This window comes from Nelumbo lutea, chromosome 1 (assembly GCF_056320005.1).
Source record: "Nelumbo lutea isolate HS-2025 chromosome 1, American lotus-T2T, whole genome shotgun sequence".
Taxonomy (NCBI): domain Eukaryota; kingdom Viridiplantae; phylum Streptophyta; class Magnoliopsida; order Proteales; family Nelumbonaceae; genus Nelumbo; species Nelumbo lutea.
In genome coordinates, this window is record NC_142684.1 from 192,200,032 (window position 1) to 192,272,120 (window position 72,089).

The 72,089-nt window shown below is 36.2% G+C and overlaps 4 protein-coding genes across 10 annotated transcripts in view; 2 read left to right on the forward strand and 2 right to left on the reverse strand.

Moving 5' to 3' along the window:
- The first annotated feature begins 1,944 nt into the window (after positions 1-1,944).
- LOC148880070 (Pleckstrin homology (PH) domain superfamily protein) lies at positions 1,945-17,338 on the forward strand. 4 transcript variants are annotated; one of them, XM_088961889.1, is made up of 10 exons: positions 1,945-2,245; positions 2,346-2,421; positions 2,931-3,082; positions 5,028-5,115; positions 9,838-10,069; positions 10,366-10,419; positions 11,961-12,055; positions 15,913-16,038; positions 16,377-16,466; positions 16,848-17,338. In XM_088961889.1, the coding sequence occupies exons 3-10, from the start codon at positions 2,949-2,951 to the stop codon at positions 16,977-16,979; spliced, it is 951 nt and encodes a 316-aa protein (XP_088818015.1). In that variant the 5' UTR covers positions 1,945-2,245; positions 2,346-2,421; positions 2,931-2,948; the 3' UTR covers positions 16,980-17,338. The 4 variants fall into 4 exon arrangements, with proteins under 4 accessions (XP_088818015.1, XP_088818013.1, XP_088818014.1 ...); XM_088961890.1 differs by having other exon boundaries at positions 2,078-2,245; positions 15,913-16,114; XM_088961887.1 differs by lacking the exon at positions 2,346-2,421.
- Positions 17,339-19,136: 1,798 nt separating this feature from the next.
- LOC148880071 (ATP-dependent Clp protease ATP-binding subunit) lies at positions 19,137-20,274 on the reverse strand. The gene is made up of 2 exons (XM_088966670.1): positions 19,640-20,274; positions 19,137-19,558 (listed from the first exon to the last, which is right to left on the reverse strand). The coding sequence occupies exons 1-2, from the start codon at positions 20,135-20,137 to the stop codon at positions 19,283-19,285; spliced, it is 774 nt and encodes a 257-aa protein (XP_088822796.1). The 5' UTR covers positions 20,138-20,274; the 3' UTR covers positions 19,137-19,282.
- A 1,494-nt stretch (positions 20,275-21,768) lies between these two features.
- On the reverse strand, positions 21,769-26,092 carry LOC148880072 (calcium-dependent protein kinase 26-like). Its single transcript, XM_088961891.1, has 5 exons — positions 25,749-26,092; positions 24,157-25,062; positions 23,749-24,045; positions 22,502-22,909; positions 21,769-22,420 (listed from the first exon to the last, which is right to left on the reverse strand). Exons 2-5 carry the CDS (start codon positions 24,728-24,730, stop codon positions 22,146-22,148), a joined length of 1,554 nt encoding a protein of 517 aa, XP_088818017.1. The 5' UTR covers positions 24,731-25,062; positions 25,749-26,092; the 3' UTR covers positions 21,769-22,145.
- Positions 26,093-69,295: 43,203 nt separating this feature from the next.
- LOC148880073 (sorbitol dehydrogenase-like) overlaps positions 69,296-72,089 on the forward strand; it is a 5,936-nt gene continuing 3,142 nt past the window's right edge. For all 4 annotated transcript variants that reach the window (XM_088961895.1, XM_088961894.1, XM_088961892.1 and 1 more), the window contains exons 1-5: positions 69,296-69,908; positions 70,197-70,264; positions 70,473-70,709; positions 71,092-71,382; positions 71,731-71,918. In XM_088961895.1, coding sequence (XP_088818021.1) covers positions 69,674-69,908; positions 70,197-70,264; positions 70,473-70,709; positions 71,092-71,382; positions 71,731-71,918 — 1,019 coding nt within the window. In that variant the 5' untranslated portion in view covers positions 69,296-69,673. The remainder of the gene's footprint in view (positions 69,909-70,196; positions 70,265-70,472; positions 70,710-71,091; positions 71,383-71,730; positions 71,919-72,089) is intronic.

A 72,089-nucleotide genomic window follows, 5' to 3' on the forward strand; every position in this document is an offset into this window, starting at 1 on the left:
AAATCACTTAATACGAGTCTTTGGTTATCTTCATCAATTCAATTTTGATTTTTTTTTTAAATTGGTAATTAATCTCATATTAAGCACACTTATTAGTTATATAAAAATGAATGAATTTGAAGCTCAATAACTAAGAAGGAAAATAAGGGTCCAATTGGTTCATAGTCGGAATAGGAATAGGAATTGGAATTGGAATCAGAATCAAAATCCTCCAGAATCGGAATCAGAATGGTCCATTCCCATAGTTTGTCTGGTTTAGACATCTATGGGAAAAGGAATTAAAATCAGTAGGAATAAGATTTCATTCTCAAGGGAGGGGTAGGGAATGACCATTCCGATTCCGATTCCAAACCCTTATTCCTGCAAACCAAATGGACTCTAAAATTATTTTTTTTACTATTTTATATATAAAGAACTAGAAATATATAAACTCAAAAAGAAAAAGAAACTATAAATATATAAAACTTTGATGAATCAATGCTATTTCTTTTTTTTCTTTAACTAAAAGTGCATTTTTAAAAATCACCCATGCGTCATATCCACAAAGGTATACATTTACATCACGTATTCCAGAACCCATATCATTGCCACTTGAATCTATTGCTCGTACAGTTGTGTATCTAATCAATTATGAGTGAACACAATAGTTTATATACACAATACACAATATTTGTGTGTACATTAATGCGGCTTGTGATATTTTAATGGTGTGAACAGAGACCATATCAAATCCGATCTTAATCAAAGGATAATAATTTGTTTTTAAACAGGATTTGATCCTTTCTAGACCGTGCTCACTTCGTTTGTATTGTTCCTTGTAGTGGGAATATATTTCCATTAAAAAAGGTTTATAATTAGGAGATATTTGTAATGTATGGCTGTAAAAAATTGTGAGAATGGTATAAATACAGTTTAATTCGATTTCTTACAAGTTCAAATCAGCCCCCACCCCAACATTCCACAGTATATCTCCGCCATATATTGGAAACATCTTCTAATGATGATATCATCATTTCTGATATTATCATCTAGAGATGTTTCCAATACACTCAGGGATATACTGTGCGACGTGTGGGGGGCTGATTGGGTCTCATTTCCTACGTTTTGCTAATACTTTTTGTAATTTTAGGGTTGTAAAAGATGAAAGCAATAAATAACCATTTGGTGAAGAAACTCAACAAGCTTTTTGCATGAATAAAAGCCTGCTTGGAAAAGTAGAAAAAACGAAGGCAGCCTTGATCTTTCACGTTTGTAATAGGTTATTTTGATAAAAAAAAATAATGATAAAAACAAACAATAAAAAATGTACTTCCTCTAAAAGAACATTTATAGGGCGAAAAAGACACTCCCAAACATGGCCTTCGTCCGTAGCCACACCCGTCCACCACACAACACACCACCCAAGTGACGATAATGGGCACCTACTGACTACCCATCACCCCAACCCATACCTACCCACTTAAACCTTAAACCTGACCCGATGTCTTTTAGCTACAAAAAGGCCCGATGCTTTTTCAATGGAGTAAAATAACATATTAGGCCTTTAAATTTTAGAGTCAGGTTTGGGCTTAATATTTTAAGCCCGACCTGCATATATTTAAATTTACACATTTTATGTATAATGTATACGTGTTATTTTATATTAAATTATATATTTTATATAAATATTATAACATAATATATATAATTTATATTATATATAATATTATGTCATTTAATATAAAGTATTATATATAATATTTTATATATGAAAGACATTAGCCCAAAATCATACCCAGTCCAGATCCGTATAAACCTAGATTAGAGCTTATATTTCAGGCTTGAAACCCTAGACCGGGTCGGGGCCGGGCCTAAACTATAACCCTTATTACAGGTGCAATGCCCGGCCCGGCCCATGATCACCCCTAATCCAATCCCTTCTGGGATGGCTGGATTGTGAAATGTAGGACACGTCTGAATACAGGTAGCTTCTGTCAACCGTCGGTTTGGAATAAGAGGAACCAATCTGAATATTATTCCAGTTGGGCTATAGCTGTTTTTCTTCTTTTTAAGCGTGGATGAACAAAAAACAAAATTTGAAGAACGAGAACCCTTTGCTCTCGCTCTCTCTGTTTTGGTTGTCTCCGTTCTTTTACTTATCAGTTGGTTGTGCTTAGGGTGTCAATAAAATCGTTTCAACCGAACGATGAACGGGATGAAGCGCCTAGGTCAATCAGATTCCAACCTCGACACCAAGGATTCTGCTGTAAGTTCTTTCTTCAATTCCCGCTCCATGCAAACCCTAATTTATTTTTTCTTTCTCAGTTTGCTCCTGTTTTATTTGATTCTTGTATTTTCAACTTCAGCTGTAAGTGGAAGTATAAGGCTTGAGATTTTCAGTACTGCTGAAATCCTAGAGTTCAATGCTTCCCATCGAAACTGGTAATGTGGATTTGGAATGCTTGTGCTCTTCAGATGCTACTTAGGCTGCTTTTGGTTCGATGCAGAATATTTGGAGAACTTCATTTTCTCTGTAAAAGATGTGGAAATATAGTTGAGGTTTTTTTACTGAAAAAATTTCCACTATTTCCAACAAACGGAAACATTGAAATTTTAACATGAATCTTTCCTTTTCCCACTTACTTCCTTGTCTTCCCAGACCTCGTGTTTGTAGTTCTAATCAAGTCATCAGAAATTTAATTGTATATTTTAAGCTATGAAGCTTATGGAATTTAAAATCGCTAGCTACTTGATTACTTATGTTGTGGGTGCTTTTTCTTCTTATGTGTGATTCTCAATGGCATTCCTTGGTCTGTTGGTCTGAGCGAATGCTGGTGTTTAATTTTGGAGATTTTCATTTAATATTAAATATTTATTTATTTTTTCTGATTGTAATTCCATGTTATTTCTGAATCCATATTTGAAGACCCTTCCTTTTCATTATGTTGCAGTTTAGGAGTAAAAGAATAATGGTCGCATCCACTTTCGATAATAACAAGGCAGAATCATCTAACCAGCATTTGATGAAAGAACCCCCTTTTGATGTACAGCGGGCTGAATCATCCCGTCAACACGTCAGAGCTCTCAATACCCAATTTGCTAGGTCCTCTCTCTCTCTCTCTCTCTCTCACACACACACACACACACACACAGCAGTCTCTTTCATCAGACAGGATGTGTAACTTAAATTCAGGACACTCTTTTTCATTAATATATCTTTTTTTATTCTTTTTGAGGGCATCCATTACTCAATATCTCTTCTCCATGAATTCATTCAAACTCTGATAAAGTGAAAGTTTTCAAAACTCAAAGATCTAGATCTACGTAATATCTCTCCTGGATAACATTAATTTTTCCTTGTCAATACCTTAATAATTCCTAAATTGATAGAGAAAAATTTTACTTGTCAAATTCTTATTCTTCACTTATTCTAACTTTACTTTTTTCTTTATGACAATATGGAAAAGATTGAGTGGTTGTGGGCCACATGCACTCTGATATGTAAGGAAGAGTAAGAGTTTGATAGCATGCAATTGAAAAAACAAATCAATAATATAACAATATTATTTCCAAACATACACACATAGAGCACAGTATGGCACGTAAACAGTCATAAAAATTCTTACCTCTGCTTGTTATTTAAAATGAGAATGGGTTAGCTGAACTTGATAGCTGTTTTACTGGCCGTGGGACCAATCCTTTTGCTCCACGCGGAACATGTCAACCATAAAGTGCATGTGGTCCATAAACACTCAATCTCTCACTTGCATTTATGTCTGGCATGGAGCAAAATGATTGTCCCCACATCCAGTAAAACAGCTATCAAATTCAGAAATTCAGCTACTCCGTTCTCGCTTTTAAGTATATAACAGGAGAAGAATGTTTATGACTGTTTTATTTTTTGATAATTGAAAATGATTTCATTAAACAAGAGGAATAAGATTTTACAGGAATCCCTTGGAGAGGCACGAGATGTAGCCTCTCCTAACCGTTACAAGAGATCAGAAATAAAATTACAATGCTGTCCAGAATAAATGGTCCCTAATAAACCCCTGTTTAGCAATTTGATCAGCCAAATCCCTACCCACCCACTGATATCTACATGTTATGTGCCTTGTTAAACGTTTAACTTTTTTGATGAGATCCCTATAGCTCCAAACAACCGAGTCTGGATTTGACAGCCAGCCCACAATCACCTTAGAATCCCCTTCAGTCAATAGGCTCTCCACTTCTAGTTGATTAGCAATCTGAATTCCCTGTACTGCAGTCAATATCTCAGCTCTTGTAGAGTCCTCTATCTCTATCGGGCCTGAGAATAAGGATATGATGTTGCCATTTTCATTCCTCAATACTCCTCCAGTGCAAGATGGTCCTGGGTTACCCTAGCTGCTTTCGTCAAAATTCAGTTTAAAAAAACCTTCTGGGTAGTTACCCAAACTGTTGTGAGTCTGGTTTTTCTAACCAAAGTGTGCAACTGTGGCCCAATTCCTCCATATGTCATCAAATGGAAAAGAGCTTAAAGAAGCCAAGGATTTCAACCAATGGATAGTCCTGGTTAAGATACATTTCTTCACTTCTGCAAAGGACCTCTCTTTATTTTGGAAAATTCAAGTGTTTCTTTCTTCCCAAATTGTCCATAAGGTGTCTGCTCTGAAACATCTCCACATACTCCTCCCTCTTTTCGTTAGGCAAGTGAAGGTAGTTGGTGAGAATAATGATTTTACCTCTATTGGTTGATTCCACCTACATCCAAACAAAACAAACATCTAAGTAAAGTATGCTTATGACTGTTTACATGCCATGCTTTGCTCTGTGTGTGTATGGTTAGAAATAATAATATTATTTGATTGATTTTTTTTTTCAATTGATGTATGCTAAATGGATCATCAAACTCTTACTCTTCCTTACGTATCAGGCATGAATGAGGTTCTCCTTTGGTACAGAGTTTTTGCTTTTTGGTCCTATATTTACAAACTTTATTGCGTCAATGTTTTCTCCTTTTTTTTCTTTTCTCTTTAAGATTGATCTCTTCTGTTATATGTCAGCAGTTGGGTGCAATTGCAGATGCAAAATCATCCAGATGAGCTTTGGGAAGATGGTGTGCAAGATTACTTAACTTATGCTTCAGAAATTATGGTAGATTCTCATTCATGCCTCACAAGTCGTTTTGTTTATTACTTGTGTATTGTAGCTATCAATATTTTTAAATTAAGTGCCTTCACTTCTGTTAGAATCTATTATTACGTTGAATCAAGTAACATGTAAAAAAAGTCTGATGTTATATTTTATGAAGAAAGTTTTGAACTGTTTACTCCACGTGTCTTCTGAAAAGTTCTAAACTAGCAAGGACATTTACATGATGTTGCCTAGGCACTTGGGCATCATTTCGATGACAACTATAATTTGAAGCTAAGAATTTTATATAACATCACAATTTAAATCCACATGTTAAGTTTTAAGTCACCCTATGACCTGTGTTCTTGAATTTCCTTTGATCTGTGATGGACCCAATGGTTAATCTTAGAGACCTTCTGCAACTAAAACCTGCTTGAGAGGAGTGATTTAGGATCCAATGAGTCAAATCTTGATTTTCTGAATTTTTATGTATTTATTGATAGTAGGAACATTGCTGATTTAGTAGCTATTTCTGATTTTTGGGTCATTTGTAGTTTTCCTATTTGCCTTAGGAGTTGGTTTTCGTGATTATAATATGAGTTTGTTTTTATAGTTAGTTTAGGGGTTCTGTTAAGAAGTTAAGTTTACGCAGGTCGGAGTTAGTTATAAAGTAGGATTTATCTTCTTCATAGTCCTAAGTCTACTTGGATAAGTCCAACTCATACTCCTTAGCAGGCTAGGATTTATCCTTTTATTGTTAGATTGTTAATAGTATTTCGTAGTTGGTTCTGAGGTGGGAAAACAAGGGAAAAGGGCTATCTTACCTTCTTGCCTTTTTGCCTATAAATATGTGTAAGGCCTTCTCTATCTGACAAAAAAAAAGTTTGAGCTTTAGGTCAGCTAATGGGCTAGCAGTTGGGTTGGAAAAACATGGGGTAACAAGAAACTCATTGTATTGAGGAGTGGTTAGACAAGGAAGCGATTGTAATTGAATTGGAAAGCTTTGGGATGGTTTGCTGAAGCTGACTGTTGTACCAGTCTGATGTACATTATCTTTTTATTTTAATCAATAAAATCTTTTTACTACTACTGATAAAAAAAAGTTTGAGATTTTGCTTCTTTTGTTGAAGTAATTTTAGCTTTTTTGATGATGCCTATAACTGCAAGAAGTCATTCGGTGTTTGATTCCTAATAATTCCAATAATTTCTCTAGATGCTGATTCGTAGAGAAGCTTAGGTTCTTATATATATATATATATATATATATATATATATATTCGTTTATTACTTTACAGGCCTAATCTAATGTATCCTACTTCAAGAAGTAATGTTATGAAAGAACCCAATCCCTTATCCAACGGTACAACCTTTCTAGCAAGTTGAAAACAATAACATGTTTCTGAATCTTTATTTCCAACAAATCTTTCCAGGAAGATGATAATTGCCTATCTGTTTTTTGGCTTCTCAGTTCTTTAAAAGTATAAATTCAGCATTAGGCCTTTGATGGGACAAGCATTTTTCGATCAATAATTGTCTTTTTGAGGAGGAAAAATATTATTAGCAGCTATAAGTTTTTATCTTGTAGTGTCACTGCAGAGCTCTGGGCTTGGCTTCTATCTTTGTTTAGGTCTAGTTGGGATATGCCAACAGAAGTAAGCACAATCTTTAACCCTTCTTTCTTCTCTTGGCCCCATAAAAGAGGAAGGAAAATGTGGAGATGCTCACGAGCAGCATTGTTATGGATAGTATGGGAAGAAAGGAATGCCAGAACCTTCCAAGAAAAAGGAAGAAGCAGTCAAACCTTAAAGGACTGTATTTTGTCCAGGTCTTTACATTGGTTAAAGACTCTAGAATTATTTAACCATTTTACTTTTGCTGATTGTTGGAAGGATTGGAAGTTGGTAACAAGCTGTTCCTCCTACAAGGGAAAGGGCAGTGACTAGCTGGGTCCCCCCTCCTCTTGGTTCTTTGAAGCTGAATTTTGATGGGAGTAGCCAGGGTAACCCGGGTCCCTCTGGGATGGGAGGCGTACTGAGGAATGAGGCTGGAGAGGTTGTCTTAATCTACTCTGGCCCTTTAGGGGTTGGGAATTCTATTCGGGCAGAACTGCTAGCTGCAATACAAGGAATACTTCTTGCAAAAGAAGTGGGCGTGGAGTAGCTTCTGATTGAAGGAGACTTCTAAGACAGTGGTGGACTGGTTAAATAATCTGAAGGATGTCTCTTGGGGCTACAAAAATGAGTTAAAGAAATTCAAATGGCTGACAAGAAATATGTCTATAACATTACAATGGGTTGGGAGATTAGCTAATTCTTTTGCTGATGTCTTGGCAAAACAAGGGATAAATAGGGAAACATTGTTCTGTGCACAATTGTAACTATTGTTTTAATTTCAACATTCATGTTTTCTCTGTTGTAGTTTGTGTATTTGCTGTTTGGAGAGGCTGCTCCTCGTGCCTCTAAGGGGATCTTCTTGATTCATTATTTTAATGGAATTGATGTTATTTATCAAAAAATATATTATTAGCAGCATATTAATCTTCTCAACATTTAATTCCTTTCCCTATTCTGATCTCAAACCTAATACCTTTGACTGGCAATCGGCAACAGCTATAAGTTCTTAGCTACTTGGATCTGGCATCTTGAGGATGGAAATACAATGCATTGGATAAACTAGAAATATGGTACATTTTGAAGATTGTTAAGATAATTATAAGCAATTGCTATTCTTTCATCAAATGGAAGATATGATTGTTGTTCCGTGTAAGTAAAGATATGTTTCTATTTTGTGAGCATAATTTTTTTTCAACCATTTTTATTAGTGGTGCCAAAAGCTCTAAAAGTTGGGGTAAGCCTCAATTAGAAGACCTAAGTGGTCATTGAGGGTTCTCCAAGAAAACCAAAGCAGCAAAATAACTTCCAAAAGCTTCAACTAATTGTGGAGCAGCACTAGTTATAGACATTCATTTGCTTGCAGTATTAAAATAAAACTAATGCATTAGTAGGGGTGTTCACGGGTTGGGTTGGGTCGGTTTCTTGGGATTTTCCCAACCGACCTGACCTGGTTGGGTTAGCTAAGGTGGGAACCGAAACCGACCCACTGACAGGCCAAACCGACCTGGTCGGTTTGAGTCAGGTTGGGTCGGTTTCGGTTTTGCTCCTGTACAAAGCCAAATAAATCTGAATTAGTTGATAATTTGATATTCAAGAGTCCAAGATAAATCTAAATTTAATTCAGGTAAAGAATAAAATCAATAAATTCTTCTGTAAAAACAAGTGTCAATAATGGGCATTCTAGAGTAAAAAACTAGATAAATCTAGGTAGGTAAATCAATAAAATAAAAATTTAGAAACCTTCTAAATTCTAATCTAGCTAAAAAAGTAAAAAAGGATACCTAATTGAATTCTAATTGTAATTGCCTAATGGGCCTTCTAGAGTTCTAGTTCTAGTAGAAGTCTAAAAGTAGAAGACTAGTAGGAATTAGGAAACTACTCAAACTAGGAAGTAGGAACTACCAAACTAGTAGAATACTAGTTCGGTTCGGGTCGGGTTGGTTTCAGTTTTCACGCAAGAAAACCGAAACCGACCCAAGATTTCGGTTTATGTATGTGCCCAACCCAAAACCGACCGTACGGATGAAAACCCGGCCGACTCGGGTTGGTCGGTTTGGTCGGGTTGGGCATTCTTATGAACAGCCCTATGCATTAGAATGCACTTTCGCAAAGGGGTCTTATTATTTTATTATCTAGTAAACCTTGTCATTCTAGGTGTTGCCTTTATTCAGAATTGAAACTAATTATAAATTATTAATTTTATAAATGAAGGAGAAGTAATTTAGAAAATTTATTTTTATCAGTGTCTTGAGTATTGGTGGAGTATTTTGGAAGAATTATTGGTGAAAGTGTGCCATATTCTTAGGTCTTATTGGTCAAGGGAACTTAATAAATGCGGAGTAGCAATTCTCAGAGGATTAAGGCTAGGGAAACAACTGAACTACAAATACATAGTGGTGGTAGGGGATCCTAGAATATTATTGGTTATTTGGTTGGCTATGAAATAATAGTCTTTGGCTAAGGAATTAAAGGAAACTTTTCACATGGGTTCAAAATCAACAATAGTTTGGCTCATGCATGAACAAAACAAGGTGTATTCACCAGCTGGGTTGGGTTGCTCTCAATTAGGATTTTAATTGTATGTCAAAATGTTGAAATCTTGAGGGTGCCAACTGTCTTGGTAAGGTCTCTAGCTGTTTGTAGCTGGGACTTGGGATCAAATTCCACCTTCACCAGGGATTTGGGGGGGGGGCATGGGGAGCCCCTGTTGTGTAGTCCTAGCAAAAAAAAAAGTGTTGAAATCTTTGGATTTGGGGTTAGACAGCAAGGACTAGTCTAAGTGTAACAGGGGGCAGGGTTGCATGGCACATTGTCTTTCTCTGTGCTACATAATTCTTTAGTTATTTTAATAAAATCTGAGAAGTTACCAATAAAAAAGATTTTTTCAATGTGGTATGTTTTTTCTCTTGGGAATGGGAAACTTTATCAGAAAGGAAAGGGAGAAATACAACATATGCGCCATGGATTACTAAATGGAAGCTTTGTTAATTGTTCATTCTCTGTGAAGCTTTTATTGTAATACTTTTCCTTCTTGAAGTTGCAGCATCAATTTTCTGGGTATATTACCTTTTTGTAATTTCCATTTGTGTTATTTTTATATATAAGTTCTTCTTTTACCCTCCCATCATAGGAGAAATTCCGTGATGTTGTTGATTGGCTCAAGGCAATTACTGGAAAAGCAGAAAATGTGTCTGTATCAAGTTCACAAACTGCTGGGAAAAAGTTGATACCTGAAGCTAAGAACAATGAAATAAAATTGTTTCACGAGAAAAGTGGGTTTGGTGCAGTAGGTACAACTTCAAGCTTTACAAGTCCATGGAGCTCTGGTCCATTATTGAATAATCAAGCTCCGTTGTTGTTTGGTAGGTATTAATTCTTGATCTCAGCTGTAAGTTGTCTGTAAAAGTCAGAAGTATCTGGTTCAGCAGTCTCAAATTGCCTATTTTTCTATCATGGTTAATTAACCAAATCCAAGCAAGTAGAAGAAATAATATTTAAATAGAAAATTGAAAAACAGAAAATGGACCAATGATGCAATTGGTTTGAAGAATTGCAGGACATGCATATACATGTCTAGTACTTGAGTTCAAGGGAAAATTGATATGAGTTGATTTTGGCCTGTTGATACTGAAAGTTCATTTTTGCATGTATGTTTCAGGAAGTCAAAGTTCTGGACCCTTAAACCAAGAGGCAGCAGATGATGTGGATGGTGGTGAGACATGCAAACTGATGTTTTTGTTCCTTCAATTGAATTTCTTGAAAACTGCTTTTCTTTTGAAGCATAATTCTGTTGTTTGCTCTATTTGTTTATATTTTGTAATCAATCTATTATTCTTATTCAATCCTGTGAAATAATAAATTCTTATTATATAACATGGTATGCTTCATTTTTGCATAGACAAGTAAGTCAATAATTCATACCGTTTGTTGGTCTCAATTTCATTCTTTTGAGGCATGTAAAGGGTGTATATGTGATGCAAACATGAAAGAGAAAGAAACCATGAAAAGAAGAAACTGAGTTTCTACAGATTCTTGCAGTAATGGCAAATTCATATTTTTTTTTTGGGAATTTTAGCTGTTTAAGTTCATTTCAGTTTGCTGGTGTTTCAAATAGGGTTAATCACCTTAAAGGGTCAAATTATTCTGCGGGTGTATTGTAGAGTTTTAAAAATTTTTAAAAGGTTGAAGTTATAAATTTATCCCTTCCAAGTTTTAGAGGCAAAATTTGCATGTTTAACTAGGTTTTGGTGTCATAGGTAGGCTTTTTAGCTATCTGCCCAACAAGACTAGGATTTCATGATATGAATGGGGGGAGTTATGGCCATTTTGTTGACATCGTATCAATCTGTGATGGGATTTGAGTATTTGTATTTTTTAGGGTTGCTTTTAGAGTTTAGTAGGGTTAGTTGTATGTTTGGAGTAGTTTTTGGTGCTAGAGTTTATATTTGAGTGACCCTATGGTATATGTTAGTCTTAGTTTTAAAGCAATTAGCCATGTGGCATGTGCATTGTCCAGGCAATCTGCCAGGGATGAGATAGAGAGTTGGATTAGATGTATATAGTTTTAATGGGTGAAGATAGTGAGGAGAGAGCAGGAAACACAAAAGAAGATAAGCTTTAAGTATTTTATGTGGAAAGAAGTTTGGGAATTGATGAATGGGGAGAGTAGAGCTCTCTCTTTTATATAAGGTGATGAATTAAAAGTTGTTTCTAGCCAGTTTCCTAGTTTAAATTTTAAAATTTGAAATTGAGTCTGTAAAAGGAGATCTGATCCCCTATATTGAGTTTATAAATTGAGTCAACTATTATTGAATTTTTAGAATGGAAATGATGGAACACAACTTTGTTTTGAAGTGAATTATAATCTCTCTCTCTCTACACAATTATAAAAAAAAATCAAACATATAGCAAGGGATCTGGTTGATACCTTTCTTTGGGTCCAAATATCAACAAAAAGCATGGATGCTTTATTAGCAAAACAAGGAGAACAACTGCTCTGGGGACTGGGGATTTCTTGGTATCGTATAAAAACAGGGCCAAAGTTCTTTGTATATAGGCATTTTCTTTATTATCAATGAAGTTTTAGACATATACCATAAAAAAGGTTTCAGGTGTTTTGCCCCTATGTATCTGGCTAGAAACTCATCATTTAAGTTGTTTTGGTGGATCTGCACAGATTTCTAAAAACTAGGATGGCTTAATAAGGTGAATTTACAGTTTTGTTAGGTAATGAAAATATTTGTGGTTTGCCAGATGATGTGGAGCAGCCTAGTAGTCCATCTGTGAAGAAGACTGAAGAGAAGGGTATCAGTGTAGTGCATGAAGTCAAATGCAAGTTATATGTAAAGGTACTTGCCTTTCGTAACCTCTATGAATTTACATTTTAGTTGTGTCACATTTATATAAGAATTTTCCTTAAATTTATGGCCATGCAGAACGGTCACACTTACTTTCTTAACTTTACCCAGATGTCTAAACAAAGGTTGCGAGTATTTTTTGCTTTTTGATTTTGCTTGGTATAGAGTTGCTAATCTATCTGCTTGTCCAAATTTGAGTTTGAATCCAATCTGATCCGGTCAATTCCATCCAGATTTGATCCATTTTAATTTGATAGTGGATCCACTCCAATCTGATCCTATATGATTCAATCAGTTAATATTCAAGTATGTATGTATATATGCTTGTATCTACACAAAATTAGTATGTATCTATTAGCAAAGTTGGTTTAATTGTTGTATGTTTACGAAAGAGTCATCTATTTAAGTCTTATACAAATTATTTTCACATTATTTTGTTCATGATGTGCAATATCAAAGCCATTTTAGTTCATTTTATTAATAATAAAAAGAATATTTTGATTGTTTTAAGTTTAATTTATTGTTAATAACCAAATGTGAATCAAAATGAATCTGATGGGTGGGATTTGTTTTGAATCCAATCAGTAACAGTGTAAATTTGGATCTAGTTACAATTCAATCCAATCTATTACCAATAAAAGAAAGATAAACAATTGGTCCTATCTGTTTGCATTCCTAGCTTGTGGACCGAATTTATTGGATTGGAACAGAAATCACGCATATCCCAACTTGAATATGTTGACTAGAGATGTTTTTATGTTTCTGTGGTAAAACAATGAACATTATAAATTGAACCATCATTTTTACTATACTTAATCATTTTAGACTGTATTTCAATAGCTAGGTGGAATGGAAATAAATTCCATATGAACATTATAAATTGAACCATCATTTTTACTATACTAATCAGTTTAGACTTATTTCAATAGCTAGGTGGAATGGAAATAAATTCCATTTCCACCTGATTTTTTTGGAATTTAAATGACTTCCCCTAATCCACAAACATATATGGAATTGGCTGGCTTAAGAATGCTGCTACATAAATATTAATTATGAAACTTGTGGAATTGGGTTCCATCCAATTCCAACCCAATTCCATTTCTGGTCCTAATTTCCATCAACCCAGGCACAATATTATGGAAATTGAAGTAGGCTTGGCATAAAATAGGTTTATGTGACAGAAATATAGGTTTGCATATCAAATTTTATGATGAAAGCATTACTTAAAGGCATGCCCAGACATAACCACTTGGAATGGCTTTCCTATATGAACTTGTCATTACTTGTGAGGTCATCTAAACAATCAGGTAATGGATATGCATTTGCATCCAGGTGACCAGATTTTGAAATGGAGCCCGGATGTCAGCCCAATTGTTTGTGCATGAATTTTGTGAAGAACCAAAGCTTTTCTTTTTCCTAAATCATGTTATACCTTAACAGTTATTTTAATTAAACTTTAGAACTTAAATGGAAATTACTATACCAAAACAACAACGAAAAAGTACAAAAAAAATTAATAACTTCCTTTATTCCTTTTTTTTTTGATAAATGCTTTCTTGTTCCTTTTTTGCAATATATTTATTTCTAATTTAAAATTTATTTTGTTCTCTTCCTCTTTAAAATGGATGTTTCTTGTGAATAGATATAATTAAGGTGAATAGCTTTGTAAATAATTATTGTTCTTTTATGGACATTGCTTGGTGTGATGGTATAAATCTTTGGAATGCTGATTCTAGTCTGAGAGTGGCTGCTTTATGAAAGAAAGGCTAATAGTTTGGTCCATTTCAAGGCTCATGGATACCTCTTGTTCATGGCTTAGAATCCTTAGGTCCTTTCAAGGAATGCCTTATAGCTCTTTTTTTATAGAGATTCTGTTTTTGTAAACAGAATGCATACAAATGCACAACTCTCTGTTCTGTTTGTGCATTCCCATTGTACAATCCCTTTATTGTACATGGATCTCTCTTCTATACATTAATGAAATAGTATACTTTGCCTCTTCAAAAAAAAAAAAAATAGTTTGGTTCATTTCCTGTCTACCTCTCCCAAGACTCTACATAGAGGGGATCACATCATTGGGTAATGGCCCTTTATGGTTGGGTGATCCCGGCCCAGCCCAACCCAGAATTGTCTTATAAATTGTATATTATTATATGTGTATATATACATAAGTGCATATTATATATAACATTTTATATTATATTAAGCATAATGTAAATTTTATATATGGTTATATAATAGGCAAATGCTAGTATGTGAAAAACACTATAGACTATATGCTGTGAAAATAAATTGTGACCACACAACCCCCCTTGTATTGGCATGCGGGCCACTTTATTACCCTGGTGGTCCCACTTGATGACCTCAGCTCCCATGAAATGTGAGGCTAGTATAACCCTATACAGTATGAAACATTAGATAAAATATTTAAAATGTTTTTGAGGTTGTAGGTCCAAAAACCTGGCCCAGGCCCAGGGTATGGGATGGGCTGGGCCCGTTCTCAGGATACACTCCTTATAATAGGTGCTAAGCCTAGCCTAGGCCCGGCCAATGATCACACCTACTTTATGTTTTTGTTCTTTTGTTGAGACAAGATTAATTATACAGTTCCCACTAAAAGAATGACAGGTTTATCTCTTTTTGTTCTTTCTTTCTTTGATAGTAAATGAAAAACATTGCAATAAAAAGAAAATATACAAAAAAGGAGAGGAAAGACTTGACGGGGCAGCTATTACTATTGGTGTTGAAAGGAATAACAGGGTCTCCAAAGGGAGCTCAAGTATGAAAGAGATGGTTTTGGAAAGTATAATGGTTAAAGTGGTGCATTGGGTTAAGACCATGGATATGTTTACTACTTTTTCCACGGATAATTTTAAATGAGGATGGAATTGGATAGCAAGTTCATTGATGGCACGACCTAGTGCTCAAGAGCAATGGAGGCCACTGAGAACATCTTAGTTTAAATTGAAGTTTGATGGCTATAGCTTGGGAGGCCCTGGACTAGGGCTGCAAGTTGAGTTTCCCAATTTGAAGAATTTCAACTACATTGGGTCCATGCCCATTGAAAATTTAACCAATTCCTAGCCCAATCTGGCCCAAGTTGTACCCCATAGACCATCAGGCATTGGAGGAGCTTACAGGGACTAAGAGGAAGTGTCATTGTAATATGATGCCAGAAAGACGTGATACTGGAAAGACTTGCAACCAGTCAACTGACATCATGAAAGTGGTAACCGATCAGGTGGCTTTTAATCATAACTCACAGGGAGTTTTGATTGGTCAAAGTCTTTCTGGTATCATTCTTCCCAGCATTATAAATTTTTCCGTGGGGAGAAGAATGTGTGTTCAAAATATTATTGGGGAAGGGGGTTCAAAAGTAGCAATGGGATTGACGAGAATGAACAGCCAAGCTTTATGGCCGAATAGGCACGCAATGAAGGAAGAAATAGCTATAAGAGGGAGGGGGGATATGGCAGAGTCTGCCAGCTATCTTTAAGGTGAATTTTTGTCTCTTAAAGATATGGTTTTGAAGGTAAGATGGTGGTTCAAATTCTGCTGAGCTTCAATATTGATTAGTTTGTGATTCATCAGCAAGTCTGCTCAGTCCCTCGATGCATTTAGTTGTGTACTGTTTAATTTCTTGAATTTGTAGTTTCATTGCAATGATGACATTTTTACTTGTTTTGTTCATATATTTTGTTGCAGAATATTCTTTCTGTTGGATACTCAGATGACATTAAGATCATATTATAGTAGTGTTCGTTAGTGGCTTTTATAACTTGTTGCATTGTATCTATACTGAAATAATTACCAGTGGTTAATTCATGCATATTTTCCATTTTATGTAGTCAACCGATCCTGCAGATAAAGATGCTTGGAAGGATAGAGGCATGGGTCAACTTTCCATAAAATGCAAAGAGGGTGCTGAAAAAGCTACTACAGACTCAAAACCAACGATTGTTGTTCGTAATGATGTATGTTCCTTTTCTGGACCACTGATGCTTGCTGGGGTGTTGAAGAGATTTAAGGTGGAAAGGTCAAAAACAGAAGGTTGTGTTTAGTTCTTTTTGGTTTTTAGAACAAGTGAGGATGGTTCAACTATGATACCAGAATAACTTATAACCAATCAACTGGTATCATAAAGTGGTTGATTGGATAGGCTTTCTGGTATCATGTCTTTCTGGCACTATAGATCTTTCCAAGTGAGAAATAGTGAGACGAGCCAAAGTTGGTGTGGGTGGATAGGGTGAGGGGTTTAGTGGGTGGCCTTCCAAATTCTTTTAATGTTTATATTTCTGTTACATGATCACAGGTTGGAAAAGTGTTGCTCAACGCTTTGTTATATCCAGGCATCAAAACAAATTTACAGAAGAATTCTATTGTTGCAATATTCCATACTTCGGTAATACATCTTTGAGCTCTTGCAATATTTTTTTTTGATAAGTACTTTGAGCTCTTGCAATATTAGATTTAATAGCTTTTGTCTGGGCCAGTGGAGGCTAATAGGTTTGTATAGCCATTCTCAAAATTATTGTCTTAAAAACAAACTTTGACACTACTGATAAAGACAGCAAGCTTTGACATTGCTGATAAAAAAAAGAAGCAAACTTCAACATTGATAGCTTTTCACAAGGGTCATTTTTCCTCTCGTCTTTTACATAAATTAGTGTTTGATGCATTGGAGGTATGTGAAAGTTTTGTCTGATCCTCTAAAATTCCTTGAAGAGTTTTATAATTTATACATCTTGTTTGCTTCTTTCACTTTTGATCTTCGCTGTGATAGGGTGATGCCGGTGGCAGCGATGGTGGCAAAAGTGATAGTGTGGTGGCACGCACGTACTTGATAAGGACGAAAACAGAGGAGGAGAGGAATAAGCTGGCAGCGGTAATTCAAGAATATGCTCCGACAGCTTGAAAATGTTTATATGGATTGTGGGCACGGCTAATACTCGTCATTTGTTCCTTTAACAAATGTAATGTTTGTAGTAATTGCTTGGCGAAGCCCCCCTGTTTATTTATTTCCAATTTTGCAAATGTTAGCCTGGTAAAACTGAATATATATATATATATATATATATATATATATATATATATATATATATATGTATTTTGGGGCTCTGAGCAAAAGAAAGAATTCATGTCATCATATCTTGAGCAAATTACAAATGTTTGAGGCTTCCGTACTTGTAATATAATGAAGAGTACTGGAAATTAAACTATGTTCATTTACTAAATCCAGAAGAGAGAATTTATCCTGTTATTTTCTTATGGTTATATCGTAAGATTTTGCTGCAGCTTTTCTTTTTAATCGTTTCCTTCCTGTTCTTTTATTCCTATTTTTCCCGTCGGAAATCTGCAATGGGTTTGGGTTTTTCTTCAGCGTTTCTACGCACGAGCGTCCACATTGTCAAAAAAGAAAGGGTAAATGTTTAGGCTACGTTTGTTATTACACCAATGGGTTCATGAGTGTAAAATGGGAACCAATGTTTGTCCCATTCAACACTTCTCTTTTGGTAAATCATTGAGGAAAAAGTCCATTGCTTTCTAACCGAGAGATTACTGTTTTTGCCGGTTGACCAAGAAAGAGCACTGTGAGCCGCAGTGAACGCCGTATCAGACCCAGAAGCTGGTGACCGGGGGTTACAACAGGAGAGGCTCTCGTACGTAAGTGGCGGTGAGCGGAATATCAGATACTTATGGTTTCCCTGATTCACTTTTATGGAGTGCAATTTGTCTTTATATTCAAGCAAGAATCCCATTCAAAGCTTGAGTAGCTCTTCTTGCTCTGCTAGGAGCTGGAGCCTAAGTCGTGGCTTCCTTCTAACGGTGTACCTGGGGAGAGAGAAGGGGAGACACAGAGAGACGGAGATAGAGATGAACTCAAGCTGTTCTGCAGGCTGTTTAGACGATGCCCAAGCCCCCATTAAAATGAGTTTCATGAAGCTCTATCAATGGCCACAAGCGGATGCAGAGTTTTTGAAACTTATTAGCATGAATGAGCAAAACTCTTGTTCTGGAAGACGAAGCGTCCATGATAGCTTTATAAGCAGGCAGAGATACCTCCAGAAGTTACACTTTCTGCAAGAATGAAACCGTTGCAGACAGAACGAAGAAGTGGCTTAAGGTGAAGGAAAAGATGAAGAGGAAAGAAAAAGACCGCCGCTCAGCTAGTAGAGGAGAGAGACTGAGATATTCGGGTGAAAAGGAGCAAAACCTCAGAGGAGATGGGTACATGGCATGACCAATCGGTTCTTGTCCCGGCAACCTCTGCTATTGCCGACGGTCAACCACGGCAGAAGGGGCTACGCCCCGCCATCATCTTCCTCCGGCGGTCAACCACTGCTGTTGCCGTCTCTCTGTTCTTGTCGGAGGAAGATAATGAACAGATAACCACTGCTGTCGCCGCCTCTCTGTTCTCGTCGATGGTCAACCTTGTCCCGGCAACTACTGCTGTCGCTGACGGTCAACCACGGCAGAAGGGGCTACGCCCTGCCATCATCTTCCTCCAACGGTCAATCACTGCTGTCACCGCCTCTCTGTTCTCGTCGGAGGAAGATGGTGAACAGATAACCTGTCTCGAAAGAACCTTGCCCCGGATGAAGGGGCGAGTTTTACACTTTACCCTTTAACCGTCGGATAGACCGGTAAAGTTTTACATCGATTTTAGTGATGTAAAATTTTCATTGATTTTTGATGAATTTTCTAACAATAATGAACCTTTACACTGATTGATGAGGTATATTAACGCCTCTACCAAATACATGCAAAATCGAACCAGGGTGTAAAATTTACCCCGTTATCATTTACACCTTTACCAAACGCAGCCTTAAGTGCAACTTCGGTATAATTTTTAGTGTGTTCTTCATACAAATCAAGTCCCTTGTTAACAATTTAACATATATGTCAATTTAAATACTACCTATGAATTACCAACTATCACTAAATTATCCTTTCGGGTCGAACTTTGAAGTAATGTCTACTGACTATTGCTATGATCCAAGTTATGCTCCAAATTTTGTTGTGTGCCAATGTTCTAGACTGGGGGGATATCGAAGTGCAGAGATAATATGGAAGTAAAGCTCCAGCCTGCAATTCCAGAAGGCTACTACTGTATGTGGTTTTCATTTTTTTTCTTCTCTCTATTACATTGAAACAAGATACATGTTGGAAAGAATGAAAGATTAAGCTTGTGTATGAAATTTGGAGTTTGCATCGGGACTAACTAGAACAAGATACACTGATTATAGCATTCAAATCGGCAAGGCATTCGGTTGGAAGATCGAGGAAGAAATTCATGAAAACATCATTTATAGGAACAACCGTTGCCACCCCAACTAACCTACACTTCCCTTCTCTATCCAGTTTTGTCCCTCTTCCCTTCCTCATCTTCCCATTCGATTCCTCTGATGTCAGCACGGTCTCCACCACCAGTGGAGGTGCTCTGTAGATCTTCCCAACGGAGAACCAGAATCTCGCCTTGAATTCAAGATCAACCTATAAAAACAACAAAGTTTTATCAGTTTCTTTTCCCGCCTCTGCCTCTGCCCACCAACTAGGTTAATCTGAGAAGCCTACCTTTCCAGTTTCTTCGTTGATGGTCCCTTGGAAGAGCTCTGGGGCAATGTCAATCTTTAGAAATGGTGGCAATGGCAATCCCAGGAACTTTGTCGTCGAACTTGCCAGTGGTGGGATATAGAGTGTTTGCAGATCAAAAGATACAGAAATTTCATTCGGGAGGCCGGAGTCGCTCTTCAACCCAGTTCCTGTCCCGGTCCCTCCCTCTGCGTTGTATTCGAAATCTGGATATCTGGAGATGCCAAGCTTGCAGCCCCTCAGTGTCTTGAACTTTACACTGTAATTCTCAGGCTTTGGCAATTTAGTTTGGGTGGTGGTGGTGGGGCTAGTTGTGATGGGTTCTTGTTGGTTTTGGTTGTGAGAAGAGAAAGTGGAGGTAACTGGGCGAATCCTTGGCCCTGGTTGGAGTGGATTGAATGAGGAGAATACGATGGCTGTTTTTGTGGAGAATTTGATGAGAGTTGTAGGGTTTGAATTAATCTTACACCCCATCTGCATAGTTTATTCTGAGTGTACGAAGGAAAGAGATTGGAGAGATTTTTTTTTTTTTTTGCCTCTAAACAAGAATCACAATCACTTCAGCTTCCAAGTTCATGTGGAGGAATCCAGTCTTTCACCCACTTCGCGTTTTTAGATTTTATGAAACAGGTCTGTGGTGGAACGAAACGAATCATGAGGTCAAAGTTGTCTGGAAGATGGTTGGTTTGTGTTTATCATGTCATCCTCACCGCGCACCGCATGAACCATTTTGTTCCTTCTCAACAAATTTGTAAGAAAATCTGCATGAGTTAATATATTTAGTAGGCATCAATGTATCAACAAGCGTTCGTAGTCCAACGGTTAAGATAATTGCCTTCCAAACAATAGACCCGGGTTCGGCTCCCGCCCAAGGCAAACAATTTGAAGCCTTTCATAAACGTGGTAGCCAATCATGTATGGCCATCAGTCAAAACCCACTATCCGCCACTTCTATTCAAAAGGAATTTTCTGCCCTCAACTTACTTTTTGGATATATCTTATTTATTCTATAAAGATACCTCCCCTTTATTCTCTGAGAACATATCTTTTAGAACACATCTGTATCAATCGATTTATCTCTGCATCTGATCAGTCCATTCCCAACAAGTTTGTTAAGAGTATCCTACAAGCCAAGTTTTAGAATTCTGTAGTCATAATTTCATCTCTATTTTAACACTTGCGGTGACTGTAAATGCTGCGAAATGCAACTAATATGACCAATTTGGATGTGGTTTGCAAATTTCAGATCACAGAATAAATAAACAAATAAACAAGTTAACACAAGCAATAGCACACTGCAACTGAGTGAGTGACTTAACCAAGAGTAATCCAACAACAAATATAGGTTACAAACGTTTGATAGACTTCTGTTAATTGGAAGATCTCTATATTAGGAGGAATGCTGGTAAATGAGTTCCATAAGCAACTCTTGCATTTATCACTCTAGACAGAGTGGAAAATATGAAAGCTTTGGGATTAGTAAATGGCACTGCAATCGTCCATGATCCCCTTTGATGGATCAACCATCTACTTGAGCTAAATGTTAGTATTAGTTAGGCCCAACCGCCCAACAGACAACATGGATGTCACTAGAGCTGACTCAGCTGAGAAAAAGTCGGTCCCAATATAAGTGAACGGTTTGCCATTTGTATTATGGTAACATACAAAATCATTTCCTCCTTGCTATTAAAGATACTCAAAATGAATTGTTTCGGTGGTTTTTAAGTTATAGCGTGGTTACAATTTACAGGCGAGTGGACTCCTGAAATTCTTACTGCAAACCAATTTGTCATGTTAAAACTTACAAGTTACGATTGTTTCGTTTTCCATTTTAGTTCAAGATCACAAAGCCATTAGAAGTCATTATTGTGGACTGATTTGGGGCTTTAACTCTAGCTTCAAGTTCTTACACTTTTTAAATGCCTCGATATCATGTTTCCCAACGCTTTTTTAGGTTGCATAATTCCAATATAAGCAGCAAACAAACTACAAAACATCTTACAGAACGCCTTCAGTTGGATTACAGGGTTCAAGAAACCAATTCCAATTTGACATCCACTGGTTAGAGAGAGAGAGAGAGAGAGAGAGAGAGAGAGAGAGAGAGAGAGAGATTTTCTATCAAACATAACATGAACACTAAAACTTGGAGCTTTCAAGCTCAAATGGATTTAATACACACGTGGTACAACCCCATTGGCCCAACTTGCTACTTGGCTATGCTAGCACCTAGCAGTAAGAACTAACAGCTACTCAGATTAGAAAAGCACCACCATTCATCACACAACCCCACTCAAAGCCTAGCTAGAACTGGCTCAAGCACCAGATTTAAGCCTTTTTTTTTTTTGGTAAAGCCCATTCAGACTCGATTATATGGTAGACAGTTAAACACGTCACATATGCCAAATTTTTTAACTGGATACACCAACTTTGTTGTCCAAGTCCTGACCCGAGTCTGCTGTTCCTTCTCTACAATCCACTGTTACAAGCATCAACATACAAGGGAGGACCTAAGAGATGGAGCAGTTGGGAGATGCGTGCATGATGCCCAGCGGATGACTGACTCGGTCACCATGAGATCAAGCTGTTCAAGCTCCCCAAGTCCAATCGTATGATTTCTCTTGCTATGGATGCCAAATACTCTAGATGTGGGTGTCACTCCACCTCTTCGCACATCAACTACCTTATTATGTGCTGTTTGTTCTCCCTCTTGCCCAAGGCAAACAGTAGAATCTGACAAAAGAATGAGCTCTCCAACACTCGCCTCTGTAAAAGCCACCAGGAGATCTGTTTAGATCACACTATTTACAGGATGAAAAAAAGTTGAAGAAGGAAAAGATTGTTTACCACTCTGAACTGCCTGAACTCCAGAAACATTTGCCATGAAACCCAATGAGTTATTACTCCTTTGCTCAGTCACAGGACTTAGGCTAAAGAATGCAAAGCTTGGCATTGAGGGAACTGGGGAAGAGAATTCCAGACTACTTGATTCACAACAGCTGCTGAAAGAAAAACCACCAGATACCAAGCAAGGGGTGGTGGGGTCGACCAAGAAAGATGAGAATGATGATCTACATGTGAATGCAGGAGAATATCCTGGTTGGGTGTTGCCAGAAATAGGGGAACTAAAGCTGAAATCCATATTCCTAGCAATTAATGGGATAGAGAAAGAGCTGCTACCCAGGTCCAATTGCACACTGTCATGTTCATTTGGTTCTTCATTCACTTGCCAACAATCTTTTATCCAAGAGTGATCTGCAAGATGAGGATAACAGTATTGGAAACAAAAAAAGGGTAAAGGCATCAAAGAAGTTGAAAAGGTACTCTAAATGTCAGACAAACTAAATTTGGATGCTCTACCTTGACTAGATTGGAAGCAACTCGACCAACATGGGCTTTGAGGTACCAATGTAGGAAGGAACTTAAGTCAATAACTTCAATTTTTATCACAAATAATTGACCTAACCAATGCCAAGAGGGTAATAATTTCTCCGGTAACTCAGTTACATGCAAAAACCAATTCTTCCACTCTTGTTCCAACACCATTGATCATTCAAACTCCTAAACATAGGGGTGATTACTCCATTTCATATCAGCAGAAAAAGAAAAAAGGGTCTACAATTATTTAGTATTGCATTCAAAAAGATAATACATCAAATCACACAAAAAATAAAGTCAGCGCCTCAGCCATTCAAGGAGAAAGGAGAAATTTGAAGGATAAATCAGAACAAAAAACAAGCTGAATTTTGTGGTCTGGTGTTAAGTGGCCATCACTGAACAACAGCTTCATCACTGCATAACTGTTTATAAACCCTTGACCTTGTGACTGAATGATTGCAAACATTTAGAGTAACAAGATAGCCATAGAAGTGCTACAGCATAATACCAAAATCTTCTTTATGCTTTCTAAATTTCTTGGCTAGAGTGTTACGTTAGAAGGCTTTGCAAGATAGCTGCACCCAAATCTCCAGTTCAAAAAGAGAGCCCCCAGGTTAACAATTCACCCTCAAACTCAAATTAGGGGCCAAAATCTCATTATTACAACATCAATGACATATATTCCAGAACAACAAACTGTGAAACAGTCAACATACCTAGGACCTGTGCAGCAGTCAGCCTTTTTGCAGGATCTGTACAAAGCATTCCAGAGATCAAGTCCTTGGCGGATGCAGATATACGATCCCAAGGTTCAGATGGAAACCGTAGATCAGCTGCCCTGACAGCTTCAAAGATCCTTGATTTTGTCTTCCCCCAAAACGGTGGCATTCCACTTAGAAGAATATAAAGGATGACCCCTGCACTCCACACATCAGCAGCCTGGTTGTAGCCCCCTGTCAGTACCTCAGGAGCTATATAAAATGGGCTTCCTACAGTACCATGCAGACTCTGCCCTGTTCAGTTAGAAAACTCAAATCATTATGATACAGAACAATATAACTTCTAAATTTTAATATAATAACAGTAAACAAATTTAACCAAAAATCAAGGAGTGTAAATCTTACCTGGTTCGATGTAGGTAGCAAGACCGAAATCCGCCAACTTAATTGGGGAGGTGGAGGCCCTTGTAGCCAAGAGAATGTTCTCTGGCTTTAGATCTCTATGAACAATGCCCTTGTCATGGCAATACATCACAACTTGCATCAAATGACTGAAAAGAGCTTGAGCCTCGGACTCAGCAAACCTCCCATGCTTCTCTAACCGGTGAAAAAGCTCTCCACCAGCACAAAGCTCCATAACTAAATGCACATAATCTTCCTCCTCATAAACTGCCTTGATATCCACAACATTTGGGTGCCCAGATAACCGAGTCATTATCTCAATCTCAAGCTTGACACTGCGAACATCATCCTGTGTGACCAATCTTTCCTTGGCAATGGACTTGCATGCCAATACCTCTCCAGTCAACTTATCTGAACATGTCCTGATGACACCAAACTGGCCCCATCCCAATTGTTCTCCCAAAACATATCGATCTTCCAAAGTTGAGGTCTGGTTTGTGTCCAAGATGGTCTCAGTCAAGCTTGCAACTTTATAACAGTTGCAGGATTGTGTTAATGTTGAGTTTCTGCTGCTCATGGCAACAGTTGTATCAAACTCTGAGAACCCTATCCGAAGAACCGGCCGAAAGCCCAATTCCTGTTCTGTTGCTATAAGTTACTCTTTTCCTCTCTCTTTTTTGTTGCTCAAGAGAACGGGGAAGCTAATTCTGTCCATCTCCCAAACGTGTACTCCAGGTCAGAAAAATTGAAAGGAGTTTCCCATAAGTAGTTGATGCTTGCCAAAGATGCACATGGGGAGGAAGACGACCAACATGGACAGGAGATTCTAGAAGATAAAATATCTCAATAGCCAAAGCCCAAAGCCCTAAAATAGCTGGATGCTTTCTTCAACCGGTGCATGGTGGTCACCTGCTCTTGGAATTTAAAGAAAATTTCCAATTTTCAGTTTTCTTTTTTTCCCTCCAAATAACCAAACTATGAAAAATTGGAAGAAGAAAAAGAAATAACATTAGATCCCCATTTCAAAAACATTCCACACAAAGAAGGGCTTTCCTCTTATTTACTCCCCCCCCCCCCAAAAAAAAAAAAAAATAATAAATAAATAAATAAATAAATAAGTAAAAAATAAATAAAACACAAAATTATTCGAAGTTCCAGAACAGCTTCATTTCCAAAATAGAATTAAAACTCAACAAACAGTTCCTAAGCAACCAAATATAACAAAACCATTGTAGAAAAATGCCACTGGAAACTCAAAATTCGAAGCCCTAATCATCCCACAACTGCATGGAATCACCAAAAAGAACCACAGGCACAATAAACCCTAGATCACCTCCAAATAACAAGAAAGCACTCATCGTCTACCTCTTCATAAAGAGAAAATAGAATGATCAGCAAAAAAATTCGAACATACCACTCCAGTAAACAATTGCAGCAGGTCCAATTACTATACAAGCTATTATAAGATCATGGAAAAAATACAAATTAAAAGTCCGCATTTTCAAATAACCATTGAAGAGAGAGAGAGAGAGAGAGAGAGAGAGAGAGGGAGAGAGAGAGGGAGAGAGAGAGAGAGAGAGAGAGAGAGAACTGACCCGGAGATAGGAAGAGCTGAGAGAGGGAGAACCACTATAGAAGAGGTCTGCTGGAGCTCCGGCCAAGCCCGAGAGACCATCTATGGGTTCTCACAATTTCTGCGATGGTGCGAAAGCACTTTGCGTATATGGCCGTTTGTTGGAAGAATTCTCTCTTTCGAGTTTCAACTTTCGGACGCGAAAACCGAGTTTTCTTAATCAATTTTTTGTTTTTGTTTTTCTATTAAGGGGGTTTTTTAATTAAACTATTAAATTCTTTTTTTAAGCAGAAGGAGAAAAAGGAAACTTTGCTGGGAAGACAAATGTAGAAAACGCGGAACGGTCTGCTATTGGCCCTTTGCGGCGGAGTTCAACAGAGCTGAGGGACTTAAATTCAATTAACAAATACATTTTGTATTGTTTCGGAAATTTTGAAGGAATGTTACCTACGGGCTACGGGATTAACGAGTTTTTGAAAGAAGGGGAAGCCCTTGGGTATCGGGCCCAGCGGCCCAGGCCCTTGCTTGTGTGTGTAAGTGTAACTACCAAAAGAAAAGTGGGGGCCTTGGAACAATCACGATAACGCACGTCATATCGATAGTCTGTGGCCCAAGAATCATGATGACGTGGCATGTCGTGATTGATACAGTATCCTGTGTTTACAGAGTTCAAATCAGCCCCACGAAATTGTTCCCAAAATGTCTTACGTCTTACAGTACATTTCTATCATATATTGAAAACATCCATCATTTCTAGAATTATCATGGAGAGATATTCCTAATACACGGGATGTGTTGTGGGACAATTTTGATCGGGGCTGATTTGGTCTGGCGTTTTTTCCAGTAGCGTTTAGGGTTATGGGTGTGCTTAATTGCACGTATACGTGCATTTTGGCTGGCGTAGAAATTGGGCTCTGTATAGTAATAGACAGGGCTGTCCTCCGATGCTCATTGGATCAGTATCTATTGCTCCATCCTTAAAATTGCGGCTTTGAGTACTCAAGGCCCATTCAAACAACCATCATAGTCTTGCATTGGGAATATCTTCCCATGAAATAAAGCATAAAAGTATAGAGATGTTCCCGATGCAAGGCTGAAAAGGTTATTCGAATAGTGTTTGACAAGCCTTGATTGAAGCCGATCCCCATTCACGTATGAAGGATTAGCTGGACGCGATAGCTGTTCAGTAGACCTAATAATTAGTGTTGTTTATGGGTTGGGTTGGATTGGTTTACTAGTTTTTTTTTTAATCGGTTCAACTTGATCAGGTTACCTAAATATTAAATTGAAATCGACACCCTATTAAGTAAAATCGACCTAATCGGTTTGGGTCGGTTTGGGTCAGTTTTGGTCATTTTTGGTTTAAATATATATATTTCCGAAATATATATTTCAGCTTTAAATATATATATATATATATATATATATATATATATATATATATATATTGGAAATATACATATTATATATAATATTTCAGAATATATTTTCTAGAAATATATTTAAAACTGAAATATACATTTCAGAAATATATATATATATATATATATATATATATATATATATATATATATATATATATATATATATTGGAAATATACATATTATATATAATATTTCAGAATATATTTTCTAGAAATATATTTAAAACTGAAATATACATTTCAGAAATATATATTAAACTAATATATATTTAAAACTGAATGAAAATATATTTATTGGGAATACATTTAAAACTGAAATATATATTTAAATAATATACATATTGTATATAATATTTTAGTAAGAATATATTTACAGATAACTTGGTTCGGTTTCGATTTTCACGTGTGAAAACCGAAACCAAACTGAATTATTGGTTTACCCATCTTTACAACCCGAAGCCGACCGATAGTGAAGAAAAACTGGCCAAATCGGGTTGGGTTGGGCCAGGTTGGTTGGTTTGAATTTATTTATGAACATCCCTACTAACAATTTAGTTGGTTGGTTTGGTCATGCACTTTGGGTTGATTTAGTTGAATTTTGGGTTAGGTTGGGAAATACTAGACTTAACCCTAAATGTTCAGGTTAGGTTGATTCCAATTTGGGCTATCCCAAAAAATAACTGAAAATTTAAAAAATAAAGAAAGATTCATGAAAGATGTCGATATTAAAGGATTAATCTTAAACTTTTAAAAATAAAACAAAAAAAGTTGAACAATTCAAAGAGTAAGCAATAAAGAATAAAGACTAAATAATAAAGATTAAAGAGTAGAAGCTTCTACCAATATATAAATAGTCCCAATTAGGCTTGACAATCAGGTCTGCAAGTTGATCCATGACCCAACTCAATTTTTTTCCGAGTTGGATCCGGTTATCAAATTCAGATAACAAAATATGAAACCCTAACTTCTTTTCTTTGGATTGGGTTAATTTTTTGCCAAAAGTGAGCTATGGAACCAATGATAATGTTCCACAATAATGTGGGGTCCATGAATTTATTACTGACGTGGAACATTATCATTGGCTCCACAGCTTGCTAAATAGCCAACACATATCAGCTAATACGAATTCGTTGTATAGTCACATGGAGAAAAAAAATACATATATAAATGTCTATACCACTTTAAAAGCACGAATAGCCTCAATGATATTTCTAGAATTTTCTAAGAGCAAAAGTTACCCCTTTATATTTAAATTTATTGATAAAAAATGAGGGCAAATAGGGTAATCAATTATTAATATTAAATGAGTTGAAAGAGGTAAATTTAAGGTATTCAATGCATTCAATTCACTCTCATTAATGCAACATTTAGGATATTAACTTGCATTCACCTTCATTATATCATATATTTAAAGCGTTTTTGTTTCTTCTCATCATTAAATTCTATTAATTAAATCCATGCATAATAAATTAATAATTCTAATACCATAAAAACTTATACTTTTAAAAGCTACCTAAAAAAATAGTTTTTTCATCTAGGTGGTGGTAATAAATTAAATCATTTTGGGGTAATTCATGTTGCCACAATTAAATAATAAAATTTAAAAATAGATAAAATGCAATATATATATATATAAATTAATAAAAACTAAGAACATTTTTAACATTATATATTTGACATATTAAACAATAACAAATATGATAAATAAGAGATGTTTTTATTAATGACGTAAATGTAATATAAAACTTAAAACCAATTGAAAATATAATTATTTTCCTATTCTCTCTCATTAAATCTCATATTTAAGGTATATTCTCTCATTAACTTGTATATTTAAGATATAGTTTTCTCATTATTAAATTCTATTAATTAAATCCACAATATTGATTTTAATAGTATAAAAATAAATATTTTGAAAAATAATTTATAAACAAAACCATTTTCTTCCTTCTTGGCAGTGGGTAAGCAATTCAACCATTTGGGGTCAAATGGGTTAATAAAGAATGCCAAATTAAATAATAAAAAGAAAAAAAATTAAATATATAATACAAAAAAAAAAAAGAATTGGGCATATCTCTAATATTGTAACATTGTATATTTACTATAAAAAACAAAGATAAGTATGAAATGTAGATGATGAAAATGAAATGTCAAACTTAAAATCAACCTAGAAATGAAATGCTATCATAGTCAAATAATAAAAATATAAAAAATACAAAAATCACACAAATAAAAAATAGAGAAAATTTGGGGCAAATATCTAATGTTATATATTTATAAAAGATAAAATATTGGGTACTTCTCTAATATTATACATTCATTATGTTGAACATAAATAATTATTATACATAAGAAATAATTTTATCAATGATGAAAATGTAAGACCTAAAAATCAAAATATTTTTCTTTTTGGATAGTGGGTTAGTGGTTTCAGTCAAATGGATTAATTGATGACATGATAGTTAAATAATAAATCTTTAAAATGTAATAAAAAAGTACAAATAATAAAAAGATATATAAAAAATTATATATTAATTATATCAAACAAAAATTATTTGTGATAAGTAAGAACTATTTATATAATGTAGATGAAATATATAATTTAAAACTAAATTGAAGCAAAGCCATTTTCTTATCTTTATGGTCAATAAATGATCTAACTTTTTAGAGAATGTCATAATTGAATAATAGATATTTAAATAATATAACACAAAAAATAAAAAAAAATACAGCATTTTGCCGAAAACATTTGGAAACATTTCTAATGCTATATATTCATCATGTTAAATAAAAATTATTTTTACCCATGACTAAAATTGAATAATAATAAAAAAAAATATTATTATTTAAAATTTTCGTGCACAATGCACTTGTACATTTACTACGGGCATTCAAATTTATTTTTAATCATATTATTATTTTTGTTAATTTTTAATTTTTATCTAAATTATGATATATCTAAAATTCAAATAATTAATTTGAAGAAAAATTTCTCACATACAATGTATGTGCTTAATTATTAATAATCCTAAATGCTCTTATTCTATGATAGTGACCGCCTTAAATTTTTTTGTTTTATTAAAAATCATAAAATATTAGACTTAAAGCTCATTTGTGACACACTCTCTACATATTTCCACGAGGGCTGACTATGTTTGTTCCGACTTATTCATCAAATATTGACTGTTTTTCCGTCAACGCTAGCTTAGCCATGTTCTACCAACCCACATTTTTTTCACAAACAACACCAACTGACTTTATATCTGCATGACATGAAAATATGTGAGTTCCAAAGTAAAATATTGATTTACTGTTTTACTGAGTTTGTAATTTTCCCTCGCTTGTTCTCGTTATCCATGAAAATGACAAATGCCTAGCGTTTGGACTTTGGATTGCTGATCACAGCCATCGTTGTCATTGCAAATCTATAATAATTTAAAATGTTAAATACTCCCGTCATAAATACTAATATCCGCCTTTGTGTTAGCATCAATTTACCTATTCCAATTGTAATTGGAGTAAAGAATTCAACTGAATAATCATTCCCCCAAATTAATTTTTCAAATTAAAAAAAAATCATTTTCCAAATTGATTAATTGTTCATCAACCAAACACCACCAGCTACGAGAAATCTACCTTATGAGACATCGTCGTCGCCCACCAAACGACTTTTAGCCCTGAACAGAAATTCTACTCCAAACATATCCAGCTACGAAAAGGACTTGCCTCTTTCTCTAACTAATTAACCAATTCTATTAATTTGCACGCCGAAAGCTGCAAATAGCATATCGAACTGTTAACTATGTTCTTCGACGAGGACTTGATATTCCAATTAATTATATAAAGTTAAGATCTGCTACCAACAGGACGCTCTTACATGTCCCAACAGATCATTGCAAGCTGCACATTAAAAATATCTCTCATGTAGGATTGTCAATTGGACCAGATTTCGTCTAATCCAATCCTAGAATACTTTGGACCATTTTGGATTAATCTGATTCAATATCTGGAACATCTGTTATTTTTATCTTTTATCAATGGATCAGATATTAATTCAATCTGACCCAATTTAATATAAACCCATTACGGATAAATCGAGTCTAATCCAATCCAATTAATACATTGGACTGGTCCAATTCAATATATCTTATTTCTCTATCCAATCCGTCTAAATTGATTTTTATTTGGACGGATCTAACCCAAGACTAGTCCATTAACAACTCTATTCCTGTGAATTATATGAGAGATAATTCTAATATACAGCTGCCGTGACTCGTTGGGACAGAATTGGTAGCGTTTTGTTGGTAACCGATCCCTTCCCGACCGAATGGAATTAGCATATGGAAACAAACAATCACACTGAAATGTTGTGGAATGTGGACTGTGGAGATGAGATGGTGGGCCTGGTTTGAAGAGTTGGGCCCGTTGAATGTGTGTGCAGCTTTCTCACTTTCGTGAATTAAGAGATATTTAAACAATGAGAGAGAGAGAGGGAGAGAGGCAAAGAGCCATTGACACGTTACCTTTTCTCGTTGCTACCGTCACAATGATGACGGTGGGTCATGAGACCGAATCAGCCCCCTACAAAACTGCCCCCACAATAATGTCCCATAATGCAATTCCACCCTGTATTAGGAATATTTTCAGATGATATATCATCATTCTAGATATTATCATTGAGACATGTTTTCGATATACAGCGAAAATGTGCTACAGAACGTTGTGGGGGCTGATTTAAACTCGTGGGCCATAGCCCACAAATCCGCTTATCTGTCACATTATAACATCATGGGTGAAAACCAATATTAAAATTTTAAAAATTGGAGCTTTGGATTGATAGTGTTGGGCATGAGAGATTGCAATTGGGCCCATGTGTTCACCCACATTGTGGTACGAATGAAGATGGTAGCCCTTTAGTTTGTTGTGATGAGACATGTTCTGTAACATTTGGAATTTTGTAAATGCCATTGTCACCTTTGACCAGCAAGGAAATAAATAAAGCAGAAAGAGAGACCCAATCTTAACGAGTCGTGGGTAAAGTTGTAATTAGGATAATTTATAACTTTGGGTAAGTGAAAGTTAGACCCCCGGCCCCCGAACCCAATCTTTGTTTCTTTGTTTTGCGATAGAGAAGCCCTCAACGCTTTGCATTAGTTGTTAGCACTCACTCAATTAATTCAAGAAATATCCTTTTAAACATTTTTAAAATCCCAAACTACCCAATGTTATTTTATGTCCATTTTGTCTTTGTAAATTAGTTTTTTTCTAAGGTCTATTTCTCACTTTCTTACAACGAAATTTGACTATATTGGGAATGATTAATTAATTTTAACTAGGTATGTTTAGACTCTATCTATCTAAACAGGGTGGATGTGGGGAGGGTTTTATAAATTCTAGACTCTATCTGTCTTCCTAAACTTTTCAATCCATATTTAGGGCTGTTCATAACAAGACCCAAACCGATTAAACCGACCAACCTGGTTCGATCCAACCCGAGTTTGTCAGTTTTTCTTCAGTATCAGTCAGTTTCGGGTTACAGAAAAATATAAACCGATAGTTCGGTTCAGTTTCAGCTTTCATGTATGAAAACCAAAACCAAACCAACCCGAACTGACTTAGATATATTATATATAATATATTTCAGATATTATATATATATATATATATATATATATATATATATATGTATATATTTCAGCTTTATTTTAGAAATATACATATTATATATAAAATTTCTGATATATAAAATATTAGTTTTAATCCATCAAATCATTTTTAATTTTCAGGCATCCAACCTTTGCTTTGTTAGACTTGAATCCTTTACCATTCACACTGAGAGAATCATTCACAAAATCGACCTAAACCGATTCAAACCGACCAGGTCGGTTTTACTTAGTATTGGGTCGGTTTCAGTTTCATTTCTAGGTAAATCGATCAGGTCGGGTCGGTTGGAAAAACACCAATAAACCGACCCAACCCGACCCGTGAACAGTCCTACCCATATTCACCCCAAAGCCCATAGCGGGTTAGATTTTGAGAAACCAAATCCTCCCCGCACATGAAAAAGCAAAACCCTCCCCGACCCTACCCCCCTCTCATTCAAGGGTAGGGGTGGGTTGGGTTTAGAACCCGTATCTAATTTCCTTTTATTTCTTGTCATATATAAGCAATAAGTAAGTAAAATAATACAAATAAACAACAAAATTTCCAATTATTTGATTAAGGTATGTAAAAAACACATAAACTATCAATTATTAAATTCAATACCTAGTACATAAAATTTATATGCTTTCCAACAATATGCGGGTTGAGGAGGGTCGGATTTAGCCTAATACTGCACCCTACTTATACCTGTATGGATTGTAGAATTCCAAAACCCGTCTCTGCCCCAAAACCCATCATTCAAACAAAAAACCTGCCCCACCGGGGAGGGTAGAGGCGATGGACCCACCCCCACACCCCCCAAAAGAAAGAAAAAAAAAAAGAGGCGATGGACCCACCCCCACACCCCCCAAAAGAAAAAAAAAAAAAGCGAACCTGACTTAATTTGGGGTTGAGGCATTTGGTAGCTTGAGTTTGACCCAAGCTTGCCTCGCCCTACCCCAAGGCTGAACCAACCTAAGCCCACTCGATATTGTATGATATACATACATATCTATACTATTTTACGCACCTTAATATGATTAACATAACTCAAACCTATACACAAAAAATATATAAATAAACATTGGGCATTTTTATTTATATAAAAACATTCTTTAGTTATATATGCATGGATAAATGTATAAAATATGTATTTGTTTTTTATGCATATATAAAACATGTATTTGTGCATTTATTGTTGGGATTGTGTCTTATTTTATAACCGTTGGATTAATTTTTATCTAACAGTTGGTGTGGTCCCTCTTTAGGCTAAAGATGTTTTACATATAAAAGGTTTATTTTGTATGTAGGGTTAAGGCTTTTTGAGGAGAAAAGGTGAGAGAAAAATAAAGAATGATCTTGCTATGAGAGTGAGTTTTTTTTCTTATTTTGTTCTTCGGGTTGAGAGGAAAGGGAGAATGGGTGTACAGGGGTAAGGGCTGGTTTGGGTTGCAAGCTGCAAGATACTTGTATTGTTCTCAATTTTTCTTTCATAGTGAAGAACAAATTTTGTTTCTCCCGTGGACGTAGGCGGTAAGGCTGAACCACGTAAATCTTTGTGTTCTTTGCAGCGCATACTTGTTTTATTTGTCTTTGCTTGGATTTCGTCCTTTTTGCTGCTATTAGATTTCTCGTACTTGTTATTTCAAATACCTTATTATTATATACTGTGGATGGTTGTTGTGAGGCCCCAACATTTATTAATAGCACTTATACACACACACACACTGAAATGAGGGCTGCTTAGGAGACCAAAAAACTTGCAATCAATTTTCATGCCCATCCTATACCATTGAAAGAGAGCCTTTCACAACTATTTGAGTGTTTCAAGATCGTCCAACACGATTTGGAAATATAGCAGTATGAAAGAAGATTGTAAACAATTTGTTCATGAACATCAAGTTCAGGTTTTGTATGAACATTTTCATAGGAAAGGAAATCAAGTAGCAGATTGGCTCACGAATAAAGGGCGTTCATCTAATTTTGAGTTCAAGGATGATATTTCCATGGGAGTTAATCTATATTTTGTTTTTTAATTTCTAGATTGTCCTTTTGCTAGGCATTGGTAGTCTTTTTTTCCTATTTTCTTTACCATTAAGGCTATGTTTGTTTGGAGTGGAAAATTGAACATGAGTAAACTTTACACCCTAGTTTGATTTTACTGGCATTTGGTAAACATGTAATTTTACACAAAAAATCGGTGTAAAATTATATTTTAAAATTTATTTACATTGATAATTGATGTAATAAATACATTGAAATTATCGATGTAAAAAATAACCGTTCTTTCTTCCTCTCTCTTCTCCTTCTCTCTTCTTCTTCTTCTCCTTCTCTCTCCCTCTCTCTCTCTTTCTCATCTCCTTCTCTCTTCTTTCTCTTCCCCCCTGTTTCTCTTTCCGTCATTGTTGCTGCAACTGGAACCCACCTCCGTAGGGAATGCCGGAAAGGACCCAGAACAGAGATCATCCTCGAGCAGTACCCCAATCTCGTCCTCCGAAGGGAGAGCCAAAAAAGACCCAGATCTGAACCGTTGCAACCAATTGAAAGTTGGTTCAGGACTAGAAAACAGACAACCACTGCAACCAGTTCAACATAACCTCTACTTACGTTGATATAATCAAATAGAACAAGTCTATATGAGCACAATACAAAATTGTGTTGGGTTACCAGGCCCAGGCCAACGGTTTGAAGCTTAATGTTGAGTTTTTTTTTTTTTTTTTGATAAGCAAGCTTAATGTTGAGCTTGGGTTGACTCAAACCTTATCCAACTCTCTCCAGTGGCGCCCCTAGCCAGAATTGATATGTGAAAATCGAAAAATTGTTTGGAGCCAATCTTCGTGATGGGACCCATTCAATGTAGTGGAGGAGATGGGCTTCAATTCTCACAAAACTGTTCCCAATGCAAGACTATAAGGGAGTGTAAAAATGGTTTTGTAAGGACCAAATCCAATTTTGTAGTGGAGATGGAGGCCCCAGTATTCTAAAACAAAACTGACTCCTACTTGGTTGGAGAACATGCATCCTAACGCTAGAGCATTTATCAATGAACTTTGCCCTTTCAGGTTTAAAATAAAAGAAAAAAAGAAAAAGAGAAAACTTTGGCTCTTATTTGATAAGACATGTGTATGACCAAATGTTTTTTCCACTTAATTTTAGGGTTTTTAAATTTAGGGATTTAATTTTTAGGGTATATGAAAAAAATAATATTTTTAGTTTATAAATTAACGGGTGGACAGTAGGACTGAAATAAAGCTTGATCTTCTCTAGGAAAAGTGTATGAGTATACTGTTATGGCCCTTATGGGAGAGGGAAGTGGGAGTGACAACTCATGTTCTCATGTTGTTTTCATTAGAGGTGTAAAGTATGCCATGCTGTGCTGGCTCGTGCAGGTTCATGCCGTGTCGTGCCATTCTGCAGGTCAGATACCAGGCTAGACTGAATGGGTATCAAGATACAAATAATAACGAATTTACAATTACTCAAAAAGTAAATAAATAAATAAAAGTATAAAACAATTCAAATATGAATTTAAGAATTTTATTTCATTTAAATTTGAATGAATAAATGAATAATGATACAAATTACAAAGCATACAAATATTGAAATTATGAAATATACAATGGTTGGATACTTCATACTTCATACTTGGATCAATGAAATATGAAAATTGAATAAATTAATAAAAATATAAAAAATACAATACAGTTACAAATTGAAAATACAAAATTTCATTAGCAAATAAATTACATAAAATTAAAACAAAATTTACAATAATCTGAAAAAATAAAAAATTGTGGATTATTTGTTAACATTTACAATTTAAACAAAATTTATAGACATTATGATGAAAGCATTCACACACACTTTCATCATCTACTTCAGGTGAAAATGAAATATTAGGTGCATGTAGTAGTACCGTGCCCTCCTTTGTCTTGTAATTGTAAAGTTGTAATTTATATTTTGCATCATGATTCATGATTGCATCTAGCCAGCCCTGGTACAACTAAAACAACTAAACAAGACTTCAATGGAATTGTAGCCTATAGACATCGAAGGAGTTAGTAGATCACGGATCACGTGCCATGGTGGGATTGGTGAAAAAAATGTTCTTCGACTTCTCCCAATATTTTTAAAATTTAATTTTCCATTATTTCAAAAATTCATTTAAATTGTGAGTTATTTCTTCTTCCTTCTCATATGTGAGAAAACGTCTGGTCAAATGGCCAGTACCACCCTTGTTACAATAGCTAAAGTCTTTTATACATTTTTGGCAAAATACACTTTTCCCCTTCTCCTCAACATCATCTACTTTAAATATTCTCCAAATCGAGCTACTAAACTTGGGGTTTTGGGAAGAGCTAGCCATTTATTTTTCCAAATTCTAAAAAAATAAAATTAATTTAATTAGACTTACCCCGGATTGCCGATTTAGAAATCCCAACTTGATTTCAATGGTTAAAACCTTTTAATGTGACAACATCCAAGGCTCCAAGCCTCCTAAATTGCTAACTTGGAGAATCAGACAATCAACCAATCAGACTGTAAGACTATCAGAGTTCACTCAAATTACAAAGAATGTATGAGAGACTGAGAGAGATAGAGACTCTGAGAGACAAAGAGACTAAGAGAGGGAATGAAGACTGAAAACTGAAGAGATTAAGAGAATAACTTAATAAGAGAATTGTTGAATGTTGATTGTTGAATTGGTGTGATGAGAAGAATGGTGGAGGATATGGCTATTTATAGGAATTGAAAATAATTCAATTGCTCAAAATACCCTAAAAACTAACTATTTTTTAGTTGTTGGGTGGGGTATTTTGGTCATTATAATGTTATTTATAACTTTACCCTAAAAGCCCCATAAACTAGTTGTTATATAATAGCTATTGGGGGGCATTTGTATAATTTTTCTCACCTCCATAAGCAAAACACATAAATACCCCCTATATAGTTGTTAGGGGGGGTATTTATGTAAACCCTGCAAAAAAAAGTTGAAACTAGCCGTTGGGGGGGGGGGGGCAATGACTAGTTTTTGGACAGGCCGAGCACGACTTGTTACGGGCTGGGCTGTGCTCACCCGTGATGGGCCGTGCCTCCGGCCGTGTCGTGGGCCGCGGGTGACATGACACGAATAATTGTGTCATGTCGTGCTGGCCTATGGACCTCAAACCCTCGGCCCAAAACATCACGGACCATCGTGCTATGCCTGATGGGCTATCGTGCCGTGCTGGTCAAACTTCATGCCAGGCCCGACTTGATTTACACCTCTAATTTTTATATTGTACCAATATAGGGTATTCAAATATATACATTGATACAAATATGATAGATTAATTAATTATGTCAAAATTTCAATATATAACATGACCTATTTATTACATATAACGATAGGATTTGTATAAGTCAAATTAATACGTTTAACTTGTTTAACTCTATACTAATGACACATATAACTTGAATTAACACGAAATCAATCATTAATCTATGAAAATCATTTAATGTCACCCTTACTATTTCATCCAAATATGTACACATGATTTAATATTTGGAACTTCATGTAATAAATAGATCATTTTTTATTTAAATTGATCAAATTGCGATCCGATTCGAGATATTAGCGTATTCGGATACTCCTATATCGGACTTTCAAATTTGATGGATAGGATCTGTTTGGAATTTGGATCGAATTTGAATCACCCCTATTCGATCTGAAAATATCTGATCCTATAATTATAAAAGTGATAGGCTGTGATTTTATTAGTTAAATAAATCTAAACCCGGAAATTTGAAAATAAACATGATTGAGCATAATAAAGACCCTTCTCTTTTCTCATCTTCAGAGCTAAAACGTTGTTGCTGCTTGTTGCCACTAGGGGTGTCAATGGATGGGTTTTGGGTTGGACTTCGTCCAAATCAAAATCTATTTGGACGGATTGGATGGACCAATAAGACATTGAATTTGGATGGACTGGACGGTCCAATATGACATATTGGATTGGACCTGGTCCGTCCTTAATGAGTTTATATCGGATTGAGCCAATATCTGATCCATTGATAGAAGATTAGAACATAGGTGTCAATGGATCAGGTTTGAGTTGAAACCAATCTAAATTAACAGGAATTTGAACAGATTGAATAGTCTCTGAACCGGTCCAAAATGATCCAAAATATTCATTGGACTGGATTGGACCAGATCCATTTGTAATGGACTCACATTAGACTGGACCGGATTGGACCAAGTCCAGTCCAATTGACACCCCTAACTGCCACAGGCCATCACCGTTCAATCTTCACCATCGCCGGACGTCAGGGCGTGCCAAACGGAAATCACTGGACACTATGCATTGACATCATTCAATCCTAGTAATCTCCTTTCCCTCTCCTCCTTTTTTTTCATTTTCCTTTTTCATTTCTAGTTCCATCGAGACCATCTCACACCTCACACTTTTTTTGTTATTCATTTTCAGCATGGTTTTTAAAAACGATCCAGAGGCTGAACCGGTTAAGGGTCCAGTTACTGGGTCGAATGGTTCGGTCGTTTGAACCGAACAATTGGCCCATTCTAACAAAAAATAAGAAAAAAAAACGGTCAAAATCATTTAAACGGTAAACCGCTCGAATCAATAGTTTACTGACCAAAATCAACGGTTTTGGGCAAATTTCCGGTTTTGAGAAAAATCGAAACCAATCACCTGACCAAGTCCCAGTTTTTTTGGTCCAATCATCCAGTTCGGTCTAATTTTAAAAACCATGCTTTCCAGTTCTTCCGATAATTGTAGTATTGCTTGTTGCTGCCCCCATTCCCCAAATCCCCTTTGCTTTCGCCGGCTGTTCAAGTTGAAGGCTAGATTAGTATCTAGTGGTAAGAGAGGTAGAGACGTGAGACTAAGACAGAGATCTGAGATTTTAATCTCACTCTTTTTTACACAGTATCGTTTTATATTTTTATTTGTTATATATGTTTTGATTTGTCAATATGGAATACCCATTTCAGATCTCACAACTTTTCAGACTCCGGCTGGTGCTATATTCTGTTGTCAAAATTATTCATTCAAATTGAATCGAATCTTTATCAAATATCCGATGAAATGATTTGAATCGAATTCAAACATGAGAATATAAAACCCAACAGATTCGAATTCGAATTCAAACCATATGATTTTTCTATCAAAACGAATTTGAATTATCCCAATTCAAATTTAATTCGATCCATTTGCACCCTAATTAATTCAAAATTGATATATTTATGCCATGTTTGGTTTAAATCTCAGTTTTTCTCATTTTTACCCAAGATGAAATTCTAAAATGGACAAGAATAGATAAAAATGGGAAGAGTGAGAAAATATTGTTATGAACCAAATACTTTATTCCTAAAAATGAATTCAACTAAAATGTGTCTTATGTTGCTTATTTTCATTTTTAAAATTTTTTTTCAATATTCATAAATCGCCAGCCTAGGTCTCCAAAACTATTGGCACAGATGTATACCAATGGATTGCCGACAATCAATGTATCCGTTGGCATATATATTTCATAAAAGTACTTTCATATAAATACTTTTATAGAAGTACTTTTGTAAAAGTACTACTGTAAAAGTGCTTTTATAAAAGTACTTTCACAAAAGTGCTTTTATAAAAATACTTTTATAAAAGTACTTTCATAGAAGTGTTTTTACTAAAGTGCATTCGTAAAAGTGCTTTTATAAAAGTGCATTCATAAAAATATTTTTATAAAAGTGCTTTCATAAATGAACTTTACTTTTACAAAAGTACTTTTCATAAAGTGCTTTCACAAAAGTAAACATCTATGACAACAATTTTGTAGGCAAAATTTGCTCAAAGAATGAAAATGAGCAAGATGGGGCATGACTATTTTTCATGCTGCAGGTTACTCAATTTTTGTGCTATGTGGCTGATTTTTCATTCTAAAAAGAATGTGAACCATGGCAAAAATTTTATAACCAAACACTCTAATATTATTTATTCTTCCGATTCTTGCCTAGAATAAACAAGAATTAAAAGAACGAGGCCTGGGGCAGTAAACCAAACATGGCCTTATTAATTGTACTAAACAGATCCGCACAATTTTAATAGAAGACAATTAGTATAAACTCAAACCCAATATCTTATATTCGAGTTGTGTTAAATATTGCTGGCCTAGTGCAGATTGGGTTGCGAAGCTTATTTGGCTCAACGCAAGCATCCGCTAAAGCATTCATTTGGTAGGTGTTTGGCATCGGTGTTGGGAATACCGCACCGTTTTCTAAGAAAAACGGTGCTAGGATGTGAAGTCATAAACACCAATTTCTCAAAAACGATGCTTATTTTTTGTTTGGAACCGGTGCTTTCACATAGACATTTTTTGTATGGTACCAGTGCTGGCAGCAACGCTTTCAACATTGATCTTATTATCCAACGCCCAAGATGATGCCACTTTGATGCCACGTAATTGCATCATTGGCAGCAATGCACTGTTTTCCCAGGAAATGCCAAATTTGGCATTGCTCCAGACCATACTTTTATGATTTCCAAGGTATGGTCTGGAACAACGTTTTTTTCTGAGAAAACAATACAAAACAAGAGGGTATTGCTTCCAATACTGTTTTCATTAGTGTAGCACCTACATGACACTGTTTCTCAGAAAACAACACCGATGCCAAACACCACCCTAATGAATACATATTCAGGGTTAACGAATTTGGCAGCTGTCTATCAAAAATGAATTTTGGAGGCAGCCCGCATTTGCTACGACAAGTATTGTAGCCCTGTGCATAAAGAAATAAATCAAATCCTTTGATTTCTGTCATGGCCCCACCTAAGGACGCTTACGTCAAAAATGGAAGGAGAGAAAATTTTTTTCCGGAGAAAGTGTTTGTGTCACGAATGGTATATGCGTGGTCTTGGCGGTGTTCTTGCGGAGTTAGATGAGAGGATGCTCCTAGTAAGCCTCTGAACCCCCAAACTTTTCCTAAAACCCGATTTTGCCTCGAATAATTTACCAGAGGAGAAATGGGTTCATTTGAAGAAGTGAAGATGATAGATGCTCACCATGGGAGCCTAATTTTAATGTTTTATTAATTCTTCCGTGTTCTTTTTCCTAACTTAAACCAAACTCCGGCGAGGAAGAGAGAGGCAAAAATTAAATGCATGGGTGAAACCAATGTGAGGATGGAATTCTCTGTTGGTCATGAAAGCCTACTTCAATGCATACCCATTAATCGGGAAGATTGAGTGTCATTTCACTTTATTATTGACTGTCCATACGAATACGTTTGATTATACAACTAAGATAAAGGGCTTTACGTAGAAATATATTAGTTCCTGATGCTCTGTCTTCATGAATCCCTAGAGATCCGACCTTTATCTCTGCAAACCATTCCTTCGTAGCTTATGCCCTTGTTTTGCACTTTTTCTTGAATTCCCTCTTATCCAAACTTTCTTCCTATTTCTCCTTTGTTTCTTACAGTTTTAGCATGTTAAAAAGCTTATAATTTTGGTTGCCTCAATAAATTTGCCTTTATTAATAAGATGAAACTTATCTACCTCATCGTGCACTCTTAATACAAGAAGTTGCTAAAGGGCACTAGTAAAGGGTAGTCAATATCTCTCGCTTTTAATAAAAGAAATAACTTGCATAGTTTCAGCATTTGATAGATGTTTATTTTTTCTTTCTATTATTATTATTTTTTTTTTGTCTTTGCAGCTAGAAATGACTAAATTGTAATTGACGGATTCATGGGTTCAGATGCTCTGAAAAACTAAAATGAATGATTTCATTTGAACATGTTCTTGTGTCAAAAGAAGTGAAAATTCTACTATTGTTGGCTAACAATGATGAATGGAGGTTGTTATTGTTTGTTTAAAGTTGATTTTGCTCTAACACCATCTGAACTTCGGCCACTATTGCATGTGAAGGCTAGATTTTCAAGGTGGTTGTTAATTGTTCGAGGTTAACTACTGTTCTATGGTGAACATCAAGCTTATCCTTCTTTATAAGGATAATTTTTATTTAGTGATTGTCAATTTTGGTTTTCTATATTGAATTATCATCCATAGTTTGAGCGTAAAGAGCTAAACTAATACTAACATGGGAAAATGTATCATGTACATGAGATAATGGTTTTTATCGTTGGTTATTTCACTCCTTTATATGCGTGATATGATATAATGGTTTTTATCGTTCGTTATTGCATCCCTTTATAATGGCCATTTCCCATTGTCAAGCTGTTTCATCCAATTTTAGATATCTAATTTGGATGGTCTGATATATATTTTCTTGGATAAATTTCTTAAATTATCCTTATAATTTAGCTAATTAACTAGATGTATCCTTATGGTTTAAAAATTGATTAATACTATCTTTACTGTTTTTAGCAATTGATAATATCCGTTCACTTTCCATCATTTTGGGTCTCCTCTCTGTCTCTTCAAAAGGCTTTCTTCGTTATTCTGACATTCTAAAACTCAAAGGCTTTGGACGTAGGTAGTGTGCAGAATAGGTCTCAGTTCCAACATCCTCAAAGCAACATTTCTAAGCCTCCGCAACTCGGGTTCAGGAGTTGTATTCTCCGCCAGCTCCGTGGTGCTCCTCATCCACCTACCTCGATCCATAGACTCCAAAAGTTTCTCCTTTTCCCAAGGTAATCTAACCGAATCACCATTACCAGTTGACTGCTCTCCAGCAAACCCAGTTAGGGGGGGGGGGGGCAATCTTAATACTATCATCCCCAATATAATCGTTTCTTTTTTCTTCTTTCTTAGGAGTGGTACTCCTTTCAGAAAAGTCATGAAATTCAGCAAAATTCCCGCTGTTGTTTAAACTAGTTTGGACAATTTCGGTTGTAGAGTCAAAATGGGGTTTTTTGGGTTTGTCCCCGTGACTCCAATGAGCCGAAATTGAGCGAGGAGAAGAGAACGGATGGACGGAACGGAAAAGGGAACGTGCGTTTTGGCGAAATGGGGTTTTTCAGGCTCTCTTGCGTTGGAACATGAGATTGGAAAGAGGAGGAGAAGAGAACGGACGGGAAAGGGAACGGACGTTTTGGCGGTTTTAGGAACGGATGGGAAAGGGAACAGACGTTTTGGCGGTTCTGGGAACGGACAGGAAAGGGAACGGACGTTTGTGGTTCCGAAGAAGAGAATGGACGGGAAAGAGAGAGATACACTTTTTGAAAATTTAAAGATAGGTAGAGGGTAAAATAGTCTTTTTAATATTTTCATTAGAAATTCTCCATCCAATCACCCGAGGGAAGAAATAAAACCCCCAAAATAACTACCAACTAAACCACAATCTTACATATTGACCGTGATCACAAAACACAACTCATTTTAGCACACTTGGATCCATCCAAAAAGAAATAGTGTCCATGACCGCTTTTACAAAAGAAGAAGATCCATAACTCCTCTCCCCTCATTCTGCATCCCAGCTTTAAAAATCATCGCAGCAACTGTCAACACTGACAGGATCACAATTCTTTCTTTTCCTTTTCTCCTACTCCAAGAAAGCTCTTCTAGAAAACCTATTTTTTCCAAATCCACTCTTTTCTCTTCCGAATTCATAGAATAAGAATTTCCTATAATTATCTTCGAATTCTTCGTTGAAGCATCTTATCTACTCCTTGTCAACCAAACCAATCCTCTTTGGCCCTGACTCTACCACTTCACTTGTCTGAATCTTAGACATACCCCTAAAAGACTGTTGGTCATCCAAAACCTCACTCTTATTGTCAACCAAGTGAGTCCTAACTCTGCCTTTAACCCCTTTTGTTTTGGATGGTTTGAATAATAGGAATCTCAGGTATAGTGCAATTCGATTAAACAATATGGTACTCTTGTATGAATCATGTCTTTTTTTTTGTCTATGTTATAGATCTATAAAACTATATAATTCTATAGCTATATTTCTTAATTCTAAAGCTACTTAGTTTTTTTTTTTTAATTGTTTATTCAGTTTGTCCTTAGGGCGATGACAGGTTGGAACCTTGAAGGGGCACTAGGAAATAACTGAAGAGTGAAGAGCAACATCGAAATTTTTAATTTGATTACCGGGATTTGTTCAGCTTAGTCATTGCTTGGAATGCTACCATTAAAGAGTGGTATATGGTGGTGGGCAGTAGGGCTGCCGTATTGGTTTTGTTAGTCACAGATGACTAGGAAGTAGACTGTAGACTCTTTGGTGTCTTTGCTTAAATTGCTGAGTTGGTCCAGAATTCAAATTTGAGAGGAAGATTCTTGGTTTTGGAAGGAAAATATGAATGCCTTTTTTTTTTTTTTCTTTTCCATTAAGTCCTATAATTCATTGTTATGCCCAGCTCAGGACGGCTATCCTAAGAAATGGATTTGGGAAGCATGTTTGCTACAAAAAAAAAAAAAATCTATTCATGCAGGCTACTACCTTGGACAAAGTTGTGACCATTAATCATATTTGAAGAGGACAGACATTGGCTACATTCTGTTGTCTCTAGGGGGTTGAGAAGGAATCTGTCTCTCATCTGACTGAAAACTCTCTTGGGATCTTTTTTTTTTTCATTATTAAATGCCATATAAGAATTGTTGGAAGACACCCAAAGACCTTCCCATGATCTCATTTTGATCACTGAGGATTATAGTGGATAGGAAGTCACTCTCTTTGACTTCATTCCTTTTGCAATCTGTTGGGGCATCTGGAAGGAAAAAGAAAATCAAATTTCTCAGAAAAATAGTCCAACCATCGATGCTTTAGTTGGGAGGATCGAAAGAACTCTGTTTCATTGATTTGTGATTCTCGAGGATTTTGAAGGGTTCACGTATGTTCACTTTTGCCATCATGGGAGGACAGGACATTCTCTTTTGTTCTTCTTTTCTGTAGAGGGATGTATACATGTAAATCAGTAAATTGTGTAAATGGTTCACATCTTCTGTGACAATGGTCACATGTGACCTCCAATGAAAAATGACCAAATCACAGTTGCAGCAGATTCTTTCTCCATATCTGTTATATCCATCAAGAATCATTCCATTTGCTTCATTATCTGTCCTGGTTTTGTCTGTGTCCATTCCATCTTTTGTCCTTTCTCCAACCTATGTTGGGACTTGGGATTACTATTACTTTTGCCAACACCCCCCACACACTTGAGATGCTTTGTTATCTATTTAAGGAAGTGATACAATGGACAATCCAGTTTAGAGAACTCTTTTTGGTTGTAAATTGAAGTTGTATAATCTTTTATTGAAAATGGTAAATAGGAAACCAATGTTTATTAAGTTGAGCAGGAATCAATCCATAGTACGTTCCTACACGAATACTTGGCCCTCTGGGTAAGGGAAGAGGCAGTGTTTTCAAATCATGGTCAAACTGGCTGGTTGGATCAATTGACAGTATCAATCAAATAGTTTGCCTATAGGGCTATAAATATGATGACTTGGATCACCACTCTCAATTTAAACTTATTGTAACATGCCAAATTAAGTCTCATGCTTAGTGATTTTTTTCGTTGCTTGAATCTCCCTTTTGACATTTCTTGAATCACCAATCTGATGTGGCACATTAATAAATTTAAAAAGTGTATTTTTTTGTCCATTGTTATTATTAACATTAAAGTTAAAAAAGGGTCTCTTTCAAGTTTCAATTAAACACCCAAACTAAAAGCCATCTAATGGTGGTACACCTGGCAAAAAGTTGATCCAACATGTGAACTTGATTCGACTCAACCCCCAAAAAACAGTGTTAGGATCTCATATTTAGCTATCTAAATGTGAGAATGATCTGACCCGGAAAAAACTAGGTTGGATTGGTGTTTAGGACTAAAAATATATGATGTAAAAAAAAATTATGTAAATAAATATAAAGCTGGAGGGGGGGGGGATTTGACAGCTGGCCCACTCCGCATTTAAGATGTGTTTTGGTTATGGGGGAAGTTAAGCAACCACCCCATTAATGAAGAGTGGGTGGGTTGCTCTAACCTCCCCACCCCATAACTGTCTCCCTCTTTATAAGGGGGAGAGAAGAGCAAAATGGGGGACTAATAGAGAGAAGGCAGGCTGATAGAGAGGCGGCAGATAAAAAAAGGAGATAAGAGAAAAGAAAGAAAAAAAGGAGAGAAGATAGAGAAAGAGATATAATAGAGGAGGGAATTTGTAGCCCTACCAAGTGAAGAGGATAAATATACACAGGTACAGGTTTTATTTTATTTTATTTTATCTCTTATGTTCTATCCCTAAACTTAGTATATCTCTCTCTCTAGAGTTTTGTTGAACTCTAACTCTTATCTCAATTGTTTTCTGGTGGATTCTATCCACCACAAAAAGAATCTACAAAATAGATAAAAAAGGGATTAATACTGGGGAGGCTCTAGAGTTCTATTTGATGGTGGGTCCTACCCACTATAAAATTTAATCACTTTTGGGGATAATTCAGTGACTCTTATCCACCATTTAAATAGGCTGATTAGTGGGTTATACCCACTGTTCCAGTAGACATCACTTATCCTAATTGATTTAATCATATTTGGGTTAATTTGGTGGCTCAAGCTAACTAGTGGGCCATACCCACTGTTCACGACAAGTATCATTTATTCTGATTGAGTGGGTCCTGCCCATTGATTAATTTAATCTTCTTTGGGTTAGTCTGGTGGCTTTTACCCACCATTAAAGCATGTTGATTAGTGGGCCATATCCAATGTCACTTATCTGATTAGTGGGCCATATCCAATGTCACTTATCTGATTTAGTGGGTCTCATCAAATTACCTTGCAATAGCACATCACAGTGTTGCAATCCGTGGATCCTGTCCACCACAGTCAAAATCAAATATAAATTGATTGGTGGGTCATCACCCACCGTTGAAATCAACATAGTAGACCCACTGTTATAATTGCTAGTTTGGTGGGTTCCATCCATTATAAACCCAAATAAGATTTAATAATTCAGTGGATTTTATCCATCTCAAAGGAAAATTAGCAGTGAATAACCCACAGAATGCTGAATCGTTTTCGGCTTGGTAGATCCCACTCACTGTATACAAAAGTAATAATAAGTTAATAGTGTAGTTGGCCCTACTCTCAGATCAGTATAGTGGGTCTTACTATTAAAACATTTAAGATTAAAATATTAAAGTGGGCCATGCCCATTATTTAATCAACATAGTGGGGCCCAATGTTAAATTATTCAAGTTTACAATGTGAAAGTGTATTAAATCAATATAGTTGGTGCTACTTGTTAGTGGAGCTCATTGTTAAAATATTTAAGTTTAAAATCTTAAAGTGGGCCATGCCCATTATTTAATCAACATAGTGGGGCCCAATGTTAAATTATTCAAGTTTACAATGTGAAAGTGTATTAAATCAATATAGTTGGTGCTACTTGTTAGTGGGGCTCATTGTTAAAATATTTAAGTTTAAAATCTTAAAGTGGATTACGCCCACTAACAAATCAAACTAGTGGGTCTCACCCATTAGTGAGACCCACTACAAAATATTTAAGTTTTAAATTTTAAAGCAGGCCACGCCCACTAACAAATCAAACTAGTGGATCTCACCTATTAGTGAGGCCCACTATCAAAATATTTTAAATTCAAAACCTTAAAATGGGTCATGCCCACTATCAAATCAACCTAGTGGGTCCCACCTATCAGTTGGGCCCACTGTCAAAATATTTAAGTTTTAAATCTTAAAGTGGGACATGCTCATTAACAAATCAAACTAGTGGGTCCCACCTGTCAGCAGGGCCCACTGTCAAAATATTTAAGTTTTAAATCTTAAAGTGGGTCACATCCACTAACAAATCAAACTAGTGGGTTCCACCTGTCAATAGGGCCCAATGTCAAAATGTTTAAGTTTTAAATGTTAAAGTGGGCTAATGCCCACCAATAAATCAAATTAGTAAGTCCCACTTACCAGCGGGGCCCACCGTCAAAATATTTTAAGTTTAAAACCTTAAAATGGGCCATGCCCACTATCAAATCAACCTAGTGGGTCCCATTATCAAAATATTTAAATTTTAAATCTTAAAGTGGGCCATGCCTACTAACAACTCAACCTAGTGGGTCCCACCTAATCAGTAGAGCCATTATCAAAATATTTAAGTTTAAAATCTTAAAGTGGGCCATGCCTACTATCAAATCAACCTAGTGGGTCCCACCTATTAGTGGGGCCGACTATCAAAATAGTTAAGTTGAGTCATGCCTACCACTAAATCAATATAGTGGGTCTCACTTTTTACCAATTAACAAGACTCACTGTTAAGATGTATAAATTTAAATACATAGGTACCCAATGGTGTATGGGTCCCATGACCTATCTACCAATTATGGGGCCCACTCATAGGTATAACCCGCTAAAAGTCCAAACTGACGGGATTGGTCATACCTGCTATTGAGTTTAACCCTTACAAAGTAGTTCTTTCACATAAAATCAAAATCAAAAGGGTATTTCCTTCAAGGAATATAATTAAGGGGTAATGCATACTTATATACCCTGAATAAGGAAATTCTAATTCTACTCAAGTTCTTTTTTTCATGAATTATGATCAAAACATAATTTTGGCACACCCAGTGGGACCATATTCTCCTTTTCATCTTTGATTTTATTGAAAGACTTCTTCTTTCTTTATAACACAGGTTAACAGGTATGTCTCCCAAAGTAATTGTGTATTATCGTCGACTTACTACCGCGGACAAGGGAAAGACAGAGTGTTCGAAGAAACCTTCCTACAAGGCAATTTTTATAGTGGAAACAAACCCCTCGCTGTTACTTTGCCATCGGTTGCTAAGGTTGAGAAAAACAACAAGAAGGAGAAAAAGAAAAAGGTCGTTAAGACACCCCTTATAAGGAGAAGCCTACGTCTACAGGCTATGCTTAACTCTGTTAAGGCTGAAGGGTTTGAGCCTCCTAAAACTATTTCACTCAAGAAGGTTGTTTCTACAACGTTGAAGATCTCAACATCAAGGGTAACTGTTCCAATTAAGATCACTAAACCTAGAACTAGGACAATTCCACCTACCCAAATCATGATTGGTACAATTCCAATTAATTTACCCATTCCTCCAACTACATCAGTCATGATGGAAACCATCTCTGAAGAAAACTCTATTTCCAAAACCTTTACCGAGGTTTTAAAGGAAAATAATGGAAATGCTTTCATTCCATTGCAGTTGGAACTTTGAGTTATTGAACTCGGGTTATCAAGTGGAAACGACTCTATTCTTTTGTAGAAAGAAAGTTGTTTTCAATTAAATTTCTCCCCTTATAAAAGAGGCATCAAGAGAATCTTCTAATATCGTTTGTAGGTCTAAAAGATCTTCGAAGACTAAGAAATCTCAAGTTGAAATCTCTTTGTCACTTGTTGTTTTTGCAGTAAAACATTCAAGAAAATCAAAATCAGATATGGAAGCAACGAAATGGGCATTCATATCAAGATATATGTATGCCAAGCAAGTGGAGATCTTTTTCAAGCCGGGGGCATACATCATGCCCACCAAAGAACTTAGACACTATAGAGGACCCATTACAAGAGCGAAGGCTTGATTAATACAAAGTTGGGAGGAGACCTCTAGTGTAAGTTCAAATTGTCAGTTAGAATCAATTGATAGGATGGCCACAGTTTAAAAAATCAACCTGATGTATGAAGACCCTGAATCATTAATTCAAGACACAAAGTCTATGGAAGAAGTGTCTTCTCAGTTTCAGAAAAGTGTGATTATTGTAGATGAGTAGGAACCAATTTCTATGCCAGTTCTTGTAACGAACACTTCAAGCCTAGAAGAAAAAATCCAAGAGATGCAACAAAGGCTGGTTGAAAAGGATGCTGAAATTGCATCCTTAGCTACACAATTGGCATCTCAAACTAGCATTTCCACTAGGGAAACTTTGCAACAGTCTATTCCAGCTCCTACCCCTACTTCTCAATTGGATATAAAAGAATTGATTGCTGAAGGAATTAATGAGTTTCGGGCATCATTGTCTCCACTAGTTTTGGGATATAGAAAACCTTATCATTCTCATTATGAGACACTTCCTTTTCCTCCTGGCTATCAAAAGACAAATTTTGAGAAATTCAATGGGATAAATGTATCCCCTCATGAACATCTTGCCCATTTCTATTCGATTTGTGGTGAATTTGCAATGTCAGATGCCTTGCTAATAAGGTAGTTTGTCTAATTATTAAAAGGAACAACCTTCACTTGGTATACTCAATTAGTGCCAAGATCAATTATTACTTGGGATGACATGCATCGTGCCTTTTTGGCACAATTTATTAGTTTCAAAAGAAAGTTTTCAATAACAAACCTGACTGAAACTAAACAAAGACAAAATGAAAACGTCAATGAGTTCATCATGCGTTGGAGGAATATAAACCTTCAATGTGTTGAACAATTGAAGAAAACCTTAGCTGTACAAATGTGCGCCAACCTCTTGCTAGAGTTTACCACATTTGTATGTACAACTGAACTACAATTGTTTGATGCATTAGTATCCAAGGCTAGCAATGTTGAAAGACAAATTGCTAGACAGAAGGTTGTAGCAAAAAAGCCTAATCCACCTCCAGAACTGAAGAAAGATGACAAAAAGTTTACATGCAAAGGAGAGGCAATGGCCACCTTTGTGAATGTTAAGAAGAAGGATTCAAGTAAAGGGAAAGATGTCTCCAAGCCTTTAACTCTTTAAGAAAGGAGGGAAAAGAAATATTCATTCGACGATGAGGATGTAGAAGGGATTTTTAAAGACCTTATGGCAGCGAAAGCTATTAATTTGCCAGAACTAAAATGATCTAGTGATGACAATAAGACAAAAGATCCAAAATATTGTCTTTATAACAGAATGGTTGGTCATCCCTTAAAAGAGTGTTTTGTCCTCAAAGATATCATTCAGGCAATGATAGACAAAGGGGAAATTGAAATAGCAGAATGTCCTACAAAAGAAACTACTGTAGCTACAAACAACATATCCCTTGTAGAAGAAGAAAATCCAAATAGTCCCTCATTGTATGAGTTGATGAAGGAGCCAAGCATTTTGTGTTTTGATGATTCCTCCACATCAGAAGAGGAAGAAAATTAGCAGATAGTAATCAACAAAAAGTCAATAGGGATAATTAAACCCCTACAAATAGAAATTTCTTCATCTCCGGGCATTAAGTTTAGGGGTCAAAATATTTCCAAGAAGAGTTAAAGAAGAAAAGCCAAGAAGCCTCTAATGGTTTAAGAGGATGAATATGAGCAGACCTTGAGATTTCCTATTACTCTAAAAGTATGCCGAAGGAAATACTCACTGAAGATTTAGACAAAGTGGACATAACCCTAATAACGCCATGCTATATGGCATCTTGGATTGAAGAAGAGATACATGCAGCTGAAAATGAGGTCGACCAAGTCACCCTACAATACAATCAACGTCGTGTTCTTCTGCAAAAATCATCTTCAAATAGGAAGGCAGATGAAGATGATAATGATCCAAATGAACAACCAAAAATTGAAGATGAAGGATTCCAAGAAAACAAGGAGGAACTAAAAGCACATGAACAAATTAAGGCAAAAGACCCTAAAACAAATATACCAATAAGGGTTCAGCCTTAACTTCAAAAGGTAGTGCGGGAAGCCCGATTTCGTATTAAGTATGATATTTTGGCTCACTTAAAACGTATCCCTACATTGTTAAGTGTTTATGATGCCCTTCAGCTTTCTCCAGAGCTGAGAAAAACACTAATTCAAGCATTATTAAATATAGAACAATCCAGAAATGAATTTTATCAAGTTGAAATACAACCCAATTCCCCCAACATATGTGCCTCATGTATGGCTTGTATTTCTTTTGATGATGAAGATCTTTAACTTGGGATGGAATATCACAAATATCCATTATATGTGTTAGGCATAGTAGGGGATACATCCATTAATCGAGTATTACTTGATTATGAATCTGCAGTGAATCTCTTACCCTTGAAAATTTTGTTAATCATGGGTTTGATGCACCGCTAAGTATCTCCTTCATATCTCACTATTTAATGGTTCAATCAAGAAGGGCAAACCACAATGAGAACCATTGTTTTAAAGGTTGAGATTGGAGAATTATATTCAAATGCTCTATTTCATGTCATTGATGCAGATACCTCATACAACATCCTTCTAGGACGCCCTTGGTTGCATATAAATGGAATAGTTTCATATACTCTTCACCAATGTTTTAAATTCATCAATGATGGAGAGGTAAAGAAAGTTGTTGCCGACTCGGATCCATTCAAAGGGGAGGAGGTTCACTATGCGGATGCTAATTTCTATAAAGCTCCCAATATACCTACATTTGAAGCCATGAGAGACAAAATAAATGCACTATTATAGTTTGTATAGATAAGGCTTCATCAATGACCTCAAAAGTCAAGATCACTATGCTTCATCAAAGTAAAGTAAAAGAGAAACAAGGCCATCAAACGAACTCAAAACTTAAAGCCATCTTTAGGTATATCCCAAAGAGTCAAAGAAGGCCGGGAGAAAAGACACTTACATAATTATAGAGCGTGATGTCAACACTTACAAAAAGTTAAATGATGAACTTACAATTTATCTATATTTTATGAGGTTTTTGCATGAAATTTTATAATGGTTTAATTAAATTTTTGCCGTATTTTAGCTTGATTGCAAGAAAGATTTCAGGGGGAGCCAAATCAACAAAAAGAAGGCAAAAGCAAGAAAAGAAAACCCAAAAATTTATCAAGTTCAGCCCGGCCCAACCATGAGAGCAAGAGAATTTCATTCGGCCCAAGAAGAGCAAGTGAAACTCTTTGGAAAATCCAAGGGAAGAAGCCTAGCTATGAGGAGAATTCGGCCCAGCAAGGAAGGCCCATTTTTAGCCCAAATAACAGCCTAGAGTGTAGCCCACATGAGCTCAAAAGCAAGCTAAGTTGTAGCCCAAATAGCAGCCCAAAGGGAGCTAGGGGCGGCAACTTCTAGGAGTTTCTTGAAGAGAAGGAGGGAGCACTCTAGAAGGTTCATGAGGGGTGTAATACACCCCATTCTAGAGGCTTCAAGAAGGGGCAAGAGCCCCCTTGAAAAACTATATAAGGAGGCCTCTAGGAGGGGAGAAAGTTGTTCAATTGCTTGAGAGGAAAGCTCTCCCACTCTTAGAGGTTCGGCCACCTTGAGAGAAGAGAAGAGAAGAAGGCTAGGCGCAAGGAAGAAGAAGAAGAAGGGCTGAAGGAAGTTCAAGACAAGCAAGCTAGAAGAAGAAGGTGAGTTCGAATTGAGAGTTTGTGATTCAAAGATCTTCTGTAATAAATCATTTGTAGTTTCATTCTCTTTTGATTTGAATTCAGTTTCTTAGTTATATGTTCTTTCTTCTTTCTCCTTGTTTCCATTCTTCCTTGATGTATTTCAGCTTGTAAAATTTCAGTTCAGCAATCTAATTCTTTTTGATTCATTCAAATGGTCATGCATTGTATTTGAAGTTTCTTGAATAAGGGTGTGATTGTAGATTAATTCGGCCAACTAACCTTCAAAACTCAGATCTGAATTCTCAGATCTGAGATTGCAAGATCTGAATTGCTTGAAAGAGAATTCAGATCTGCAATTTTCAGATTGGGCGAATTAATCTACAGCTTGGAATTCCTAGAGTGCTTGAGAGAGACTCTAGGAATTCAGATCTACTATTCAAGAACTGAATTGAGTGCAAGGTTAGAGATAACTTGCACAATTCAGTTGGTGATCAATTCAGATTTGAATTGATGCCTTAGAAGTGTTTGAAGAAATGCATGCATGAGGATTAGATTCTTGCTAGAGATAGAAGAACCGTCACTCATGCATAGGATGAACATGCACTTGAGAGAGGCTGTTCATGACCTTGGGGTTTCACCAAACCAAGGCTCAATCATGATTCATTCGAATGATCCAAATTGATAGATTGCTGAATTCTGAGATTGACATTTACTGCTTACTCTTCTAACCTGAATTGAAGGCAATTGGACCAATGATTTAGATAGATTTTAATTTAGGATTTCTTAGCTTTCATTAGAGTTTTGATTTATTTGTTGATCAGATAAGAAATGTTCAATTTAGTATTGGTAATTGTTTCCTAAATCCTCGTGGGAACGATACTTCACTCACTACTTTATTACTTGAACGGCTAGTGCACTTGCTAGTGTCACAATGAGCCACACATCATTAAACTTGCCCATTGAGGAAGATTGACCAATCCATTCCTCAACTTCATTTCATGACAAAAATAGAAGGAATAAGAGGATTGCCTTTCACAAATTTAGACCATTATCTTTTGCAAATAGAGGTAATGACAATTCCGCATACAGTGATGGGGCATCCACTTTAGAGGCACCGGCCTTTATAGATAAAAAAAGGCTATTCTTAGCATGCCATGGGTCATGAACTATTTAAATGATTCAAATGCTTGAAGGGTAATGAGCTGAAGAAGTGAGTTTCTGTATTTAACAAACTCACATTTCCATCCCAAAAAATCATAAAAAAAGAAAAGTGACCAGAAGTCATCATTAAGAAACTTGAAAATGGTGGAGAGTTCAAGATTGAAATTAAATGTAGATCTTTAAAATCAAGGTAAATGTTATTCCAGAATCTTTTGGATATACAAAATCACAAAATCAAAATATATACCTTAACTTTATAAATTCTGAATAGGTAGAGTCTCTCAAAGAAGCTCCTCACTCAATTGATTTTCCTGATGAGGATCAATCAATTAAAGAAATCAGAGACATTCAGCCAGCTCAACCAAAACTTCGGTGAAATCAACCTTGGTACTGTTGAAGATCTCAAGCCCATCTTTGTTAGTGTTCCACTTACTGAAGAAGAATTCAAGACCTATAAAGTATTACTCTGTGAATACCGAGATATGTTTTCTTGGGGGTATCAGGATATGTCAGGACTTGATCCTAAAATAGCTATGCATAAGTTAGCAGTATCTAAGGATAAACATCCTAAAAAACAATCCCAACGTCGCTTTTGGCATGAGCTTATAATGCAAATTGAGGCTGAGGTTGATAAATTAATTAATATTGGCTTTACTAGAGAAGTGAAATATCATGTTTGTTTGGCTAATATTGTCTTGTTAAAAAGAAAAATGGGAAAATATGCATATGTATAGATTTTAGGGATCTCAATGATGCTTGTCCTAAAGATGAAATTCTACTACATATCACAGAATTATTAGTGGATGCTACAATAGGTTTTGAAGCATTATCCTTCATGGATGGATTCTTGGGTTATAATCAAATTAAGATGGCCCTAGAGGATGAAGAGATGATTGCTTTTTGTACCCAAAAAGGGATATATTGTTACACGATAATGCCATTCTGTTTAAAAAATGCAGGAGCAACCTACCAACGGGCCATGACAGTAATATTTATTGACATGCTACATTACACAATAGAGTGCTACGTTGATGATCTGGTTGTAAAAACCAGAAAAAGAAGCCATCATATAGACGATCTAAGAAGAGTCTTTGAAAAAATTCAAAAATATTAATTCAAAATAAATCATTTGAAATGTGCATTCGATGTAACATTAGGAAACTTTCTTGGATTCATTGTTTGACATCGAGGAGTTGAGACCAACCCCATCAAAATCAAGGTGATATTGGAGATGCCCCCTCCTCAAAACTTACGAGAATTGTGACGTTTACAAGGTAGGCTAACATATATAAGAAGATTCATTTCTAATTTGTTTAGGAGGTGTCAACTATTTTCAAGGTTGATGAAAAAAGATACACCTTTTGAATGGGATGAAGCATGTCAAAATAATTTCCAAAGTATAAAGAATTACTTGCTTTATCCACTAGTGCTAGCAGCGCCTATAAAGGGAAAACCACTAATTTATTGTATTTTAGCTTCAGAAAATTCCTTGGGGAAAAAATATACACCTTTTGAATGGGATGAAGCATGTCAAAATACTTTCCAAAGTATAAAGAATTACTTGCTTTATCCACTAGTGCTAGCAGCACCTATAAAGGGAAAACCACTAATTTTATGTATTTTAGCTTCAGAAAACTCCCTGGGGGCATTGCTAGCAAAAAATAATGATAAGGGGAGAGAAAATGCCCTATATTATTTGAATAGAACATTAGTGGGGGCAGAGTTTAATTACTCCCCATTCAAAAAGGTGTGCCTAGCTTTAATATTTGCCATGCAAAAATTACGACATTATTTTCTTGCACACCCAATTATTTTGATTTTAAGAACTTGTCTTTCAAGATATTTGCTCTCCCGACCTGTTTTAACAAGATGGTTGGCCAAGTGGATCTTAATACTTTCAGAGTTTGAAATAAAATATATGCCTTTAAAAGTAGTTAAGGGCCAAGCAATAGTTGACTCTTCAAAACACAATGCAGGTGCAGACATCATATTTATCACACCATCAGGGGAATTGTTTCCTTATTCATTCTCCCTTGCATCTTTATGTTCAAATAACACTACTGAATATGAAGCAATTGTAGTCGGCATGGAGGTGGCACGAGAAATGAATGTTGAACACTTACAAGTGTTTAATGATTATCAATTTGTTATTAACCAACTAAAGGAAATATATGGGGTTAAAAACTTGGATATAATCCCTTATTATAATAAAACCAAACAACTTGTGGCTCAATTCGTCAACATTTCCATAGATAATGTGCCAATGTTTGAAAATGATAAAGCGGATGCTTTAGCCAAATTGGCTGCATCTCTAATTTTGCCTAAGCGAAGAGAATTGCAGATTACCAATGGTGAAAGACATATCATTCCTCTTATAAATGAAAGAGAACAAGAGATAGAATTTGTGAACTTTGTCACAATTTAACAAGAAGAAACTATAGATTGGAGAGTGCCCATAATTAATTATTTACAATATGGGCTTGTTCCATTAGATCCAAGAAGAAGTGCAAGTATACAACATCAAGCTTCACACTTTAAATATATAAATGGTACTTTATACAGGAAATCCGTCAATGGGATTTTGTTAAAGTGCTTATCCAAAGATGAAGATCTTCATGCCCTACAAAAGGTGAATGCAGGAGAATGTGATGTGCACAAGGATGTCTCAGAATTGGTAGGGCATTTAGAAGAACTGAGTTATTTTTGGCCCACTATTATATTGGATGCAATGTAAATCCTGAAAAATTGCATGACTTGTCAAAGGCAGGAAGTCACAACTTTGAACATGGTCACAATTTATGAAGTTGAGGAAGATGCAGATTGGAGACAACCCATCATTGAATACTTACAACATGGGAGGTTACCAATCGATTTGAAGAAAATGGTCGATATCTGATGTCGAGCCCCTCGCTTTGCATATTTTGGTGATACTTTGTATAGGAGATCTTTTGAAGGAGTCTTACAAAGATGCTTATCGGATGCAGAGGCAAAGGATGGTTTATATGAAATCCACTCTGGTACAGGTGGAGCCCATCAAATTGGACCAAAGCTTGCTGGTCAGTTAAAAATGCTAGGTTATTGCTGGACTACCATGATCCAAGATGCAATAAAATTTTCAGTATCTTGTAAGTTATGCCAAATACATAGTGATTTTATTCAACAACCACCATTGCCCTTGCATCCCACCACATCATCTTGGCCATTTGAAACATGGGGATTGGATGTAATTGGTCCTATTAAACCATCATATTCAAAATCCCACTCATACATTTTAGCAGCTACAAACTATTTCTCTAAGTGGGTAGAGGCAATAGCATTAAAGGAGGTTAGAGCAATTGATGTTGCTAATTTCATCCAAAATCAGATTATATATAGATATAGTATCCCATCTAAAATCATATATGACAATGCCACATACTTCAAGTATAAGGCGTTGGTGAAATTATGTGAGAAATATAAAATCCATCATGCAAATGCCTCATCTTATAACCCATCATCAAATGGACAAGCCGATGCCTTCAACAAAATCCTCTACAAATTTCTTAAGAAAATGGTGTCAAGCAACAAAAGGGATTGGCATGAACGGCTCCTAGAAGCCCTTTGGGCTTATCATACTACAATTTGAATAGTTATAGAATGCACACCATATAACTTGGTATTTGGGCAGAAGCTATTCTTCCCTTAGAAGTTCAACTCCCTTCTTTAAGGATTGCAGTACAACTTACGCATCCTGAAGAAAATGCAAGAATAAGGCTTGTTGAATTAGAGGCCCTCGATGAAACAAGGCTTGTATCTTAAAAAAGGCTAGAAGTCTACTAAGCCCAAGTTGCAGGTTCCTTTAATAAAAGAGTTAAGTATCAGTCATTTGCAATAGGGGACTTAGTTCTAACCATCAAAAGGCCTATCATAGTTACAAGGAAAACCTCAGGGAAGTTTGATCCCAAATGGGAAGGTCCATATGATATCACAAAAGTCTTTCCAAGAGGTGCATATGAACTCTCGGGCCCTGTGGCTCAAGTGAAATATCGTTGTGTAAATGGAAAATTTTTTAATTGTTTCTATGCTTAAACAAAAAAAAAAAAATGCAAAAACAATCCACCAACCTCTCTTACATGGTTAAACTATTGAGATAAAAAAAAAGTCCTACCATTTGTTCTCATATAGTTAAACTGTAGAATATGAATTATGTTGGCTTGATTCCTAAGCGGCTACGTAGGCAACCTAACACATATAGGTGCAACCACAACATTATTAAACATATATTCATGTTAAACTCCTGGACCACACGAGTTTAAACTGTGAATGACAAAATAAAAATAAATAAAAAGGGAGTGTTCATTCTTGAAACAAAATAAACGTAAATAAGTACTTCATAAAACATGATAAAAATTCCCTAAAAAAATGCATCAAGCACCATAAAAAAAAGCACCCCAAGAGGAGTACTTCTCTAGTAAGGAAACTTTGGCTTTCTTCTTTTCTTCAAATTCCACAAGAATGTCTCCGCCAGCTTCAAGCTTTGCTCTCTTGAGCTCTACTTCAGCCTTTTCATGCCCTTCCAATTCTTGCTTCAAGGTTTCAATGTCACCTTGAAGTTTTAACTTAAATATCTTATCAGTTTTAAATTTTTTTCCTAAGGATTTGGCTTTATCTTCATTCTCTTGGAGTTCATTCTCTAACATAATCAAATAAGAATTCTTGATATCCAAACTTCTCTCCAAAGTCCCAATAGTCTCATTAACTTGCTTAATTTGTTTCAAGCAGTCCTGATGTTGAGAAGATACATTTTCAAAATGAAGCATACCTATATTTGGACCAGCTTGAGAAATATCATTTAACTCCTTAATTTCAATAGTTTGTTGGATGATGATTCGGGTGTTCTTGATAGTAGATTCAACCTTCTCAAAATGAAGCATATCTATATTTGGACCAGCTTGAAAAATATCATTTAACTCCTTAATTTTAATAGTTTGTTGGATGATGATTTGGGTGTTCTTGATAATAGATTCAACCTTAGATTGCCATAAAGGAGATTGAAGGGCCATACCCTTCAACAAACTAATTGTATCCTCAGTCTTTTGTCTACCCAAAATCAATGCCTTAGGAGATGCCTTCTCAATCTCCTTCTTTATCGTATTGATGGTAGTCTCAATCAAATTCGAAATAAGTGAATTTATACTATCCTGAATATCAGATGCTACAGTAACATAAGAATTTTCTTCTTTTGCATTACTTGGTTGTTCCAAATCTTCTGCTATAATCCCACTTATCATCTCTATTTGAGAAGAAGAATCAATATGACGTACTATGCGAAAGTCGTTTGAATGATCATGTCCATCTACATTGCTACTTGGCATGAGAATGGAACCAAGATCATCAAGTGGGAGGCTAACATTCTCATATGCCCCATAATCTAATGGTTCTTCATCAAAAATTATTATGGGAGAGTCAACAACCCTTGCCACATCACTTATCTCTTGAAACTCATTAGGCCTTGGATATCTTGCCCTCTTGAAATTTATGTCATGATCTTCTTCATCTGAGAGACACAAGGGACGACAAGTGCCACATCCCTTTGAATTTGAGGAATCAACAATAGGGGAAGATTGTCTGAGATTCTCTACCACTTATAGATCACGCTGTCATTCTCCAATTTTAATGACACCCTTATGCTTGTAGAGACTTGCCTCAGATTTATGATGCACACATATGCCTCAGGAGTTGATGTGTTTTTAGGACCAACTACAACTGAAATCACATCTTGTAGTGGCCTCATCAAAAAGGACTTGTATATCGGGACCACCATATCGCATATGAATATGTGCATACACCATATCTACTCATTCTCAGAATGATGAATCGAGAATGAGTATTGGTATGAAATAACATTTGCCAAGCTAGTGCTACTTCTAAGGTGTGCTTCTCACGTAGCTCAAATATGAATTTAAGGGTATTTCTTGGGATGCTTGATCAAAACCAAATTGCCGAGCAAAGTGGCTTGGATAATAGGGTTCTAACCAAATGCCAGAGCCTATCTGCACTAGAAGAAGCCGTGATCGGATACTGCTTAGGAATTCAAATTCTAATTCTAAGAATTTATCTGTGTCAAACTTTTCCAGATCTTCATTTTGAACATAGGAAAAAGGCTGAAAAGTAAAATAATTGCTATTACGAAAAGTCATCCGTGCCTGGAAAACACGAAAAGTAAAATATGGCATGTTACGAAAATGCCATATTTTGCTTCAAAATGCTTTCAGCTTCGTCTCTTCGATGTATACACGACTTAGGGAGCTCTTAGATTGAAACCCTGATATGGGGAGACTCTAGGGGCATGAGAGATGGTGGAAAAGAGTGTAAGACATGGGTTAGGGAAGCTTGGGACTGCTTGGGATGTGAAGGGGGTATTCCCTATACTAGTGAGTGTAGGATCTCTAGGCTTTCTTCTGTGTTTTGGATGTGAGAAATGGGTGGTATTTATAGATTTTTTGAGAGGAGAATGGAGGGCTGAGATGGAAGATAAGGGAGATCAATGGCTGATGTTTGAATGGATTTTGGACGGAGATTGATTGAGAGAATGGGCTGTCAAGACAGCTTTGTAAGAGATTCTCTTAATCAATCAAGACAAAGAGTGAAAGATTTCACCAATTTACCTAAACTGGACATTCCAAGTTTAGGTGATTGGCTTGATTGATTGGATGCCATATCTGGTCAAATCTTAGATTTTTAAGATGTTTCTAGAGGTTGAGGGGAAGTTTGGGTCGTGGAATGCCCTAGGTTCGAAGTTATTGTAAAGATGATTCTAAACAGAGGGTCCAGATCGAGTCTAGCTTTGGGTCTCAAGATGAAGGGGCTAATGGTGTCAAAATTAGACGATCTTGGTACCGTTGGACTCGGAATTTCAAGCTCCGTCCATCTATAAGGTTGGATTTCAGATTTAATGGGAGTTTAGGATTTAGGATCAGAGATGATCCTGATCGAATGATCAAAATTGGTTCCGGTTTCGGGTCTTGAGATGAAGGGGTAAGTGGTGTTGGATTTGAGTGATCTTGGTGCTGTTGGATTCGGGTTTCTGGGCCCTACATACTTATGGTCTCGGATTTTGGATTTTATGTGAATGAGGATTAGGATTAAAATGACTCCGATCAGACGATCGGAATCGGTTCCGAGTTCGGATCTTAGGATGATGGGGTAAATGGTGTCAGACTCGGGTGATCTTAGTGTCGTTGGATTTGGATTTTTGGGATCTACGTACCTATGGTCTCAGATTTTGGATTTGATTTGAAATGAGGATTATGATCAAAATGACTCCGATTAGACGATCAAAATTGGTTTCGGCTTCGAGTCTTTGGATAATGGGATAAACAATGTTGGACTTGGGTGATCTTGGTGTCATTGGATTCAGATTTTTTGGCTCTACGTACCTATTGTATCGGATTTTGGATTCGATGTGAAATGAGGATTAGAATTAAAATGACTCCGATTAGATGATTGAAATCGGTTTCGGCTTCGAGTATCAGGATGAAGGGGTAAACAGTGTTGGATTTGGGTGATCTTGGTGTCATTGGGTTTGATTTCTAGGCTGTACGTACATATGGTCTTGGATCCTCGAGACCCCAACTTTTGTAAAATATTAAAATAACCCCAAATCAACCACGATGTTAGCTAAAGCATGCTTAAAGTTCAAAGTGCTGCAGAAAGACTGAAGAGCACATGACTAATAATATATATGATGTAAAAAAATAATGTAAATAAATATAAAGCTAGAGGGGGGAGGGACTTGACAACTGAACCACTCCACTTTTAAGTTGTGTTTTGGTTATGGGGAGAAGTTAAGCAACCACCCCACGTATGAAGAGTGGGGGGTTGTTCTAACCTCCCCACCCCATAACTATCTCCCTTTATATAAGGGGGGGGGGGGGGAGAGAAGAGCACAATGGGGGATTGGTAGAGAGAAGGTAGGTTGATAGAGAGGCGGCAGATAGAGAAAATCGAGAAGAGATAAGAAAGAGAAAAAAGAGAGAAGAGAGAGGAAGAGATAAAATAGAGGAGGGAATTTGTGGCCCTACTGAGTGAAGAGGATAAATATACACAAGTATAGGTTTTATTTTATCTCTTATCTTCTATCCCTAAACTTAGTCTATTCTCAATCCATATCTTTCTCTCTCTCTAGAGTTCTGTTGAACTCCAATTCTTATCTCAATTGTTTTCTTATATCGGTGGATTCTATCCACCACAAAAAGAATGTATAAAATAGATAGAAAAGGGGGTCCTACCCATTATAAAATTTAATCACCTTTGGAGATAATTCAGTGACTCTTATACACCATTTAAATACGTTGATTAGTGGGACATACCCACTGTTCCACCAGACATCACTTATCCTAATTGGTTTAATCATATTTGGGCTAATTCAGTGGCTCTTATCCACTATTAAAACAAGTTAACTAGTGGGCCATACCCACTAGTCACGACAAGTATCACTTATTCTGATTTAGTCGGTCTTGCCCACTAATTAATTTAATCTTCTTTGGGTTAGTCCCGTGGCTCTTACCACCATTAAAACAGGTTGATTAGTGGGCCATATCCAATGTCACTTATCTGATTTAGTGGGTTCCATCATATTAACTTGCAACAACATATCACAGTATTGAACTCTGTGGATCCTGTCCACCACGGTCAATGCCAAATATAAATTGATTGGTGGGTCATCACCCACCGTTATAATTGCTGACCCAAGTAAGATTTAATAATTCAGTGGATTTTATCCATCTCAAAGGAAAATTAGCAGTGAATAACCCACTGTTATAGAATGCTGAATCGTTTTTGCCTTGGTGGATCCCACTCACTATATACAAAAGTAAAGTTTAATGATGAGTTAATGTTGTAGTGGGCCCTACAATTAGATTAGTATAGTGGGTCCCATTTAATAGTGGGTTCCACTTTTAAATTATTCAAATTTACAATGCTAAAGTGAGCCTTGACAAATTAAACTAGAGGATCCCACCTGTCAGCGAGACCCATTGTCAAAATATTTAAGTTTTAAATCTTAAAGTAGGTCACGCCCACTAACAAATCAAACTAGTGGGTCCCACCTATCAATATGACTCACTGTCAAAATATTTTAAGTTCAAAACCTTAAAATGGGTCATGCCCACCATCAAATCAACCTAGTAGGTCCCACTTGTCAACAAGGCCCACTATCAAAATATTAGGTTTTAAGTCTTAAAGTAGGCCATGTCCACTAACAAATCAAACTAGTGGGTCCCACCTGTCAGTAGGGCCCACTGTCAAACTGTTTAAGTTTTAAATCTTAAAGTGGGCCAATGCCCACCAATAAATCATCCTAATGGGTCCCACCTATCAACGATGTCCACTGTCAAAATATTTTAAGTTTAAAACCTTAAAATGGGCCATGCTCACTATCAAATCAACCTAATAGGTCTCACCTATCAGCAGGGCCCGTTGCCAAAACATTTAAGTTTTAAATCTTAAAGTGGGTCATACCCACTAACAACTCAACTTAGTAAGTCCCACCTGTCAACGGGGCCCATTGTCAAAATATTTAAGTTTAAAATCTTAAAGTGGGCCACGCCCACTAACAAATCAACCCAGTGGGCCCCACCTATCCGTGAAGCCTACTATCAAAATATTTAATGTGGGTCATGCCCACCACCAAATCAGTATAGTGGGTCCCACTTTTTACCAATTAACGGGACTCACTGCTAAGATGTATAAATTTAAATACATAGGTACCCAATGGTGTATGGATCCCATGACCTATCTACCAATTATGGGGCCCCCTCATGGGTATAACCTGCTGAGAGTCCAAGCTGACGAGACTGCTTATACCTATTATTGAGTTTAACCCTTACAAAGTAGCTCTTTCACATAAGATCAAAATCAAAGAGTATTTCTTCAAAGAATATAATTAAGGGGTTTCAGTAGACATAATGCATACTTATATACCCTAAATAGGGAAACCCTAATTCTACTGAAGTTCTTTTTTCATGAATTATGATTAAAACTGTTGGGTTGGGTCATGGGTCAATATGCTGCCCCAATTGTCAGGTCTAATTGGGACTATTTATGCATTGTTACATTTTCCACTTTAATTTTTTCTATTTAGTCTTTAGTCTTTATTGTTTACTCTTTGAATTATTAAATGTTCAAGTTTTTTTATTTATTTATTTAGAATTTTAAGGTTAATTCCTTTAATTTTGGCAATTTTCATGTATTTTTTTTTCAAGTTCAGTTATTTTTTGGGACGACTCAATTGATCCATCGATCAACCCTAACCCGAACATTTAGGGTTAGGGTCTAGCATTGGACAACCCAACCTGAAATCAACCCAAAATGTCTTGACCAAATCGAACCTGACCCACCCAACCCAATTGCCAGGTCTAAATGGTGATGTTCGTACTTGATTTACATATCTTCTTGTTGCAACATCGTCTTCGCAAATTACAATTAAGAAAATAAATTGAATCAACTAGCTTCCATGATTTAACCTGAAATTGACGGTGTGTGTGTATGTGTGTGTGTATCTATATATATATATATATATAGTGGATTAATTGAGATCAAATTGAAGGGTATTGATTCGATCAGCCTTCTTATCCAAAGGCTATAAAGATAAGAACACATCATGTGAAAATGATATCTTAGATGTTGCTAAACGTCTTTTCAATCTTTTATCTTTTCAAAAAAAGTTATTGAACCTGAAACATAAAAAGAATGGTCATTTACTAAAACAGTTCCTATATGTACTTATTAAAACCTACTCTTTGGTTTGCATAATAATAAAACACCCCCTATAGTTTGTAACTGCTTTAATTCATCTTCCATTTGTATATTGTCTGAGAGAATCTCCCACCCACGCCTCACTATAGTTGTAGGGCTATTAATGGGTTGGGCCTACCTGATAGACCCGAACTGTCCAAACTGTTTTTATCGGTTTTGGTTCTATGATTCATTCCGATTGGGCGGTTCTGGTTTTATTTTATGTGTTCCGATAAATATTGGTTCGGGAGCAGTTTTGACTGTCCCAAGCTAACTAGACCTGGTCTGATTATATATGTATGTTTTAGAGTTATAGGTATGTCTAAAATTGTAATTTTACTTGTAACTTCTAGAGCTCAAAACCTTTTGGCCTTTACCCTTTTGGTTTGCTTTTGCCGCTTGAGGATTTAACTTCTATAGTTCTACTCGTCACTTTCTCTTTCTCTGGATACGTTTCTCATCATCGTCTCTGCCTCTTATTGATTCTCAGTCACCACTATCTCCTCCACACCAAGCTCCACCATGGACAATGAAAAGAGAAGATGGGGTAGAAGAAAAAAAAAAGCTTATCAAGTTTACATGGGTACCCATGTGAACCTGAGACTGGGAGTACCAAATAAATGAATGGCTAGTAAGTGGGCTTTAGCTTAATTGTTGGATATTTCAATTCTTGAATAAGGAGGCAGTCTGATTTCAAGATGACTTGATATATTTCAATTCGGTACCGGTTGTGAAATAATAGAATTGATTAGTCTGATTTTGTTCCGATACTATCGGTTTTAGCAATCAGTTTGGAATGGTTCTACCCTATCCCAAACCAGACCTAGACTGTTGACAACCCTATATAGTTGTACATTGAAAATATCTCCTGTATTTGCATGTTAGCATTCATGCATGGGGAGATGTTCCCATGTCATGTGGGTAGGAGATCTGAATTATGTATGGGAATGGTCATGTGACCTTTTAAAATGAATGAAAACGTAAGGTGTTCCTTAGGTTTTTTACTTTGACAATAACCTTTTATTTTTTGTGAGCAATGGTGGCAATGCTAGCTACTTGTGGTAGACAATGGAAGGCCTCACATTGATGGAGAAAATAGAATAAATGAATCAGCGCCCATGTGAGTATTAGGAAGCAAGTTTCTATAGGGATGTTAACAATAGGAACTGGATGCAGCAGGAAAATAAGAGAAAAGATTAAGAGGTTGAGACGCCACTACAAATTACAGTGGTGATGGAGGTATTCTTATTCAATTTAATGCGAATGAGATGAAGAATGAAACAGAAAAAGAAAAGGTGTGGCAGGGACGTTGATCAGAACTGGTATTAGTGGTGATGGTAAGTATTGTGGGTTCTTGAGTGCCTTTGACCCTACTCTCCTTTGAGTCTGAGTATTCGGTGGTGGGTAGACCTGTTCATGGGCTGGATTGCCTGACAAGTCGGCCCGGCCCGATCCATTCTAGGTCAGGCTTGGATAGGATTTTCAGGATTGTGGGCTTGGTCTCAGGCCTAAACATTGGGTCTGATTTTTTTTGGGGCCGGACTTAGGCTTAAAAAGTCTAGCCTAAACCTGAGCCTGACTTGATAATGTATTATATAATAAAAATATATATTATATTTTTCTTTATTATTCTTCTCTTTTTTCAAGTAATAGTGAAATCTTTCATTATTTTTTTAGGTTTTGAGGTATTTTAATTAATATTAGGGAAAATTCTCGATCAGTACCCTATACTTTGGCTTAAGTGACAATTTGTTCCCCAAATTTTAAAATGCGACAATCCAGTACCCAAACTTTCAAAATGTGACAACCCAGTACCTACCATTAACCAGTCCGTTAATCAACCGTTAAGTGACATTTGAAAAGTTAAAAGTGCCCCAAGAATGCCATCTAACTCTCTTTATCAACCATCCAAACATTAACAATAAAATGAACCGTCCACAATCTCGAAAGCCTCATTTGACCAGGACATGGATTTTCGGCTATAAAAAGGTACTTCCTGCTTAATGTAAGGGATCCAACTTTTGACTTTCATACCGTTACTACTGCTTGGACCAGCATTGCTCTCTCAATCGCTCGGCTCGACCGACCTCTTGTTCTTGACTAACTAAAGCGTTGAAGTACCTACTCGGGGAATAATTCCTCGGGCCTCTGAACTTGTTCTTGGTTTCAGTTCTTGGAGCGTGGCTTCATTTTTCCACCTCGACTCTATCCAATTAGCAAGATTATCTAATTGCGACATTGGTTCAAGAAACACCTCAGATCGAGCAACATCACTATCCATAAGAAATCTCCTAAAATCAGTAAATTTGATTAAATGGAAGGGGACATATATTTTTAATTTTTAATTCTCACTATTCCATTTTAGCTTTCAAAAATTATGGAAAAGGTATAAACACAAATGATTCAAATCTGCTACCAACAAAGCTCTCCCAACACGTTGATGGTAATTTTTTTTAGACTGTTTTGATAAATTTTAGAAATCTGACTATTATAAAGGCATGATATCTAAAAAACATATTGGTATAGGGGGATTATGAATTTATGATAAAACAATTTAATCTTCTATTTGATAAGCCGTTTATCCAAAAAGATGCATTGCATTGGAATTCAAAAAAGTTGAGTTTTTGTGAAAAGTTCTTTGTATGGTGTTTCTTATTATGATTCAAAAAATTGAGTTTTTGTGAAAAATGTCTTACTAAATAGAAATTTTGTGTTATTGTATAAAGTACTTTTGCATTTGATTCGGTAGCAGAAATAATACAACAATGATACCAAATACAAGAACTTTGGCCAATCAAAATCCCTGAATTTTGATGATGACCTGATTGGTTTTCGCTTTTATGGTAGAGGTTGATTAATTATAATTTTTGGGTAATTTGTTGAAACCTTTTTAAAGTTTTTGATTGTTGCTGAAACCACCCCTGAAGTTTGGTAATTACAAGTACCTCCTTAAATGTTTTGACAGTTGCAATTAAACCCCTCTTATTATAATCCTCTAATTAGAGGTACTAAAATGTCCAAAATACCTATATAATTACTATTGAGGTTAGTTTTTAGGAAGAGAAAACATAATATGAACATTATGAATGAGAGAGAGAGTTTAAAGTTACAGCTTTACTTTTGAGCGATTGATATGAAGTAAAAATTTAGAAAAAATAATTAAAAGGGTTTGAGATAACAATTGATACAAAATATGAAAAATAAACATTTTGATCAGAAATAATGATATGGATTGGACATTTTATGCCGCCTGCTAAAGAATTCTAACAAAAGGGTCTACTTGTAATTACAATTATCAAATTTCAGCAAAGGTGTCAGCAATTTGCCTTAATTCTGTGCTTAGCTTTATTATACCTGGTCTCAATATTATTATGCATAGAAGAGAGTGTGTGTTTGTCTTAGATTTGTTGTAAGGGTAAATCTGCGAGCTGTAAAAAAGTAATAAGATAGGGGAAGAGGCGAAGAGCCTTGGCCAATGAAAGCAGAAGTTTTTGAACCGTGGTTTGTACTGCATTTCGTGATAACCGCGGATTTGTATTGAACGGGAACCACGTGTATGTATGGCGGGCCTCTTCTGGGTGTGGTGATTGAAAAAGTTCTTTCCGGATTGGTTGCAGACAAAATTTTCTGCAGCAGTGGATTCGGTCCCATGTGTATCGAATTCTGGCGTGTTCACTTGCCATAGGTTACTCAGCCTGTCAGCTGTGCATTATTGTCATAATTCATAGGAACCGTAACCATTATCCATTGTCAATTTGTTATCTTTGATGATTTACGCCCTTCCATGGCAGAAATCTGAAACCTCAATTAACTCCTCTAATTTTATTCATCATCACTCTTCTGTGTGCTGCATCCCAGAGAGAGAGAGAGAGAGAGAGAGAGAGAGAGAGATGGGGAAAGGGGGGATGTCTCATGGTGGTGGAGAGGGCGGAGAAAATATGGCCGCTTGGCTTCTTGGTGTCAATAATCTCAAGATTCAACCCTTCGAACTTCCCCTACTTGGTTGGTTCTGATTTCTGGACTTTTTCTAAAGAAAGATATTAATTTGATTTTCTTCATAGAGATAGAGAGAGAGAGAGAGAGGAGTTAGGGTGTTCTCTGTTTTCTTCAATATATATGCTACTGGCCTACTCTGCTTGTCAGTGAGCTATATGCTTGATGATTTATCATCTTTGAAATTTCTTTGTTTACGTGTTTATCGAACTTTACCTCTTAGACTTCTTTGAATTACTTTTTTTTCTTAATGTTTTCTCGTGATAACTTTCCTCGGATTTGAATTGGAAATATCAGGTCCAAATGATGTTAGGGTTCGCATGAAAGCCGTGGGAATCTGCGGAAGTGATGTTCACTACCTCAAGGTCAAACTGCAATCCCTTACCCTCTCTGCTCTAATTCCTTGAATCATTTTATTTCAACTATTATGTATTTCTGAATCTTCCCAAGTCCCGATTGACATATTGAGTAGTCAATATCCATGGATTTTAGAGAAAATCTTCATCTACCAATAAATACTTTATGGTGCCTGTTCTTTTTTAATTGCTGATCGGTTTCATTGTGCTTTTACAGACCATGAGATGTGCGCATTTTATCGTCAAAGAGCCTATGGTGATTGGGCACGAGTGTGCCGGGATCATAGAAGAAGTTGGGAGCGAAGTCAAGTCTTTAGTTGTGGGTGACCGTGTAGCTCTAGAGCCTGGGATCAGTTGCTGGCGTTGTGATTTCTGCAAAGGTGGCCGCTACAATCTGTGTCCTGATATGAAATTTTTTGCAACTCCTCCAGCCCACGGCTCTCTCGCCAATCAGGTTCTTTACATTTGCAGAATCTCAAACCAATTCCCATATAAATCAAATCCTTTCACACTCACACTCATAATTACAAATTTACAATTCTTCTGTGCAATTTGTAAGGTCTGTACTGTAAAATATTCCATCAGTATCTGAAACTTTACTTCTTTTGCTATATTTCATAGACTGAATTTTTTTACTTAATATGACTATAGTTTAGTATTATGATATGAATATGAGGCTGAGTCCTCGCATTTGTGTTGAGGAAGTGCTGAGTATTGATATTTCCGGCCTGCAGTGTTAAGTCTGAGTTGCCTTTCTGGTAATACAACATAGTATTGTTTTCCTTGAATGTAACCACTATAGGCAGTGTTATAGACACCTTGTTTTCTTGTACCAGGTGGTCCATCCTGCAGATCTATGTTTTAAGCTGCCTGACAGTGTAAGCTTGGAGGAAGGGGCTATGTGTGAGCCTCTTAGTGTTGGTGTCCATGCTTGTCGTCGTGCTGGCATTGGTCCTGAGACAAATGTATTGATCATGGGAGCAGGTCCAATAGGCTTGGTTACAATGTTAGCAGCTCGAGCTTTTGGAGCCCCCAGAATTGTTATTGTGGATGTGGACGAACATCGTTTATCTGTTGCAAAGGATCTTGGTGCCGATGAAACTGTCAAGGTTTCAACAAATATTAAGGTCTTTATCATCCATCCACTTGTACCTCACCTGAATTTTAAGAATGTGATCCTATTTTTAGTTTTTGTTGAGGCTGTGTAGAGATAGGGATTCCCTTAATATCATTTCCAGATCCACTATTGGATTTGAGAACGGGATGAAAAGTTGGGTATCCACTAATGGAATTACCTTTTAGAGAAGTGTGGCCTGTTAATTGAAGTCACATTATACCAAACCTCCCAATGTACAAATTAAACATCCAATAATCTAGTGTATTTTGGAACCATCTAGCATTGTCTTAATTGACCGGAATTGATGATGTTGTTGTACCACCAATTTCCAAGTTCTTACCAATTAGCTGTTCTACAGGATGTCAGTGAAGAAGTATCTCAAATAAACAAGGTTATGGGAACTGGAATTGATGTGACCTTCGACTGTGCAGGCTTTAACAAAACCATGTCAACAGCTTTGGATGCTACTCGTGCTGGCGGTAAGGTTTGCCTTGTTGGAATGGGTCATAATGAGATGACCGTTCCTCTTACCCCAGCTGCAGCAAGGTATTGCATATTATTTCATTCTATTTTCTTGTATACCTCCTTTCTCAGTCTTCTCTTATTTGTCAAATTTCAAATGAAATGCATTTATGTATTGGGAACTCTAGGACTAGAATTTGTTTGTAGCAGTGATCTATACACTGCTGTGAAGTTCAAAAAGATCTGCACTGCATT

What these genes read in the sequence shown, in the direction of transcription:
- LOC148880070 (XM_088961887.1), top strand. Translation starts at nt 2,186, where the DNA reads ATGAACGGGATGAAGCGCCTAGGTCAATCAGATTCCAACCTCGACACC. An exon ending in TCGACACCAAGGATTCTGCT is followed by an intron (nt 2,246 to 2,930) that starts GTAAGTTCTTTC and finishes ATTATGTTGCAG; the next exon opens with TTTAGGAGTAAAAGAATAAT. An exon ending in AGCAGATGATGTGGATGGTG is followed by an intron (nt 10,420 to 11,960) that starts GTGAGACATGCA and finishes GTGGTTTGCCAG; the next exon opens with ATGATGTGGAGCAGCCTAGT.
- LOC148880071 (XM_088966670.1), bottom strand. Translation starts at nt 20,137, where the DNA reads ATGCAGATGGGGTGTAAGATTAATTCAAACCCTACAACTCTCATCAAA. An exon ending in TCAACGAAGAAACTGGAAAG is followed by an intron (nt 19,559 to 19,639) that starts GTAGGCTTCTCA and finishes TTGTTTTTATAG; the next exon opens with GTTGATCTTGAATTCAAGGC.
- LOC148880072 (XM_088961891.1), bottom strand. Translation starts at nt 24,730, where the DNA reads ATGAGCAGCAGAAACTCAACATTAACACAATCCTGCAACTGTTATAAA. An exon ending in TGCTACCTACATCGAACCAG is followed by an intron (nt 24,046 to 24,156) that starts GTAAGATTTACA and finishes CTAACTGAACAG; the next exon opens with GGCAGAGTCTGCATGGTACT. An exon ending in GACTGCTGCACAGGTCCTAG is followed by an intron (nt 22,910 to 23,748) that starts GTATGTTGACTG and finishes CTCATCTTGCAG; the next exon opens with ATCACTCTTGGATAAAAGAT.